This window comes from Pinus tabuliformis, chromosome 2_1, assembly GCF_031772625.1.
Source record: "Pinus tabuliformis cultivar Carrire ecotype Pingquan chromosome 2_1, CPIR1, whole genome shotgun sequence".
Classification (NCBI taxonomy): Eukaryota; Viridiplantae; Streptophyta; class Pinopsida; order Pinales; family Pinaceae; genus Pinus; species Pinus tabuliformis.
In genome coordinates this window covers 110,628,086-110,700,174 of record NC_142299.1, presented here as the reverse complement: position 1 = coordinate 110,700,174, position 72,089 = coordinate 110,628,086, and the positions used below count along the sequence as shown (strand labels likewise).

At 39.2% G+C, this 72,089-nt stretch overlaps 1 pseudogene; it reads left to right on the top strand.

Moving 5' to 3' along the window:
• The first annotated feature begins 39,560 nt into the window (after positions 1–39,560).
• On the top strand, positions 39,561–65,073 carry LOC149199033 (bifunctional nuclease 2-like; annotated as a pseudogene).
• The last annotated feature ends 7,016 nt before the right edge of the window (positions 65,074–72,089 follow it).

Below are 72,089 nucleotides of genomic sequence, written 5' to 3'. Positions count from 1 at the left end.
AGAATAGCCTAGATTTTACTTCGCTATACTCTGTGCTCAATTTCTGTGATTTTCATATGTTTTATTCAGCACTAGCATAGGCAAGAATTCTTTATTGCTCTTGTCTCCCTGGTTCTTGCACTCTGAATACTGTTTAGGGATTCTTAATTGCTCCTAGATAATATTCACTCATTTTCCCTCTCTTAGCATAATGAAAGATTCTTAATTGTCTTTCATTCCCTGACCTCATTTCATCCTAATTCCAGCTTGAAGATTGTTCCATGTTTAGCTATCTTGCTCTGTAATCCCCTCTTTGCCAAAGAAATCACACCCAACAGTTCACATCATTGACTCCATTGCCCAATGGTCTGAACTTCTCACACTATGCATGCCACCTCTGTTTGAAAAACACCATCCATCCAACCAAACTTAAAACAAAACCATGTACATCATAACTAGCCTAAAATCTCACCCAAAACAAAGCTAAATTTTAAAGAGAGAGCCCTCTCTATTGCAGGTAGGCTAGAACCTGCAATCCAAAGATTAGTTTGTGGTTACCTCTGCCGTATCCCTTAGGAGCCAAGGGACAACCTAAGTTATAACAGAAGTCAAATTCAATAGGTCAATATAGACACGTGGCTACTAAGTTGATCAAAAAGAGACATATGTCTGTGAGAAATCTTGGTATTTGGCTCGATTAAAAATGGTTAATCATGCACCGCAAAGTAGTGCACAGTCAAATAAAACATGGATGAGTTTGACCAAAGGCACCTCGTCAAATTCAAAAAAGCAAGTTTGTTTATCCCATCAACAATTCATGTAGACCAATGTTGGTTCCTTGTCGATATCTCCCATAAGGTTGATAGTAGAAAAAACTAAATAAGCATGACCATGAAATGATACTTTTTCCATAAGTGGTAGTGCAATTGCTTTGGATAGCTTTAGCTTGCAGCTTGGTTGTACCAAAGAAGAAGAAAAAAGAACTGAAGGTGTTAGTGGGAAAATAAAAACAAGTAAGTTGCCAAGGTCTTTGCAAAAAGAAATAATCATAGGAGTTAGTGACTTGGAAGAGAATAAAGCTTTAGATATCGCAGATGCCAAATTAGGAGATGAGACTTCAACACTGCCTATAGTGGGATCATTAAATTCTCATTTGTGATAAATTTTAAATAAGCTGCAAAGTTTAGATTTAACTGTTTGAACAATCAGGGGAGGTGTCTGCTCATGTTTCCGCTGTATTATTTGATTTCAGGCCCAGCAGGGACTGCCACCGCTTCCGGATCTTGTTGAACTATGTTCTTGTCACTTCAAATTAGACAAAGATCTCAAGAATGAGTTAAGAGTCCGATTTACTCAGATGACATGTTTAATTTCTATCAATTCAATTATGGCAAAATACAAGGACGAAGTTGAATTTAAGGGTGCACTGCCTATAGTGGGATCATTAAATTCTCATTTGTGATAAATTTTAGATAAGCTGCAAGGTTTAGATTTAACTGTTGAACAATCAGGGGAGGTGTCTGCTCATGTCTCCGCTGTATTATTTGATTTCAACTGTTGAACAATCAGGGGAGGTGTCTGCTCATGTCTCCGCTGTATTATTTGATTTCAGGCCCAGCAGGGACTACCGCCGCTTGCGGATCTTGTTGAACTATGTTCTTGTCACTTCAAATTAAACAAAGAAATCAAGAATGAGTTAAGAGTCTGATTTACTCAGATGACATGTTTAATTTCTATCAATTCAATTATGGAAAAATACAAGGACGAAGTTGAATTTAAGGGTGCACGGAAAAATTATTGTTGGATTCTTCTGTTGCTATTTGATGAAGGTAGAGATGGCAAAAAGTGCGAATCCGTTTAAATATTGCCAATAAAAATTATATTATTAAGTATCTGGTTGATAATGTAGTTATTAACTATCTGATTGATAATGCAGGAACCATATTATGATTGGTTATATTTAAGGTTGTTTATTTGTCATTACAGTTGAAATTTTGAATAATTATATAAATTATTTGAATAATATCAGTTTATAAAAATGGTGAATAACTATATAAAATATTTGAATAATGTCAATTCAGATCTTATAGATTTATGTTAGATCTATATTTAAAATGAATATATGATACTATAATGAAAGAACTAATATTATGAATTTATGGCCTTCCATCAACTCTCTGAATGTCTATTCAACTGAATACGATTCTCTACAGTAAATTCTTTGATAGAATGCAAATGCCATGAAAACGTAGTAAACAAGTGTTCCATGATACCCTCACAAACAAATGCACTAGCTGAAAGTCTATCATCATTCAACTGCCTTGTTACCATTTGTCAAACGCGTTGAAAGCCTCTTGAAACCTTAGGATCCTCATTTAACTGTTTTGCCAGATTAGTAAATCGAAACCCGCAAATCCAATCAGATTACTGTATGAGAAATATCTAACTAAAAATTTCAATGATGGCATGTCCATTTATGATATTATTGAAAATTTTGAATGAAATACTTGAAAGATAACTAAATTTTCATATCACTAAACCCAAAACACAGGTAGACTTAGGAAGTAAAGACAGAAAGACAAAAGAGGCAGCAACGGAGAGCAAAAGGTGAGGTGAGAAGAGACACTGACAGGGTCATGGCGGCCGGTCTGTTTTGTTGAAATCTAATTTCAACGCAGACCACCAGAAACCGTGAACCAAGCCAGAAACCGTTCACCAGATTTTCTCGGAGCGATTTGCCGACGAAGGAATAATCCGGGAAGGAGCTCCGATACAATTTGGAGCTGACACGTGGTTCAGCCCTGACGTAACGCAACGTCATTTTCTCGGAGGTTAATGTTCAGCACTTGTTGCGTTTCCGATATTGTTGTCCACCGTTGGATGTGCTCTCGTGTTTTCCGCCGTTGATCACCTGGAGCTGCATACGAACCTGCATTAAATTAAAACCATTGCGTGGAGTGTTTGATTTTTGAGTTTGACCGCTGTGGAAGAAATGTCTTGGAATTTAATGGTGGTACGAAGTTTTAGGTGGCCCTCTTAATATGAGTATGGGCACGTTTTAATACATATTTTTATATATGTTTCTTATATACGGCATGTATTAATGTTCGTAATATAAGTAATAAGTTTTCATGTTTTTGAGTGTGTTGACTTTTATTTATGCATTGCACAAGGGAGGTAAAATGTATGTGTATTCACAGCAGTGAAAAATGTTGATGGTGCGGTAAAAGAAGAAGAAGAACCAGAGGATGTATGCACAGCAGTGCACGAATACATTTAGTAATGTTTTGTGAAGTTTTTTTAGTAGCGAAAACCATGTGTGGTTTTGCACGAAGTAAGTTTTGTAAGTTTGTGTAAGTTCTGTTTTTACAACAGTATGTAAAATTGTTTTACACCAGTGAATGAAAATGGAGACTTTACAGCAGTAAGTTATTTTTCACAGCAGTGAATATAAAAGGGATTTTACAGTGGTAAATCTTTGTATCAGTTTTTAATGAATAGAAAGTCTTATGGTGGTGAAATACTCTAGTTCTCTGTGTGAAATTTTTTTTAAGCTGTCTGTGCATAAAAAATCCTGTGGAGGTAAAACAGAGCATTGCCTCTGTGTTTAGTTTGAATTTGGTTTTTGGTATTTTCCCCTTAAAAATACCCAACAGTGGTATCAGAGCAGGCTTAGGCTCTTTAAAAAAAAGTTAAAGAAGCTGAAGGGAGAAGGTTGTTGCTGCAGCAAAACTTCTCAGGCAGACAGAAGACTCAGACAACAAAGGATTCAGGTATTCTTCATAGCTATCTTGTTTGTTATTGAAGAGACAGTCAGTGTTTTAAATACACAGTCAAGGAATGGCCAGCACAAGCACTGGTATGGGTTTGTTTAACACCCAGCTCCCACAGTTTAATGGGAAGAACTATGACTACTGGTCAATAACTATGACAGCTCTGCTTGCTTCCCAAGATTTATGGGAAATAGTTGAAGAAGGCTTTGAAGAACCAGCAGATGAAACTGAGTTCAATGCATTAACTCAAGGAGAGAAGGATCTGCTGAAGAACAATAGGAAGAAAGATTCAAAAGCCCGTGTGTTGTTGTATCTAGCAGTAGACCAGAGTATGTTTCCAAGGTTAGCAGCAGCTAAGACAGCCAATGAAGCATGGCAAACCCTCAAGACAGCCTATCAAGGCATGGAGAGAGTGAAGACAGCAAAGCTACAATTGCTGAGAAAGGATTTTGAGAACTTGAACATGAAGGAGTCAGATAACATTGACTCATTCTTCACTCATGTGATTGGTGTAATCACACAAATGAGAACTCATGGAGAAACCATTGAAGACAGAAGAATTGTGGAGAAAATATTGAGGGTCTTACCCTCAAGGTTTGATGCCATAGTCACCACCATTGAAGAGACAAAGGATCTCTCAAGCTATTCAGTTGATGAGCTGCATGCATCACTGATAACACATGAGCAGAGGTTGAGTAGGAATGAAAACTCATCTCTTGAGCAAGCCTTCAAGACCCAGATGTCCTTTGGAAGAGGCAGAGGTCAAGGCAGAGGAAACAAAAGAGGAAGAGGCAGAAGCCAGAATAGAGGTGGAAGGAACAACTCATCAAATGAACAAGGAAGAGGCAACAATCCAAATCAGAACCAAGGCCAAGGCAGCAGCCAACAAGGAGGACAACATCATGCTCAAGGACAAAGGTATGATAAATCTAATGTTCAATGCTATTATTGCAAAAAGTATGGACATTATGCTAGTGATTGTAGAAAGAAACAGCATGATATGAACAACAGACAAAATGCAAATGTTACAAGAGAAAACAGCAGTCAAGAAAATGTCCTGTTAGCTTGTAACATGGCTGAAACACATAGTGAGGACATATGGTTTTTAGACTCAGGTTGCAGCAACCATATGACCGGAAACATAGCCTTCTTTTCTGCCCTAGATAAAAATGTGAAATCAGAAGTCACACTAGGAACTGATAGTAAAGTGTCTGTTATGGGAAGAGGAGAAATAAAAATACTTTCAAAGCAAGGAGAAAGGAAAACCATAGCAGATGTATACTATGTCCCCGGAATGAGATGTAATCTCTTGAGTATTGGACAGCTTGTCCATAAGGGCTACAATGTTTTCTTTAAAAATGATGTGTGCACCATCATGGATATACCACCCAGCAAAAGATGCATTGCTGAAGTGAAGATGACAAGGAACAGGATGTTCCCTCTCCGGATCAGGGCAGACATGAAAAACAAAGGTGAAATTGCAGCAGTCACCCAAGAGGCTTTCCAAAGCGTGCCAAAGGATGAAAATTGGTTGTGGCACTTGAGATTTGGGCATCTCAATTTTGGAGGTCTAAATTTGTTGAGTAGGAAAGGAATGGTAAGAGGATTACCATTGATAGAGAAACCGGACAGCCTTTGTGAAGGCTGCATTTTGGAAAAACAACATAGAGAAAGTTTTCCATCAGGGAAGAGTATAAGGGCAAAGACACCCTTAGAGATTATCCACTCAGATTTGTGTGGACCAATGCAAGCTCCATCGTTAGCTGGCAGCCTATATTTCCTAACATTCATTGATGATTTTACAAGAAAGACTTGGATATATTTCCTCAAGAACAAAAGTGAAGTCTTTGAGAAATTCCAAAACTTCAAAGCATTTGTTGAAAACCAAAGCGGGCTGCACATTAAAGTTTTGAGAACTGATAGAGGAGGTGAATATATCTCCAAGGAATTCCTAAGATTTTGTAGAGAAAATGGAATACATAAACAGTTTACAGCAAGGTACACTCCACAGCAAAATGGAGTTGCTGAAAGGAAGAACAGGACCATCATGGATATGGCGAGGAGTATGTTGAAGGCAAAGCATTTGCCGAATGAGTATTGGGCTGAAGCTGTACATTGTGCGGTTTATATATTAAACAGGTGTCCTACAAAAGCAGTCATGAACAAGGTGCCGGAAGAGGCATGGAGTGGGAGAAAGCAAGGAGTCACCCACATGAGAGTTTTTGGGTGTGTGGCCTATGCACACATACCAGATCAGCTAAGGAGGAAGTTGGACAGCAAAGGGGAGAAATGCATCTTCATTGGATACAGTGATGAATCCAAAGCCTACAGGCTGTACATTCCATCTACCAAGAAGTTCTTTGTCAGCAGGGATGTTCAATTCATTGAAGAGGAAGCTTGGGATGGAAGCATAGAGAAGACAGTTAATGTTAAACACTGTTTGTCTCATGATGAAGATGAAGAGGAGGTGGCTGAAATGAATCCCCAAACAACAGCGCCAACACAAGGACAGCAAGGTACACCATTGAGGATCAATGAGAGTGCTTCTCCAAGCACACCACAAGGAGGAAATTCAAGTGCATCTTCAAGCACTTGCACACCAAGTGAACGAGGTAAGAAGTTTAGAAATCTAAGTGAAATTTATGAAGAAGGAATGAATTCCTTATTTGCCTTGTATTGTCATGTTGATGATCCTATTCATTTCGAAGATGCAATCAAAGATAGGAAATGGATAGAAGCTATGGATGAGGAGATGAATGCCATAGAGAGAAACAAAACATGGGATTTGGTTGAGTTACCAAAAGGCAAAGAAGTCATTGGTGTGAAATGGATCTATAAGACCAAGAGCAATGCTGAAGGCAAGATAGAAAGGCACAAGGCAAGGCTGGTTGTCAAAGGGTACAAGCAGCAGTATGGAAGAGATTATGAGGAGACTTTCGCCCCGGTTGCAAGAATGGAAACCGTGAGAGCAGTGCTGTCCATGGCAGCACAAAACAAATGGAAAGTCTACCAAATGGATGTGAAATCAGCATTCCTAAATGGAGTGTTAATGGAAGAGGTTTATGTGGAACACCCTCTCGGATATGAGAAGAAAGGTGAAGAGCACAAAGTGTGCAAATTGAAGAAAGCTCTTTATGGGCTGAAGCAAGCGCCAAGAGCATGGTACAGCAGGATAGATTCATATCTATTGGATAATGAATTTGACAAGTGTGAAGGAGAACCCACAGTCTACATCAAGGAAAAGGATGGTAAGATTTTGATTGTGGTCTTATATGTTGATGATGTTATTTTCACAGGTAATGATGATCAGCTCATTAAAAATTTTAAATCAGTCATGAAGAATGAATTTGAAATGACTGACATGGGTTTCTTGAGATACTTCTTAGGCATAGAAGTAGATCAAAATGAAAAAGGAATTTTTATATCTCAAGCAAGATATGTAAATCAAGTTCTGGGCAGATTTAACATGCAAGAATGCAAGGCAGCAATCACTCCCACAGTGATGGGATTAAAGCTCAGCAGAGAGGACAGCAGCAAGGATTTTGATCCTAGTTTGTACAAGAGTATTGTAGGCAGCCTCATGTACTTAACAGCTACTAGGCCTGATTTAATGTATGCTGTTAGTTTAATTTCCAGGTTCATGGAGAGGCCAAAGGAGGCACATTGGCAGGCAGCAAAGAGAATCTTGAGGTATGTCAAAGGCACCAAAATGTTTGGAATTTTATATCATGCCTCAGAACATTCAGATTTGGTTGGATACACAGACAGCGATTGGGCTGGAAGTGTAGATGATCGGAAGAGCACTTCCGGTTATGTTTTTAATATGGGTTCAGGAGCCATTTCATGGGCTTCTAAGAAGCAGTCCATTGTAGCATTGTCTACAGAAGAGGCTGAATATGTGGCAGCTACAGCAGCAACATGTCAAGCAGTGTGGATGAGAAGAATGTTGAGAAGCTTAGGCCAAGAGCAGGCAAAAGCGACAGTGATTTTTTGTGACAATAGCTCAGCTATTGCATTGTCAAAGAATTCAGTGTTTCATAAGAGAACGAAACACATTGATACAAGGTTTCACTACATCAGAGGATTAGTGAACAATGGAGAAATTGTCCTAGAACATTGCAGGACTCAGGAACAGGTTGCAGACATCTTGACAAAGCCATTGGATCAGAAAAGCTTTGAATTTTTGAGGAAGTGTCTCGGTATGACCAAATGCCCAGCTGTTGAAATTAAAGGGGAGTGTTGAAATCTAATTTCAACGCAGACCACCAGAAACCGTGAACCAAGCCAGAAACCGTTCACCAGATTTTCTCGGAGCGATTTGCCGACGAAGGAATAATCCGGGAAGGAGCTCCGATACAATTTGGAGCTGACACGTGGTTCAGCCCTGACGTAACGCAACGTCATTTTCTCGGAGGTTAATGTTCAGCACTTGTTGCGTTTCCGATATTGTTGTCCACCGTTGGATGTGCTCTCGTGTTTTCCGCCGTTGATCACCTGGAGCTGCATACGAACCTGCATTAAATTAAAACCATTGCGTGGAGTGTTTGATTTTTGAGTTTGACCGCTGTGGAAGAAATGTCTTGGAATTTAATGGTGGTACGAAGTTTTAGGTGGCCCTCTTAATATGAGTATGGGCACGTTTTAATACATATTTTTATATATGTTTCTTATATACGGCATGTATTAATGTTCGTAATATATGTAATAAGTTTTCATGTTTTTGAGTGTGTTGACTTTTATTTATGCATTGCACACGGGAGGTAAAATGTATGTGTATTCACAGCAGTGAAAAATGTTGATGGTGCGGTAAAAGAAGAAGAAGAACCAGAGGATGTATGCACAGCAGTGCACGAATACATTTAGTAATGTTTTGTGAAGTTTTTTTTAAGTAGCGAAAACCATGTGTGGTTTTGCACGAAGTAAGTTTTTGTAAGTTTGTGTAAGTTCTGTTTTTACAGCAGTATGTAAAATTGTTTTACACCAGTGAATGAAAATGGAGACTTTACAGCAGTAAGTTATTTTTCACAGCAGTGAATATAAAAGGGATTTTACAGTGGTAAATCTTTGTATCAGTTTTTAATGAATAGAAAGTCTTATGGTGGTGAAATACTCTAGTTCTCTGTGTGAAATTTTTTTTAAGCTGTCTGTGCATAAAAAATCCTGTGGAGGTAAAACAGAGCATTGCCTCTGTGTTTAGTTTGAATTTGGTTTTTGGTATTTTCCCCACTGAAAAATACCTAACATGTTTAGCTACCCAGACATGCAGTACAGGCTATACAATGCTAGTCATGGAGTCACCTTGTATTCTGCTGTTGTTGCATTGTTCAGAGCTAATACATTGAAGTGATGACATGAGAAGTGAATAAGGTTTATTTAGAGTACACAATATATCTGATTATGTCTGATTGGGTTGCAGGTACATGTACTCTGGCAAGGCGAGAAGAGACAACGAGTGTCACAAATTTGTTCATGGAAGCCAGTGCTTTTAGCTACCCAGATATGCACTACAGGTCATAAAATACTAGTCATGCAATCACCTTGTAGTCTGTTATTGCTGCATTGTTCAGAAATAATACATTGAGGTGGTGATATGAAAAGTAAATAAGGTTTATTTACAGGACACAGAATATCTGGGTAACAGGTACACGCACTCTGAAAAGTAACAGTTATTTATGAGGTGGATCACAGTCGGTAACAAAATAGAAATTATGAGGTCGATCATGGATGGTAACGATTGAAGTAGATGGCGAATGATAAGATTCAAGAAGGGTGAAGAGGTACTAACAAATAGAAATTGTGTATGAGGTGGATCATGGATCATAATGGTTGAAGTATATGGTAAAGGATAAATTCAAGATGATGAAAATGAATTATGAAGAGGTATTAACCAATAGAAATTATGTACGAGGAAGTAGATCATAAATGATAAGAATTGAAGTCGATGGTGAATGCTAAAATTCACAACTATGAAAAGGTACTGATAAAATTTATACACTATTGCAGTTGGGTAGTAGATCATAATGACTTTTTCCGGATTTTTGACTGACTCAAATATGTTTTGAGATATATACACACATTCGAAAAATCCCAATAAAACTTTCAAGTATATATTTATCTTTGATTATTAATATATATTTGACGATTAAAATGACGCATCAAAATTATTTTGACCACTCAAATTCCAACCCTACCCAGGACCAGTATATTCCGTAAAAGTTTGATTGATGCAACGGGCCATATATCGTATGCACTTGGACGCAGTGGAGTGAGTTGAATGATTGCGCACTGTTTTAACTCGTTTTTTTCTGCACACTCTGGTTGTATGTGGTGATAAAGCATTGGCCAAAGCAGTGGGCTAGTGCGGTTGGCCTAAGTTATCACAGTCGTATTCTATAAGGTTTTTTAGGTTTTCCAACATAGGTAAAATTTGTTTAAAATTACATGGCGAACAAATAAGTTTGAGTGGTGAATTATTTACAATTTTATAATGTTTTTCAGGTTTTTCAGGATAAGTCAATTTTGTTTAAAATTATATAGAGATCAGATAAATTTGAGTTAGTGAATTATTTACATTCTAAATATTTCAAGAGTTTTTTATATACCATCAAAAAGCATTTTAAACCATTTAAAATTCAAGATCCGAAAATAATTTCTCACATTCTCACTAAATTTTTTAAAATATATAATAATTAGAAAATGCCATTTTAATGCAAAATCTGAATTTGTACCAACCTGAGTTGTAAATTTATTACATTCTAAGTGTTTTAAGAATTTTTTATATACCATCAAAAAGCATTTTAAACCGTTAAAAATTCAAGATCCCAAAATAATTTCACATTCCCAGCAAATTTTTTAAAACATGTAATAATTAGAAAATGCTATTTTAAAATGCAAGAATTTTTTATATACCATCAAAAAGCATTTTAAACCGTTAAAAATTCAAGATCCAAAAATAATTTCTCACATTCCCAGAAACTTTTTAAAACATATAATAATTTGAAAATGCCATTTTAAATGCAAAATGTGAGTTTAGAGCAATAACTAGAAAATGCCATTTTAAAATGCAAAGTGTGAATCTGCACAAACCATGCAGGTGGATGTCCATCGAAGTTGTGTGACAGTTGTGCATAAGAGTAGAAGAGTTGCATGGGAGAGTTCCACAAACTTGGAAAAACTTTCGTTTCGAAGAGTTTTCGGAATTATTTATTTATTTATGGTACGAATGGATATCAAGATTCCGAGGACTGTCTTGAGAAAACTAAGATTAGGAATTGATCACACCGACATCCACTAGGAAGGATTTTCTAAAAATCATTATACGGTGAGCTGTATGACAAACAAAAACAATATCAAAATATATATATATATATATATATATATATATATAAAATGTTTAATGGTAAAATAATAAATTATATTAAATATTTTTATAAAGTGTATGGCTTTTTTTGTAAGTTGATTAATTTGGTTTAAGTTTGGATATAGATTTTTAAAAATTATAAGTTTAAGATGTTTAATTTGTAAAGATTAAATACTTTAGGGATTTTTGAGGTGCTAAATCTATTTATGAATTTATAAGCGTATTTTAAGTGAATTTTTAAGTTTTCTGGATAGATGGTGATTAGGTACTCTGTTAAGACACTCCTTGATGTAAAGTCATCAGTTCAATTCCCTACCCCAATCAGGGTGATATATTGGACATGATGAAGATGTAGTCCTGCCAAACTTAAAAGAAAAAAAATATATTATATCTATATATATATGATTAGATTTTTCCCTAATCGAGGTGCAAGACAACTCATTTCCTAACTTGGGACTTACGTCATGTGTAAATTGATTGTTGAAAGGGCTAGAGGGTGGTTCGACCCATGCCCACACATGCTTGATCATGAGTGCAGAATGGAAGTGTGCATGGGATTCGTAAATGGTGATGTGACGAGTCATGGGGTTCTTAATCTCTAGGTGGGAAGGGCTCATCGTCCCAAATATCTATTTAACTTTTGTTGGAGTTCGGCTCTTGGTGGTAAGCAAAGGCTCTAGGCAAGCAATCTCTATTTGAAAGCTAGGCCAGGTTGGTTTGCTTCTTGGGAGCAACTAGTCCTCTCTAGTTCATGGTTTTTCCCATCAGGTTTGCTTTTCTCTTTATCTCCCCTCTCTGACCATGGCCTTTATACTCTTACAATGTCTCTCAAAAGCTTTATGGAAATCTCTGCAATAAGATTCTCGTGAGGAATGGGAATCGATGTATGGTAAATTGGGAAGTTTATGTTGTTTTGTCTTATGTAATGTCTGCTTTTTCTATTATGGTGTCCATCTTCTTTGGAATTCTTCTGTCTCGAATGGGAATGTAATTTCAATCTCTCGTTTGGAATCTTTTGGTGGATGGTTGTATGTTTGTCGGTGTTGGTTATATATTTGAATTATTTGTCATGATCATGGGAAAGAGTCTAAATTCCCTTCATATGAATTATGGCGACTATGGTGTGGACCTCATTGTAATTGGGCTTGGGGAGCCAGTTTGTGGAGCCTTTTCCATAAGGCAACAGACTAACCTTGGCTTATCTTTGTATATGATCTTAGTTCAACACGGGGTGCCGATACATAGTTACGTGCATTGATGGTGATCATTTCATTCGACCCTTGGTTTTTGTGAAAGGCCTGAGCCTAACAAAGTTTGCCTCTTGCTTTCATGTTCTACTATTGTGTGAGATCCTCAGAACTTCTGTAAACACCCTAATGGCGAGCAAACATTTTGGTTCTCAATTATGGCTCGTTTTGTTTGGTTGGCAACTTGCGGCTCTGTTGTTTGGTTAATAACTCAAATGGCTTGCCCATCACATGGAGCTAGCTCTTCTAGAAGCGGGGGTTGAGGACATAGTTGGGGATACAAGGAGGCAGGATTTCATCCTCAGCCAGGTAGCCAAGGAGAAGTAGTCATAACACTGATGCTCAATTCGTCAATGAGGTGACTCAGGCTTGTCATACAAGCACTTCGGTCCAAGTTAAACAATTGATATCAACATGGGAAGATGAACTGAATCAACGTGAAAAAGTTGAAGTACAGATTCAATTGTTCCTGACTTAGGACATACCCAAGGATGTACCACTAAATATAAACAAATTTTCCATCTCTACTAGATGATGAAAATTATTGTGGCGAGAGCTATCATGAACTCTCCAGCAGGACTTGTTAAATTTGATCCAGGTTTTTAGGAAATTCAAAAATAATTTCATCTTATCCAATTCCAAATTCATAAGCAAAATGTTCGTCGGGGTCGCATCAAGCAACACATTATGTGTCTTCCTCAGTCTGAATTACCAGGTTCCAGTGCAAAGGACCTAGCTCCTTTGGAGTCCTTAGATGAGTAGTAGTTTTCTTCGATATGGTAGAATGTATTTTTGTTTAATTTTCTTGGCAGTATATGTCGACTAGTAATCTATACTATAGCTATTTATGTAGTAGATAGTTTCCAGATATTCAATCCTATAAGTCTTTGTTAGAAAGACTTAAACAATTGCATTTTTGGATGACATATAATGCACTTCGGTGGCCAAAAGACTTAGTTTCTAAATAGGTAGGTTGACGCTATTGAATGTTTTTTTTTATGATTGTAACCTGCTTTGATGAAAATGAATGAAAGAAAAAATCCTACCAAACTTATATATATATATATATATATATATATATATATATATATATAGATATATATATATATAGATATATATATATATATATAGATATATATATATATAGATATATATAAAATAAATTATAATAATTAAATTTAATGTCTTTTTTTGGGTTAGAATTTGATTTTAAATTCAATTGAAATTATGTTAGAATATATATATATATAGATATATATAAAATAAATTATAATAATTAAATTTAATGTCTTTTTTTGGGTTAGAATTTGATTTTAAATTCAATTGAAATTATGTTAGAATCCTTAATGGATGGGAATTTTTTCATTAAATTTTTGAATTTTTGGGTAATTTTAAGATAATTTTAGGAATTTAGTTTATTTTTTCTTCGTTAGATTTAAACAAAATAATAGATAAGAATTAGATAGTGTATAATAGTTTTTATTTTAACGATTATTTTTTTTTAGAATTTGATTCTAAATTTAATGGAAATTATGTTTTTTTAAAGTTTTTGGATAATTTTAAGATAATTTTAACTTTAGAAAGCAATGTTTACTAAAAATGAAATAATCATGTACACGAGATTTCATGGCTAGAGTCAACACCATGATAAGCCCAAATATGTGTAATTCTTTTGCCTTGGAAGTCCATGTGTGAAGATATGTAAACGGGTTGGCTATGTGGTATCTTTGATCCCTATTATGGGTCATTTATGCCTTGTCCTTTTAGTCTCCATATTCATTACCTTTGAATATTATATGGTATTTATGTACTAACTACCCCTAAATGGGTTGTAACTCCTCTTAAAAGACATTTAATGTACTATGTAGGCTATGGAAATCTTGGAGGTAGATATGCTTGGAAACATGTTATCGGGGAGCTCTTAATTAGTTATTTATTATTATTACCATGTAAAGGCGATTATGCTATGTAATGGTTGAAACACTCTTGTCTAGCACACCTCTTTTATTCTCTATGTGGACTATTTTATCTCATATATGCACACCTTTGGCTACAGTTCATTTTTATCATACTTTTACATGGCGGTCTCACAATTCACAATGCATTTTGAGCTCCCTAAGGAAAATATCACATTCCCAAGGCAATGAAAGAGGCCCACTATGATCTCTGATGCAATCAAGTCATCTCCAAGTCAAAGCATACAAAATTGCTTCTTCAATTGAAAGGATCCTAATCATCAGGATTCTCTTACCATCATTCATTGGATCCAAAGTAGGAATGTTATAGAGGTTTCCTCTCTTTGCAACTGGTTGTAAAAGATTTTGGAATTAAAAGCGCTCTTCACTAAGATATCTTTCTATATCTTTGTAGCATCTATATAGAGAACAAAACTCAGAAACCCATGCTCTATCTAATCGAGCTCTGTCTCTTATGCCCGAGCATATGCATTACAAGCAGGTCATGGATGACTCGATTATTAACCATGGCTGCTTTGATATATGATCTAGTTTTCGTGGCATTTCTTTCTATACACCCTATGGTTTTGGGTATCCCATCCTACCCTATTTTTGATATAGTTATTCTATGTTTTAGATTAAAAATAGAATTTGAATTAAATGAAGGAGTTGCAGCTCACAGGTGTGTACAGCAAGTGGAGACTGCACTCAAACAAAGAGGAGACTCTCTCTCTCGTTCACTCTACTATCCCATCAAATGAATATTACAATATTAAATACATCACTAGAAATTAGGTAGTTGTAAACAAACTCCTAAACTCTAGGAACAAATCCTAAACTAAGGAGATACGTTACAACTATGTAACCATTTCTCCATTAATACAAAATAGTATTGATTATTTTTAACTCACCCCCTTAATGGGGAAAGGGTTATTCTGCACTCCTAACATCCCTCTAAATAATTCAAACTTTACTCGCCCTAGAGGCATAGTAAAAATATCAACTACATTATCACAAGTGTTATAATAGTCCACACATATTTCTTTTAATTGTATCTTTTCTCGAACAAAATGAAACTGAGTGTCAATACGTTTAGTATTTTTATGGAAAACTGGATTGTATGCAAGCTTTATTGTGCTCTGGTTATCAGTTTTGATGCTAGTTTCTTCTTTCTGTCCTTCGCCTGCATCGCTGAGCAATCTCCTCAACTAGATAGCTTTGCATGCGGCTGCACACAATGCTTGGTACTCAGCTTCAAATGATGATAGTGCTACAGTACTTTGCTTTCTGCTACTCCATGAAATAACCCCAGATCCAATACTAAATGCGTAACCTGTGATGGATCTTCGATCATCCAGGTTACCTGCCCAATCAGAATCTGAATAACCTGCTAAAGTAACATTAGAAATGTCAGTGTATAAAATACCATAATTACAAGTACCACTAAGGTACCTCAACGCACATTTTGCTACAATCCAGTGACTTTCAAGTGGTTTGGACATAAATTGGCTCAGCACACTAACAGAATATGCCAGATTAGGTCTAGTTGTCGTGAGATATATCAAACTTCCCACTAGCTGTCTATACAAAGTGGCATCCGCCTGTTTTGTGCCATCGTCACTGCTTAACTTGAGATTCTGCTACAATGGTGTTTCTGCTGTTTTGCACTGTTCCATTCTGAATCTTTCCAACAGGGTTCTGGCATACTTTGCTTGAGTTAGAAAAGTTTGACCAGAATCTTTCCATACCTCCAAACCTAGGCAATAATGAAGATCTCCAAGGTCTTTCATTTAAAATACTTGTGACATTTGCTGCTTGATTTCTTTGATCAAATTATTTGCATTTCCTGTTATGATCATGTCATCCACATACAAAGAAATCAAAGTGATTTGCCTCTGTTTATTTATCTTGGTATACAGGTTTGGATCGTTGAGGCTCCTATGAAAACCATGTTGTATAAAAAATGAATCAATTTTCTCATACCATGACTTGGGTGCTTGTTTCAGACCATAAAGTGCCTTATGCAATTTACACACTAAATGCTCCTGCCCCATTTTCACAAAACCAGGAGGCTATACTAAATAAATTTCTTCCTTTAATTCTCCATTCAGAAATGCAGACTTAAAATCTAGCTGGTGTAGCTTCCATTTATGTTTTGTTGCTAACAAAATTAGCATTCTAATCGTATTTAGTTTAGCTACAGGGGCAAAGGTGTCATCGAAATCTATTCCTTCTTGCTGTGAGTAACCCTTTGCTACCAGTCTAGCTTTGATTTTTTCTACACTCCCATCTGCATTTATCTTAGGTTTATACAGCCACTTACATCCTATGGGGGTTTTCCTTCAGGAAACTCAACTAAATCCCAAGTATGGTTTCTATATATTGATTCAATTTCCTCATGCATTGCAGCCCTCCATTCATCTGATTTACTTGCTTCTTCATAATTTGAAGGTTCTACAATGTTTAAAATTTTAGACATTAAAGCATAGTCTCTCAATTTAGCAAGTAGTCTAGTCTTTCTACCTGATCTTCTAGGTAGAGGACTTACCTCAACTCTATCTGTTTCAACGCTTTCCGGGCTTGCATCATCACTTATTATACTATATGTTGCTTCTTCTTCCTATTTCTACTGCTGCTCCTGCTCTTCATCTTCGTCACCATTTATTTCTATCAGTAACGGAATGTGGCTATCACTGTTAGAGTCTTCCTTTCCATCTTTAGCCTGTTCATGAACAATAACATCTCTTCTTGCAAAAACTTTATGAGTCACAGGATTATATAACTTGTATGCCTTATGCTCTGTGCCATATCCAACAAATATACATTTCAAGGATTTGGGGTCTAACTTCTTTCTATCTGCTTTTGGTATATGAGCATAAGCTTTAGATCCAAATATTCTTAAATGACTAATTGTTGGCTTGAGTCCAAACAATGCTTCAAAAGGGTTTTTGAAGCTTAGACATTTAGTGATCCAGGTGGATATTGGTGGCCACCTGCCAGGTCCACCTGGACCCCCACCATTGTCTTTCTCAGCATTTTCAGTTTCCTTAATTGTGGCACAGTTTACTATTTTCAGCAGTTTTTCGGGTCCTGAACTTCCGGAGCCGTTTTGAGGCCCTAAACGACGTTTTTTTGGAATTCTGGGGCGATCGAGCCCTATGTTGCCTCCCAAAGTGGTAGTACTCGGATAGATCTTTCTAACGAGCTATCGTACGCGTCAAACGGAGATCGTATGCCAAAGTTACGACCCCGGGAAATTGATGTACCAATTTACCCAAACGGGGCCCACAATTTGGCGTTTCATCTTCTAGGGTTAGGTTTCGGTATGTGAAGGGTTTTCCATTGTTTCTCAACAATAAATAGGCCTTCGAGCCTCATTGTAATATAGTTCAGAACAGTTCAGAGGCATGTAGCCATCACATCTCTTCTCAGAGATAAGCTACCATCGCCCTAGCTAGTTTATTGCCATTTCTGTTTGTAAGCATATGTCAGTATTTTCCATTAATGAAATGAAGTATTATTTCCGCTGCATCTTTGTGTATATGGTTATCTCTGTAATTTGTTGCGTTCCTGTTTAAATCTGGATCAGTGGTATCAGAGCGGTCTGCTTTTTCTCTGTTTTTCTTTGCATGTCCCCAACAAGGTCGGGATATAAGGAGTTAGGGCTTGAACTGGTTGAACCTTTGCAAGACCAGCCTCGCAAATCCCGACGGCCTCCCATGGCGGACGAGAAGAAAGACGAGGGGGCAGGAGATCCCATCAAAATCTTGCTCGAAGAAGCGCTCGAGCGACAACGGAACGCGATGATGGACAGCTTTGCGCAGATCCTTCAGCGGCTACCCAGAAGCGACGCATCGGCTTCCAGCAGCTCCTCTGGAAACGCCACACCCTTTAAGGTACAAGTTAATTTTGAAATCCCCATATTCGAGGGTCAGATAGACGCCGATGCCGTAGATAAATGGTTAAATCTGCTAGAGGGTTATTTTTCTGTTCATGAATTTTCGAGTCGGGAAAAGATTGTTTTTGCTCTTCTCAAAGCAGCCCCCCACGTCAAGGACTGGTGGGAAACCTACTGCGAGCAGAAGGATGAAAGTACTGGCTCACTATTTTCAGCCGCACCCACCTGGGATTCGTTCCGGGATGCCATCAAGGAGCAGTACTACCCTGTCGGAAGCTATGAGGATGAATACATAAAGTGGACCACGCTGCGGCAGGGAAGGGACCAAGATGTGCCGGAGTTCACCAATCTTTTCCATACCCTTCGCACAAAGTTGGGTATCAAGGATTCGGAGCAACATTTGATACTCAAATACCGTGGCTGCCTGCACAAGTACATCCAGGAAGAAATACAGTTCCTAAACATCCCCTCGCTCGGCGCAGCATACCGGTATGCCGTCAAAGTCGAGCAGAAGTTTAAACAAAAGAAGCGAGACTTTGGATCTGCGAATCCAAAGCAGGGGAAAGGTGCCCCTAAACCACAGAACAAAGGACAAAGCCAAGGCGGGACAGCCCAAGACAACCAGCTGAAGCTGCAAGCAAAGAGCAACGCCGCGAAGCCGAGAAAGGACACTGGAAAATGGTGCGAGTTCCATAAGAGCTCCACTCACAACACAAGTGAGTGTCGGGCCAAACAGTCACTGGTGGCTGAGCTAAAGGTTTCAGAATCAGATGCATGTTCCGACTCTGAGTCAGAACCCGATAAGGGGTATGAAAAAGGGAAGCAGATCATTGATGCGGATCCCAGCGCCACTGTTGCTACCGCAAAGATCCAGAAAAATGAACCCGAAGATCCAGAGGAGGAGGAGCGTCTCTTCCACTCCCAGATGTGGGTAAAGGGCTCCCCGATACAGTTCATTGTTGATAGCGGGAGTCAAAAGAACCTCATTTCGGCAGAGGTCGTGAAGCGGTTGGGCTTACCGACCACAGCACATCCACAACCATACACCATTGGGTGGCTTCACCAAGGGCGAGATCTTCGCGTGAGCCAGCAGTGTCGCCTTCCATACAACATCAAGCCCTTCACGGATGAGGTATTGTGTGACATTGCTCCCCTTGAAGTTTGTGATGTATTACTAGGACAACCATACTTGTGGAAGCGACATGCTGTGTATGAATCAAGGCCCCGTGCTGTTATTATTACATTGGGAAATAAGTTGTTCAGGATACCAGAGGTAGCACCACCTGCCGCCATCTCTTTGATTACTGCAAAACAATGCAGTAAGATCATTTCCAAAACCAGGAAATTTGTTTTCCTGATGATACGCCCTCAAGGGAAGAAGAAGACAGTGGCCGCGGCCTCCAAACGGGGTCCCTCTGCACGGCAGCTACAAATGGACAAGATTGTGGAGGAGTACAAAGACATCTTCACCTCCCCGGCAGGGGTTCCTCTGCACTGTCAAGTCAAGCACTCCATCGATCTGACCCCAGGTGCGCCGCTACCCAATGGACCAATTTATCGGCGCTCCGTTCTGGAGAACAATGAAATCAAGAGGCAGATTCAGGAGCTCCTGCAGAAAGGTCACATCCGTCCGAGTTCTTCGCCCTGTGGGAGCCCGATAGTGTTGGTACAGAAGAAGGATGGGACGTGGAGACTCTGTATTGACTATCGGGCGCTGAACAAGATCACTGTCCGTAATAGGTACCCGATCCCGCGGATTGATGACCTCCTAGACCAACTAAAGGGGGCGAAATATTTCAGCAAGATCGATCTGAAGTCAGGATATCACCAGGTACCAATTGAACCCTCAGATGTGTGGAAGACTGCCTTCAAATCCAAGGAGGGCCTCTTCGAATGGTTGGTCATGCCTTTCGGATTGACGAATGCTCCTGCAACCTTTATGAGGCTAATGGATGACATCTTGCGGCCATTCACCAACTCCTTTGTAGTAGTATACTTGGATGACATTCTGATCTTCAGCCAGAGTTGGGAAGAGCACCTCCACCACATCCGACAGGTTCTCCAAACACTGCGGCAACACAAGCTATGTGCCAATTTGGAGAAATGCACTTTTGGCATGACCGAGGTTCAGTATCTGGGATACATCATTGATGAACAGGGGGTGCATGTCGATCCAGCCAAGGTCCAAGTCATTCGGGATTGGCCCTCTCCAACCACTCTAACAGAGCTCCGCAGCTTTCTAGGTCTTGCCAACTTCTACCGCAGGTTTGTGTTGGGATTTTCTCATATTTCTTGGCCCTTGAGTCAAGTCACCAAGGGCGGGGCGAAAGCAAAATTCTTTTGGTCTGAATCTCAACAGAAGGCATTCAGGGAGTTGAAGGATCGCCTCTGCACGGCACCAGTGCTCGCGTTACCAGATTTACAACAACCATTTGAGGTCGAGACAGATGCCTCTGACTATGCTATTGGGGCAGTCCTTACTCAACATGGACATCCAGTGGCATATCACAGTGAAACACTTTCAGACACAGTCCGGAAGTACCCCACTTATGATAAAGAGATGTATTCCATTGTACAGGCCTGCCGACAATGGAAGCATTACATTTTGGGGAAGGAAACGGTCATCCACACAGACCACCGACCTCTGCAATTCATACAGACCCAAGGGAAATTGCAGAATGATCGCCATCAGAAGTGGTCTACATACCTGCAACAGTTTCACTTGAATATCAAGTATAAAAAGGGCAGCACCAATAATGTTGCAGATTGCCTCAGTCGACCACCGATCATGGCGCTAACCACCGTGCTCAACTCTTGCGGGCACGAGACTTCTGATTGGCCACTTCTCTACAAAAGCGACCCAGAATTCGGCCACACATACCAGACACTCTTGGAGGGTCGGCAGGTTGCAGATTTTCACCTCCAGGATGCCCTATTATGCCACCTCGGTCACCTTTGTGTTCCTTCAAGCGAGCGTGCCAAGATGATTTGGGAAGCACACTACAGTCGGGCTGCTGGGCATTTCGGGGTCGAGAAAACAGTGGCAGTACTGCAAAACTATTTCTATTGGCCGAATCTTCGACAGGATGTTGGGAAGTACATCCGATCATGTACTGCCTGTGCCATTGCCAAACCGACCATTAAGAAGCAAGGCCTCTATACCCCGTTGCCTACCCCTAGTCGACCTTGGGAATCCATCTCCATGGATTACATGTCAGGCCTTCCTTCCACTAAGCATGGAAATGACTGTGTTTTTGTGGTCGTCGACAGGTTCTCAAAGATGGCCATTATGATGGCCTGCAAGAAGAATATCACAGCAGAAGCCACTGCTAAACTCTTCTTTGAACGAGTGTGGGTGCACTTTGGGATCCCACAGTCTATCATCTCAGATCGGGACAGTCGGTTTCTCAGCACATTTTGGTCCAGTCTCTGGTCAATGCTGGACACCAAACTCACGAAGTCCACAGCCTTCCATCCTCAAACTGATGGCCAGACAGAGGTTGTCAACAGGATGATTGTGCACATTCTGCGCATGTATAACTCAAAGCATCCACGCACATGGGACGAGAGCCTCCCCTATGTTCAGCACAGCTACAACCGAGCTCTTCACAGCTCCACTGGCCATAGCCCTTTTCAGGTGGGTTTGGGATTCCAGCCACTATGCCCCATTGATGTGGCCATGCCACTTGCAGCTACTCACATGAATTCAGCTCATGTCCAGTCCGAAACAGATAAGGCCACCAGCTTCATTGAGCGCATCCAACATATTCGCCAGCAGGTCCATGACATTCTTGAGAAATCAAATGCCAAGTACAAGCAGCGACATGATCAACACCGGGTGCCACACAAGTTTCAGGTGGGCGACAAAGTCTGGTTGCATTTGCAAAAGGAACGCCTTACTGGAGCCTATCGGAAATTGAGACCACTTCGATATGGTCCTTACACCATTACTAAGGCTATGGGAGACAATGCATTTGAGCTCAGCATTCCCCCATTCCTTGGCCTGCACCCAGTGTTCAATGTGGACCGCCTTCGGCCATACTTTCCACCATTGCTAGACACATCCGACATTGCAGAACAGCTCAAACCCACAGAATTAAATCCAGATTGCATGGAACAAGCTGCAACTGATCGGATCATGGACACACAGATCAAGAACACTCGCCAACAGCATATCCAACTGTATCGAGTTGTCAAAGCAGGCCAACTCCTTCAGCAGGGCAAGTGGCTCACCAGGGAACAAGTTCAGCAGAGGTTTCCTCATCTCATGGAGGAGCTCAACGCAATGGGGACCATTGCTTCCTAAGGGGGGAGGAATGATCCAGGTGGATATTGGTGGCCACCTGCCAGGTCCACCTGGACCCCCACCATTGTCTTTCTCAGCATTTTCAGTTTCCTTAATTGTAGCACAGTTTACTATTTTTAGCAGTTTTTCGGGTCCTGAACTTCCGGAGCCGTTTTGAGGCCCTAAACGACGTTTTTTTGGAATTCTGGGGCGACCGAGCCCTATGTTGCCTCCCAAAGTGGTAGTACTCGGATAGATCTTTCTAACGAGCTATCGTACGCGTCAAACGGAGATCGGATGCCAAAGTTACGACCCCGGGAAATTGATGTACCAATTTACCCAAACGGGGCCTTCAAATCCAAGGAGGGCCTCTTCGAATGGTTGGTCATGCCTTTCGGATTGAAGAATGTTCATGCAACCTTTATGAGGCTAATGGATGACATCTTGCGGCCATTCACCAACTCCTTTGTAGTAGTATACTTGGATGACATTCTGATCTTCAGCCAGAGTTGGGAAGAGCACCTCCACCACATCCGACAGGTTCTCCAAACACTGCGGCAACACAAGCTATGTGCCAATTTGGAGAAATGCACTTTTGGCAGGACCGAGGTCCAGTATCTGGGATACATCATTGATGAACAGGGGGTGCATGTCGATCCAGCCAAGGTCCAAGTCATTCGAGATTGGCCCTCTCCAACCACTCTAACAGAGCTCCGCAGCTTTCTGGGTCTTGCCAACTTCTACCGCAGGTTTGTGTTGGGATTTTCTCATATTTCTTGGCCCTTGAGTCAAGTCACCAAGGGCGGGGCGAAAGCAAAATTCTTTTGGTCTGAATCTCAACAGAAGGCATTCAGGGAGTTGAAGGATCGCCTCTGCACGGCACCAGTGCTCGCGTTACCAGATTTACAACAACCATTTGAGGTCGAGACAGATGCCTCTGACTATGCTATTGGGGCAGTCCTTACTCAACATGGACATCCAGTGGCATATCACAGTGAAACACTTTCAGACACAGTCCGAAAGTACCCCACTTATGATAAAGAGATGTATTCCATTGCACAGGCCTGCCGACAATGGAAGCATTACATTTTGGGGAAGGAAACGGTCATCCACACAGACCACCGACCTCTGCAATTCATACAGACCCAAGGGAAATTGCAGAATGATCGCCATCAGAAGTGGTCTACATACCTGCAACAGTTTCACTTGAATATCAAGTATAAAAAGGGCAGCACCAATAATGTTGCAGATTGCCTCAGTCGACCACCGATCATGGCGCTAACCACCGTGCTCAACTCTTGCGGGCACGAGACTTCTGATTGGCCACTTCTCTACAAAAGCGACCCAGAATTCGGCCACACATACCAGACACTCTTGGAGGGTCGGCAGGTTGCAGATTTTCACCTCCAGGATGCCCTATTATGCCACCTCGGTCACCTTTGTGTTCCTTCAAGTGAGCGTGCCAAGATGATTTGGGAAGCACACTACAGTCGGGCTGCTGGGCATTTCGGGGTCGAGAAAACAGTGGCAGTACTGCAAAACTATTTCTATTGGCCGAATCTTCGACAGGATGTTGGGAAGTACATCCGATCATGTACTGCCTGTGCCATTGCCAAACCGACCATTAAGAAGCAAGGCCTCTATACCCCGTTGCCTACCCCTAGTCGACCTTGGGAATCCATCTCCATGGATTACATGTCAGGCCTTCCTTCCACTAAGCATGGAAATGACTGTGTTTTTGTGGTCGTCCACAGGTTCTCAAAGATGGCCATTATGATGGCCTGCAAGAAGAATATCACAGCAGAAGCCACTGCTAAACTCTTCTTTGAACGAGTGTGGGTGCACTTTGGGATCCCACAGTCTATCATCTCAGATCGGGACAGTCGGTTTCTCAGCACATTTTGGTCCAGTCTCTGGTCAATGCTGGACACCAAACTCACGAAGTCCACAGCCTTCCATCCTCAAACTGATGGCCAGACAGAGGTTGTCAACAGGATGATTGTGCACATTCTGTGCATGTATAACTCAAAGCATCCACGCACATGGGACGAGAGCCTCCCCTATGTTCAGCACAGCTACAACCGAGCTCTTCACAGCTCCACTGGCCATAGCCCTTTTCAGGTGGGTTTAGGATTCCAGCCACTATGCCCCATTGATGTGGCCATGCCACTTGCAGCTACTCACATGAATTCAGCTCATGTCCAGTCCGAAACAGATAAGGCCACCAGCTTCATTGAGCGCATCCAACATGACATTCTTGAGAAATCAAATGCCAAGTACAAGCAGCGACATGATCAACACCGGGTGCCACACAAGTTTCAGGTGGGCGACAAAGTCTGGTTGCATTTGCAAAAGGAACGCCTTACTGGAGCCTATCGAAAATTGAGACCACTTCGATATGGTCCTTACACCATTACTAAGGCTATGGGAGACAATGCATTTGAGCTCAGCATTCCCCCATTCCTTGGCCTGCACCCAGTGTTCAATGTGGACCGCCTTCGGCCATACTTTCCACCATTGCTAGACACATCCGACATTGCAGAACAGCTCAAACCCACAGAATTAAATCCCGATTGCATGGAACAAGCTGCAACTGATCGGATCATGGACACACAGATCAAGAACACTCGCCAACAACATATCCAACTGTATCGAGTTGTCAAAGCAGGCCAACTCCTTCAGCAGGGCAAGTGGCTCACCAGGGAACAAGTTCAGCAGAGGTTTCCTCATCTCATGGAGGAGCTCAACGCAATGGGGACCATTGCTTCCTAAGGGGGGAGGAATGATCCAGGTGGATATTGGTGGCCACCTACCAGGTCCACCTGGACCCCCACCATTGTCTTTCTCAGCATTTTCAGTTTCCTTAATTGTAGCACAGTTTACTATTTTCAGCAGTTTTTCGGGTCCTGAACTTCCGGAGCCGTTTTGAGGCCCTAAACGACGTTTTTTTGGAATTCTGGGGCGACCGAGCCCTATGTTTCCTCCCAAAGTGGTAGTACTCGGATAGATCTTTCTAACGAGCTATCGTACGCGTCAAACGGAGATCGTATGCCAAAGTTACGACCCCGGGAAATTGATGTACCAATTTACCCAAACGGGGCCCACAATTTGGCGTTTCATCTTCTAGGGTTAGGTTTCGGTATGTGAAGGGTTTTCCATTGTTTCTCAACAATAAATAGGCCTTCGAGCCTCATTGTAATACAGTTCAGAACAGTTCAGAGGCATGTAGCCATCACATCTCTTCTCAGAGATAAGCTACCATCGCCCTAGCTAGTTTATTGCCATTTCTGTTTGTAAGCATATGTCAGTATTTTCCATTAATGAAATGAAGTATTATTTCCGCTGCATCTTTGTGTATATGGTTATCTCTGTAATTTTTTGCGTTCCTGTTTAAATCTGGATCAGTTAGTAGGACTCCTATTCTTTAAATAAACAACAGTGTTAATAGCTTCTGCCAAAAGACCATTTGATAGACCCTTACCTTGAAGCATACTTCTCGCACACTCCACAAGAGTTCTGTTCTTGCGTTCTGCTACTCCATTCTGCTGTGGAGTGTGTGGCACTGTGAATTGCTGCATAATCCAATGCTGCTTGCAGAAGTTCATGAACTCTCCTAACCTGTATTCGCCCCCTTGGTCCGAGCGGAGAATCTTTGTCCTCTTTCCTATTTGGTTCTCTATCATAGATTTGAACTCTTTAAAGTACCGAAAGGCTTGACTCTTTTTACTTAAAAAATACACCCATGAAAACCTAGTGCAATCATCTGTAAACAACAGAAAATAATATGCACCTCCTAAGGACCTAGTTTGCATAGGTCCACAAATATCTATATGCACTAGTTCTAGGATGTCTCTTTCCTTTCTGTTGACATGCAAAGGGAACTCTTCTCTATGCATTTTCCCTAATGCACATCCATCACATTCTAGCTTGGCATTATGAAAAACAGGGAGTCCATCGACCATACCTTTCTTCTGAAGTAAGATGAAGTCTTGCAAATTGAGATGTCCAAATCTCTGATGCCAGAGATTTTCGACTGTTGATCCAGCTACAACCATTGCTTGTCGTGGCATACTCTTTGCATCCAATCTGTACAAATTCCCCACGCGCACTCCTGTTGCAACTATTTCCATCTAGCTATCGTTAATGACACAACCATTCTTAAAGAATTGCACCTGCATGTCCTGGTCTGTAATCATTGAGACAGAGATCAAGTTTTTCTTAATTCCTGGAACATATAATACATTTTTAAGATGTTTAATGTCGCCACTAGGTAGCTTCACAGGAATATCTCCACATCCTTTGATCTCATACCCACTGTCATCTCCTAGATAAATTTTTGATCCACATGCAGATTCTTCAAGAAATTCAAAATAGTCCCTCTTATCGGTCATATGTGAGGATGCGCCAGAGTCGGCATACCATATGTTGTCCTCATCTCCCTTTGATGCTGAAAGAGCACAATCGACTGTGAATAGTCGAAGATCATGGTTGTGGTCCTCCTCTTCTCCAGCAAAACACCCCTGATGTTTCCTCTGTTTGCCTCTTCTTTCATCCGCCTGCCACTTATAAAATTCTTTAATCTGATGACCAGGTTTCCCACAATAAAAACATCTCTTAACATAATTATCAGTCATACCTCTGAATGATCTCTTTTGAAACGAGTTGGCTCCTTTCTGCTGCTGCTGCTGCGGTTGTTGGTGTTGGTGTTGGTGCTGCTTTCCTTTGTATTGTCGCCTCTTTTCCATCAGAGCAAGGTCATTGCTCTGAGTTTTCAGATTTTGTCGTCGCTCCTCCTCTTGGAGCAGAATCGTTGTCAGCTCATCAAATGAAGGGGCTTTCTCCCTCGCTGACAGTCATGTGATGAACATCTGGTATTCATCAGTGATTCTGTTCAATGTGAGTGTGACCAGATCTGAGTCAGATACCTTCTCCCCAATAGCTCCCAGTTTATCACTCAGATCCTTGAATTTGGCCATGAATCCAGCAACAGACTCATTCTCGTCCATCTTCAATGCAAACATTTTTCCCTTGGGTGCAGAACATGATTTGTATTCTAAGTCTCATACAAGTTCTTGATCGTTGTCCATATATCAGCAGCCGACTTAGAATATCTGCTATGTGGGATAATATTATCCTTAATAGATATCTCCAGTATAACTTTTGCTTTCGTTTCTCTTTTATCCCAATCTTGTTCTTGGGTCGCTGTTCCAGATATCTGCTCATTTCCCTCAACGATCGACCATGCATTTATGCTCTCCAACAAAGTTTGCATTTTAAATTTCCAGTTGGAGAAATACGATCCATCGAGTTTGCCAGACTCGTGGAGGTATGATCCTATACTGTTGTTCATTTTCGCCCAAATGAACACTCCAATCGGCCACCACCGGGCAAGTCCGATCTGCTACCACCGAACAGATCAGGAACTTCACTGTGCCACCACCGGGCAAGTCCGATCTGCTACCACCGAACAGATCAGGAACTTCACTGTGCCACCACCGGGCAAGTCCGATCTGCTGCCACCGAACAGATCAGGGACTTCACTATGCCACCATTGGGAAAACCCGATCTACTACCACCGAACACATCAACAAACAAGCTCCAACGCGCCACCACTGGGCAAAGGCGATCTGCTTCCACTGAACAGATCGAGGAGCTACACTGTACCACCACCGGGAAAAAAACCAATCTGCTTTCACTGAGCAGATCACATAGCTCTGATTCGCCACCACGGGGCAGGTCCGATCTGCTACCTCCGAGTGGATCAAGGAACCTCAATTCGCCCCCACCTGGCAAATCAAATCTGCTACCATCGAGCAGAAATCTCGACGTGCCACCACCGGGCAACTCCGATCTGATACGAAAAATTGCAGATTTTCAGAGAGAAAGAGGTTGGCTCTTTGGCGCTCTGAACAACCACGAATCCACGCCAATTTCAGAGAAGAAAAATTAAATTGTCGCGATTAACAACCACGGATCCGTGCCAATTCAGTCACGATTTTGATGGCGCACTTATCAGCTTCAAACCCGCACCAATGGGCGCGTCTGTTCTCTAAAAATCGCGCCAATCCGCTTCTGCTTTTACTGGCGCGCAACAAGTTCGAGCCAACCCTTTCTTTCACTCAAAGATGATCAGTCATCTGAGATCCGTCTTCACTCCAGGTGTTACTGCGGTTCCACCTGATCACACAGTTACATTAACATGCTCTCCTACCACTACAGATATGTAGCTAATGATACATCCCTAGAAAAAAAAAAAAATTGAGGCTATCTCTACCCCAAGCTCTGATACCAAGATAAAAATCAGACTTTGAATTAAATGAAGGAGTTGCAGCTCACAGGTGTGTACAGCACCTGGAGACTGCACTCAAACAAAGAGGAGACTCTTTCTCTCGTTCACTCTACTATCCCATCAAATGAATATTACAATATTAAATACATCACTAGAAATTAGGTAGTTGTAAACAAACTCCTAAAATCTAGGAACAAATCCTAAACTAAGGAGATACGTTACAACTATGTAACCATTTCTCCACTAATACAAAATAATATTGATTATTTTTAACTGTTTTTTGTAATTGTCTTGTATTTTCCCCCACTATCATATTTTTTGCGCCCTCCTCTGGTTACACATTGTTATTAATTCTATTGGATTTTTGGCTAGTATTTGTTATCAACGCATATGTTCACATGTTGGACAGTAGACAAGAGGGAACAAGAATCAATTTTATGTAAAACAAACTCCCTACAAGGTACACATTATTAGATGATTTAAAATTACAATTAAGTGACTTAGTCGTAAGTCCAGGTCAATCCTAAAGGCAATAATAAAATTAATGGTTCTCTTAGTTGACGACTTTGTGTATAGAATCTGCCTGATGACTCTAATTGAGAATTAAGAAGAATCACAATTGATAATAAAATTCAAACTATCATTTCCGGGAATAGAGGGAGAAATTCTTCAAAAAATTGTTTATTCGACGTGAAAATGAATTCAGCACAATCCAGACCCATGGGGTACATAAAATCTGGAAAGCCCAATTTCCTAAAGTTTCCTGCAAAATCATGCTAGATTTCCTATTATTTTCCGCCTGTTTAGACTATGCGGCAGCTGAAATCTTCGGAAAATCAACTGTCAGTAATTGACTTTGTTATGACTCCTAACCTACTTAGTTGACTTTATGACTAGGTCCTCCAATAACCCTAATCTACAATTAATGAAATTTAAAAGATGTAATATTGTCGCTAAAATGGATTAGGCTATACTAATCACCACACCCCACCACTGCAGGACAGCAAATATTTATCGTCTTAGTAGGGCTTAGTAATGTGATTACTTTTCCATTTATTTACAAGTCTGACTCTCAGTTGCATGTACTGTAAAAGGCACACCATCCCATGGCCTTTACACAAGCATCCCCAGGTAGGTTTTACAGAGGGACCGTCTCCAGCAGATTCACCTATGGATACAAATGATACCCAAGTACATATATGTTCCCTACATCTGGATTGAATTCCACTCTCTTTCCAGTGCAGGAATGAGTGATCTGATAAACTGAAAGCAGGTTTACTGAAAATTTTGGAACATGAAGCACATCTTCAAAGCTTTCGTGTAAAACTGCCACTCTACCCTTTCTGGTGATCTCAATAGGTGAGTCATCTCCCATGAGAATGGGAGGTCCTTTGCATCCATCCAAAGAGGAATAGACTTCCTTTGTAGTAGCCATATGATGTGATGCACCAGAATCTATAATCCATGCATGAGGGGAAGAGTTAATTGCAACTAAAGCATGAAAATTGTTACCTTTCTCATGTAGAAAATCCTCAGTTTTCTTCTTGGTGCCCTGAGGGATGTCGTCCCCGAGGTTGTGCTTCTGAAGAATTTCTTCCATTTGGTCAATTTGTTTCTTCATGCAGGAGGATTCCGGATGGAATCCTCGGTGACAGTAGGTGCATTTGTCTCCTTTCTTCCCATTTTCATTTCTGGAGTCGGAGGATTCATTGAAGGGCTTGGTGTACGCTTCATTCTTTGGATGGGAATGCGCTTTTCCCTTGTCTTTTTGCTACTGATTTTTCTAATTTGAATCAGATCTGTGATTTTTATTGTGGCTGCCATCATGCACAACAAGTGCATGTTCTCTTGGAGGTTTGATTTTCCCCATGCCAATGAGTTTATCTTGCTCAAAAGTGAGGGACTCCATGAACTCTTTGAGAGAAGGCATAGTGTAGGATTTACCTGTTGCGAGCTTTACTGAATGAAATGTAGACACAAAGACGGAGTATTCTGTTCCGAGCTTTGACATAATAGAGAGAGCTTGGCGACTCTCCTCCTTGGATTTTTCAATTCCACAACCCTTGAGTTACAACAATAGATCATTATATTTGGTGAAGAAGTCTTGAATTCTGTCATAGTTCCATGGATCCAATGAGAGCAGCTCCACTTCAAGCAGATGTCCTTTCATCTCATCCTATTTCTCATAGAGTTCTTCAACCTTTTTCCAAATCTCACTGGGAGTATTGCAGGCAGATAGATGAAACCGCAACTCTGGGGAGATGCACATGCATATGGATACGTGGGCCTCATCCATGTGGTTGATGTACTCGGATTTTTCTATCGCTGAAGTGGGTTCCACTTCTGCAGCCATGGTAACCCTGTACAACCCTTTTTGATGAAGGTATCGAGCCATTTGGTCCTTCCATTCGTGATAGTTGTACGGTGTTAGGATCGATGCTTTGGGAAACTCCATTTTTCTGTCGATCTTCGATCTCCAAGCTGTAATACCTGCAAAATAAAGTACTGGTGCACCTTTTATCTAGCAACCTGTGGGCTCTGATACCATGTAAATGTGTTAGAAAACATACACAGATGAATCTAGCTAGTAAAGATTGAACACATAGCTTTGCAGAGCAAAAACACTAAAATAATCGAAAGCACAAAAAAATAATGATTGATACAGAAAATAGGTTACAATGCTCATGATATAGCATTATTGGGTGAAGATCCCAAGGTAATGTGCCATAGTGGTGATCAATGAGAGGACTCAACACCTACAACAAGTTCCGGAGAGAACTAGCCAGTTGTGGAGTGAAAGGAGGAGCAAATCAGGGAGTAAATCATGCAGAAGAACTAGCGAGTTGCGGAGTGAAAGGAGGAGCAAATCAGGGAGTAAATCATGTAGAAAGGATCTTTCATGTAGTCTCATGCTCTAACTAAGTGTCTGCATATGCTAGTAATGAAGGTCTTAGGTGTGTAGTACCTCCAACATCCCAATAACTCTCCTTGGTCTATTACTCTTGTTGATTTGGGTAGTATCTTCCAAGACCTCTCCCCGGTCTATTACTCTTGTTGATTTGGGCAATATTTTCCCTATTTGCTACTTCGATGGGCCTCATCTGGTGGTCGTTGTGAATGTGGTGCCTCCTTTCATATCGAGCCTTCCATCCTCTTCTGTTTTCATTGGTTTTAGAGGTAATTGCGTAACTATAGCGCGAAAGTGTTGGCTTTATCGGGTGCCTTGCAAGTTTCCCTGTGGCTCAACATTGGAAGGATCCTGATCATTGGGATTCTCTTACCATCATTCATTGGATCCAAAGTAGGAATGCTATAGAGGTTTCCTCTCTTTGCAACTGGTTGTAAAAGATTTGGTAATTAAAAGCGCTCTTCACTAAGATATCTTTGTATGTCATTTTAGCATCTCTACAAAGAACAAAACTCAAAAGCCCATGCTCTATCTAATCGAGCTCTGTCTATTGTGCCCGAGCATATGCATTACGAGCAGGTCATGGATGGCTCGATTATTAACCATGGTTGCTTTAATATATGATCTAGTTTTCATGGCATTTCTTCTATACACCCTATGGTTTTGGGTATCCCATCCTACCCTATTTTTGATATAGTTATTCCGTGTTTTTTGTAATTGTCTTGTATTTTCCCCACTATCATATTTTTTTGTGGTTATACATTGTTATTAATTCTATTGGATTTTTGGCTAGTATTGGGTATCAACACATATGTTTACATGTTGGACAGTAGACAAGAGGGAACAAGAATCAAGTCTATGTAAAACATTTTCTTTGTAATGAAAAATGTTCTGTTTTTTTCTCTTAAAAAAAGGCATCCTAAATCAACGATTGACCCATTAAGATACCACCAAGATTTCACAGCCGCTTTTAATGCTGAAATCCGTATGACAAGTGAACAAACTCCCTACAAGGTACACATTATTAGATGATTTCAATTTACAATTAAGTGACTTAATCGTAAATCCAGGTCAATCCTAAAGGCAATAATAAAATTAATGGTTCTCTTAGTTGACGACTTTGTGTATAGAATCTGCGTGATGACTCTAATTGAGAATTAATAAGAATCACAATTGATAATAAAATTCAAACTATCATTTCCGGGAATAGAGGGAGAAATTCTTAAAAAAAAAACTGTTTGTTCGACGTGAAAATGAATTCAACACAATCCAGAACCATGGGGCACATAAAATCTGGAAAGCCCAATTTCCTAAAGTTTCCTGCAAAATCATGCTGGATTTCCTATTATTTTCCGCCTGTTTAGACTATGCGGCAGATTGAAATCTTCGGAAAATCAACTGTCAATAATTGACTTTGTTACGACTCCTAACCTACTTAGTTGACTTTATGACTAGGTTCTCCAATAACCCTAATCTACAATTAATGAAATTTAAAAGATGTAATGCCGTCGCTAAAATGGATTAGGCAATACTAATCACCACACCCCACCACTGCAGGACAGCAAATATTTATCGTCTTAGTAGGGCTTAGTAATGTGATTACTCTGCCCTTTATTTACAAGTCCGACTCTCATTTGCATGTACTGTCAAAGGCACACCGTCGCATGGCCTTTACACAACCATCCCCAGGTAGGTTTTACAGAGGGACCGTCACCAGCAGATTCACCTATGGATACAAATGATACCCAAGTACAAGCCACGATTTTATGCTACAAGTAATTCCATATTTCTCTATGATATGAACTTATAAGTGTTCGAATATCGTAACTATTTAAAGAATAAGTGACATAAATGTTTTAGGTTTTGAAATATTTTGTAACTAATTGTACGTTTTATGGATTACTGTTCTTTTCCATGGCCTGATAAAGCGACTCCCTCAGACGCTTATTTCCCTGGCCAATGGAGTGATACAAGCAGGTGGCTGCCTATACCATCGAAAGAGCATTAATTCCTGAGAAAAAGACGATGGCTTTGTAATAAGAGCAGTAATTTCTCAAATAAGGAACATGGCGTTAAGTAATGCATCCGTGGGATTGTGATACCATGTCAAAAAACTACCAAATGCACAACATTTGAAATAAATGCAAGAAAGGTAGACACCGAGGTCGGAGAGGGGGGATTCCGTACAATAAATCTGCAAGCGTTTCATCGCCTCGAAAACGATAGAAAAGATACATTTAGGGTTTGACCTTTCAATTCTCGTTCGCAAAATATAAGAAATATCTGGGGTTTGGTGTTTCAATTCTGATTCACAAAATATATATCTAGGGTTGACGTTTCAATTCTCATTCACAAAACATACGAGCCATACGCGACAAAGGGATTGAAACTCCTCCGCGTCCATTTCACGTGTGAACTTAAAAGTCCTGGTGAAACCATGAATGATACACGCAGCAAGAATTAGTTTTTGTGGGGAAAACGATCTCCCAGAGAGGTGATGGCCGTGTGCATCTATGAATGCCACACCGCTGTCCATAGACATGGAATGAGGAGCCACAACTGGCAGGGAGTAACGGTTGCTCTGGAAGTTTCCAATTTTGGCATGTGTATTAAATTATTAAATAAAATATTCTTAAAATCTTCTTTCTAACATATTTTGTAATTTTTTTTTGGAAATCTCACTTACAATTTGATACAGCTGTCCAGCTTAGAGATTTTGAGTGCCTCCAGAATTTTTTATGGTATTGAACTCTAGCATGAAATCACATCACAGTCTAACAAACCTTTCATATCTAAACTAAATATAAGAGGTGCATCACACATCCTTAGATTGTTCCTATTTGCCAAAACAGAATGTGTTATTATATATATAAATAATTTGTTTGTTTATATATAGAATGGTAGTTTAACTTCGAAATTTTTTTGGGATTGTTTAGTTTCTCAAAATTGCTTTTTATTCTCAATCTCTCGGCTAAGGGAACCCTATTTAATCTATATTTTATAGATATTTAAATTGATTTATTAAAATCAACTCATTTACACTTCATAAATGTTTAAATTTATTTATCACAAAGACATTAAATCATCAAGTAATTATTATTTTTTTCATTTCTAAATTTAATTAATTGTTTTTATAAATTTAAAATTTTTATTTTTTAATATTTTTATTATAATAATTATAATAATTATTTTAAAGCAATAAATTATATGTTCTAAAAACTTAAAACATAGATTGTTTTGAATTCCTAATAATGTTTCAATAACTAAAGCAGAGGTTGTTTATGTTTGTAATAAAGATTGACTTTCATAAATAATACTCAGTTTATGTTTCTAATAAAGATAGACTTTTATAAATAATAATTAGTGTAATTTTTCTTTCAATTATATACTAGATTTGAAAATTTATGTTTAAAATGATTTTAAAAATATAGAAGTTATTTATTTTAAGTTTTTTTTATAATTTAGTAATTTAATATATGTATTAATGATGATGATAATTGTTAACATTCATAAAGATTAATATAGTTTATCTAAAGTTAAGAACTCAGGCTCTTTAATAGTTGGTTTCTATGATCACAAGGAATAGAAAGAAGCATTCCAAAATTACTGTAATTTTGTTAACTTAAGAAGTTAACTTAAGAAGTCAAGAACACTGGTAGTACGACAAATGTTTAGAAAAGGAAAACGAATGTGATTAAGGGCCACACAATAGAAGAGAAAGTTCTTTTAATCTTCAACACCCTTAGTAGAGCAAAGGAGGTAGATTCTTTCGTCCTAATGTGTTTTTGGGAATTGACCAACACCTGGTTTCAATACAAAACTCGTATTAGTTCTTAACTTTGCAATGTTCATTTAGCTATACAACAATTATATATATATAGTAGAGCAAAGGAGGTAGATTCTTTCGTCCTAATGTGTTTTTGGGAATTGACCAACACCTGGTTTCAATACAAAACTCGTATTAGTTCTTAACTTTGCAATGTTCATTTAGCTATACAACAATTATATATATATATATATATATATATATATATATATATATATATATATATATATATATATTTCAAAGACATGACTTTTGATTCTTAGATTCACTTAGATGTGAAAAAGAAACTGAGATAGTTTACGAATTTGATCAATAAATTACTAGAATTTGACCTATCTATCTTATAATAATAATAATAATAATAAAAACATGAAAAAAAACATATATTGGACGTAGAGTAGCATATGCTAATTCTAGACTTGTCAACTTGTTCTAGCGGCTACCACTACCCTCCAAAATTTTGCCTTCGCTTCGTTTTGGAGCCTCCCTCCTCGAAACCAACGCAGTTATCCTGCATTGATCAGGTACTTGTGTTTATTTGATTTCATCTGTCATTTAACAACTTGTTTTCAATCACTTGTCCTGTTGGTTAACCACAAGCACACCGAGCACTTGGTTGACATCCGATTAATAGGTTGTCGGGAAAAACTTGCAAACCTGGGGGACAACTTTCTTTCCCCTTATGAATTGCGCAGAGGAACCCAATAGCTACCCTGCACTCGGAAATTGCGTATAGCAGGCCAATCACCCTTGCTCTGAAAATTACGTAGAGAAGGCCAACTGACATTGCTCTCCATAAATGTGTAGTTTGAACCAACTGGCACTCTTCTCTAGAATTTCACAAGGCAGCCCAGGCCAGTTGTACTTCCCTCCAAAAATGTGCAGAATTGGCCTAGCTGCACTGCTCTCCGGAAATACATAGAGCAGCCAAGGCCAATTGCATTGTTCTCCGGAATTGTATAGAACTAGCTAGTTGCACTGCTCTCCAGAAATTCATAGAGAACCCCAACATCACTGCTCTGGAAAATTGCATAGAGATGGCCAACCAATGAGGGCCACAACTCAGATACAACGCAAAATTTTTCCCTAAGTGGTTTTCCGTTTCATGTGCTGGTAGGTTGTTTGATTCACTCTAGAATTGTGCAATCATTCTTTGCATGTTGGGCAGTGTTTCCCAAAAAACCAAAAAAGAAAGTGAGAAAGCATCCACAAATTTTAGGGATCTATTTTTAGCAGCAAGAGTTACATGCAAAGTCGTTTTTAGAATCTCCCCGCTAAGTGTCAATTTTCCCTAGATTTGTGGCATGCATGGCATAAACCCTAATTTCGGCAAATATATTCTTCACATTCTATCTTAGATCTCAGGCATTCCCAAGGCATCTAAGAATGTTCGTCACAATTGGCGCAAATTTTCCGAGTAAGTTTTGTTTTTCATGCCTTTTGTTGCTTTTTTCTCGCTTTTTGGTTTTCGACTTGTATGAGTGTTGTTTCCTTGGTTTTATTGAACGAAGGATCGCGTTTCATTATGTTTTAGCTTGTAGAAGTGTTGTTTCAAATTTTTCATAAGCTTTCCTTAGTGCCGCATGCATAATATTGTTTCTACACTCACAGTCATTGTTGTGGCGACTCACTTCAGCTTCTTGGTTTTGTCATTTGACTTATTTCTACACTTCCTTGAATTTCATGCATGTATATTTCACTAATATTTTAACCAGCTTCGCACACACATTCATTCCTTCGTGTCTTCAGGTTTCCATTGGGCAGATCTGAGCTAGCTTGGCCAAGATCTTGACTCTCCTAGCATGCTCTACGCATTCTTGGAAGTCAAGGATCTACCTTACCTCCAGAAATTGCATATAGGTTTCCCACACTGTCTCCTATATATGCTTTTCGAAATCTTAGGAGACAGTGCCCAACCGTTCCCACTGGAACTGTGCAATGTGCAGTTCCAGCCAACAATCCAACCTGACTGTTCTGCGCATTACGCAGTTTCAGTCGGAAGGAAGTCTCACTGGACTATGCATTGCGTAGTTCCAATCAGCAGTCAACCTCAATGGCAGTTCAGATTGCACAATGCATAGTTCCAGTTGATAGTCACCCATCTTCCTCGGGTCAATGTTGTAAAATCTTGCCCTATACTCACTAGTTTATTGCCCGAATGTCTCCCGAGTTTCTTGATTTTTTTAACTAACATTATCTCACTGTGAGTGTCTTCTCTGTCTCTAGGTACTATAGGTTTTAAACATCTTCTTAGTAGTACAAGTATCATGGCCTCCAAAAGAAATCGATCAAAAGACACAGTTGAAAGCAATACTAGGGATGTGGTTGAACAGGGCTCTATGAGCTTTCCCATGTACATAGACACCGACCTATTCATCGATTAAGATATCAAGATCACATGGCAAGATATCAACACTATTTATTTAGGAAATTCTGAGGAGAATCTAGAGGAATGACAGGTCTATGTGAACATCCATAAGTTAGGATTGTACAAGGTTGCATGCAGTTTTACCGTGTTCCCATTCACAAATGTGATCGGATGGATTTTCTTACACACTGATCTTGAGATAATGATATTGATCAGTGTTAGTGGAGCAAAGATTACTTCCTTCAGGATGGAATATTTTTAGCATATGTATCATTTTCCATTGTCGGTGAGCAGGATGGATGCACTATTCTACACTCCCAATAGGAGCACGAACACAAGAGACATCTCGAAGCATTGGGTAAGGGAGCTAACAAAGTTCATGGTGACACCCAACCATATATAAAAGACGGAGACACTTAGGAAGGCATACCAGTTCTTGGTCATCTTTGCATGTTTCTTGTATGACCAAGGGGCTATAGAGACCTTTCCACAGAGTTGGGTTGCTATGTTGGATCGAATGTAAGTGAAGGAAAACCTTTCAACTGGTCTAACATGTTGGATCTCTAACTGAAAGTGCATGTATCCGATGCTCGGAGTTCACCCAAGGATTAGCAAGCAAGATTATTCATGTCTGCCTACCTATTCATTGCAATCTAAGCCCATCAATATTTTCCTAGCATGGGTTGGGCATGGACACCTTCAAAGAGTGAAGTGAAATTATATTGCAAGTCTCTCTTAGACTGCAGCTATCATGGAGTAATGGCTAGAATATCTGACCATTTCATCGCCCCTCTGTACACAATGATCTTTTAACAAGATCTGCCCTACATGTCCTAGGTAGCAATGGACATGTTGATGAACTTTATAGATTGGTATGCCTCACCTGAGGGCACCTTCAATGGGATGTACATCGTGGAGAAATCTCTGCATGTGTTGCCGAGGTTTACCCTGGACAAGCTGGTCATACAGGAGGTTGCATACCACATCTCGACACGGTTATCAATTGGATTGCATAGGAATAAGAAGGCACCATGGCCTATGCTTCCTATGCGAATTGGGTTGTATGTGACCGGGTGTTTGAAAGAATCAGACTTCAAGAAGTTTAAGTTCGGCACCAAGAGTTTCAATCCGTATGTCCACATGGTTTATGTAGTCGCCACTGTGTGAGAGTGTACTATTCTTGGATCCACGCATGTCATTGGCTAGAGGAGGACTGATGGAGATACTATTTTAAATCCTCTAGTCTTAATAAACCTATTAGCGTGGCAGTAGAGTGGCACAGGAGGAAGTGAAAGCTGCACAAACTGTGCTAACACACGTTGAATACTCCGAACCAGCAGTAGATGAAGAACAGGGTGAGAAGTCAGAATAGGATCAAGATATCGACCTCATGCCAAAAGAAACCAAGGTCACTCCACAGGCTTCACCAGCTCCAACAATAAAGCAAGTCCCAAGTGAATAAGGCAATACCATTCCCCTTAAGGACCATTTGGCAATAGACATGTACAACATAGCCTTTAATGAGTAACAACGTAGAGTTGTACAAGCATGTAGAGCATGCACCCTGGATGAGCATGCATCACCTACATAATTTGAGGAACAGGTGATTTTATCAGATGTATGTAGACATCTAGTCACCTTGGATGACTCTATAAAGGTTTATGTCGAAGACATGAACTCGAGTGTGAAGTTCTTGATAGCAGAAAATGAGTGCATGATTAAGGAGTTGCAAGCAGCCAGGCAGAGAGAGGAACAATCAACAAGATCCACTAAATTAGAGATGAAGAAAGCCATACTTGCTGAAGTATTGGCTCTTAAGAAATTCACGTGGAGACTGTATGACAGGTTCGTCACCATGCACAAGGAAGTTTTCCATCTACATGGTAATCAACAGTGTTGTGCCAAGATAGCGCGAACACTTACATATATACATGTAGCAGTTGATCATGTACAGACATGGAAAATGATGTACAAGGGAGCTCTGCTTCACTTGCATAAGATGATGAAGCCATAGGTAGATTTGGACAAAGCACGCATCCAAAGTCTAATCCAGAACTATGAGGAACTCTTGTAGCTCATCACTAGTGTTGAGGTTCCATATGCACTGTTGTACAGGAGTTTGGATGTTGTGGTGAGAAATTATGGCACCCTATTGATTGGTACACTCTCCGAGGCCAAATAGAAGAACCAAGTCAGACTGGAGCTCGATGCGTACTTTGATAAGTTGATGCTCATGACCACCAATGCAAATTTGCAAGTCAGCACTGATAACATGCGGATGTACATCACCAGTCCAACCTTTCTTAGGACTAAGCTACGCATATTACAGAATGAGTTGGATAGAGGTCCGAAATCAATATACCTGGAAGCAATGGAGGAAAGAGTTCATTTCGACAAAGACATCGTCAAAGAGTACATAGACCCCATTGCGCACTACCAAGCATGGCATCAATTCATCACTGAGGGTCATAAAGAGGATGTTGATGAGATGGTATTTCCACAACCGTTTGTTAGGTCCCTATAATACTAGTGATTCCCTCATTACTATTGTCATTTTTCCCTTATTGTTATTTTGTGCCCCATAGAAGCCCATTATTGTTATTTTTGTGCCCTTATATTATTATTGTTATGTCAGCTTAGGTTATATTGTGACCCCTTAGACTCCTATATATAGCAAGGAGGTTTTTTCATTTGTATCATCCAAGAATTGTTCATTTGTGTAATGTAAAAGAGGTTGCCCCCTCGAAGAGGCTGATTTCTAAGTCGTTGATCTATCTTTTCTATCTTTTTGTGAGCTGGTTTCATAACACCATCCAAGTCTTAGTATTTTCTTGTGTGACTAACTCAAGCCAATTTTGTCCCACATGGGTATATGTGGAAAATGTATCATTTTTGTAAACATGATGGAAAGAGAAATTCCAAGTGTCATTAGTGTAATACAAACAATCATATGAAATGTAAAGATTTTTGTAATAAAGTTGAAGAGCCATGAGGGTAGTCCAAGAGTCACAAAGGGGAATGTAAAGGGTCACCTCACCCTTTGTTATAAATAAAACCTCATACCTCATAGAATGGGCTTTTGGGAGCCAAGATTTTTCTAGGCATTTCTCAGAGAGGGCTTGGAGAGTATCATGACGAGCCTTAGCTTCTCCACAATCTAGAGTGAGTACATCTCTTTGGAGGAGCAAGCGGTGTTGACTGTAATGTGCCACTATTGGGGCTAGTGGTTGTCATGGTTGTATCTATGGATGGAACTTTCACTTTATATAATATAACACAGTTAGCATGTTTCATGCATATGTTGTTATTGTAGTTAAACTATTTTGGTTACTCTAGCAATGCATGTAGTTTTAACTTACACATTGGTGTACTTACTATTCTATATGTGATTGTATGAATCTTATTGATGTGTGTTACTGGTTTAACTCATCACTTTGGATTGTCCACTATTCTTATTTCTAGTTTGTGATGTCATTCAACTTGTGTTTTCCTTTCAGGCTGCGTATTATTATAGGCTTCTAAGGGGTACACTTATTTTCCCCTTCCGTGTGTTAGAACCTTCCCATGCGTCTCTCTTGACTCACTGCAAGGTCACACACTTGCTTCTGACAAGGATATATTTCTTACATTTGCACACTATCGCAGTCAAGGCATAGATTTACAACCTAGTGCTGGGATTCCTAATCCAAATGGTCTGAAGTCTAGTTGGGGCTTCTTACCGGGGAGATCCCCTAACATGTTAGCAGGTCCAGTAGTGTCAACATTTCTGTTGCTAGAAGGAGGGCCAGTTGACAAGTTGAGTCCTCAAAGTCTATTTTGAATCTTCGCACATTTATCATGACTTATGTTACACTTCGTCATCTGATAAGTATGTCTTATCGAAATGACTTTGAAATCTCAGAGAATTTCTTGAATGACTTGTCACATAACACATCTAAAGGTGAAGGTGGAATAGCTTAGCAGAGGCATAGTCTTGCCTTTGCCAATCTATGTGACAAGCTTGAAAACCATGAGGATTACGTGATTTGCACGGTATTCTCATTCACGCTTCATAGGAACCCATTGCAATGGCTTGTCACATTGCCCAAAATTATGTTCACTCATTTGGTAACTTTGTTATAGATTTCGCTAATACTTTCCATAAGTTTGATGATTCAGAATATACAAAAAAATTCTTGAATTGTAGAAAGCCCCTAATGAATCCTTGGTGCAATTCTAGGATCTCTTTCGTAATATCGCATTTCAATTCCCAGAGGATGAAATTGATTGGAAATTTCTCAATGAAATATTTCAGTATCTTCTTCACATATATGAGAATCTTCATATCTTGGAATCATTCAAAATAACCCCAGCATACCTCAATGTTAGAGCTGCTAAATCCAAGGTGTACATGGTTGTTGTCACAAGTGATTTTCCTTCTTCATGTCATCAAACAACTCCGGATGTGTAGTGTGAGGTGGGAGAAGGTGCGCATATATCTGTTGAACTATCACATCCTCCCACCCCACTTGCTCTTAATTTCTGTGTAGATTCGGCTAGCAAGACTGTCGATTTTCATTTGGACTTCTTTCCTCAACCTCGGTCCCCGCATTCTATTGGTCCTCCAGATTTTACTGGGTTGTGTTCTCCTGTTCTGGACAACACACTTGTTTTTCACGTGGATCAAGTTGTTGACAATGTTGGTGTTGGGTAGCCAACCTTTGCTATCATTATTATGAGTATGTGTGGGAATCTGAAGAAGAACCCATTGTGAAGGATGACCTCCTTCTGTCCGCACCTCATTTTCTCTTCCCTGACATCTTAGGTGATTCTGCCATTGTTGATTTCTGTGTGAGAATTCATTCCTAGATGCATCTACTTTTGATCATTCACAAAATACACCAGATGTCAGTTTGTTATTTCATAGCAGAGAGGACACACTTTGTGTTTGCAAATCCACTCAATATTTCATCTATCATTTCCGAAAATGTAGAGGGTGAACATTCTTGCTTCTCATCAACTCCTCTATATGATTCATCATATCAAGAGGATGTTGATGAACATATCGAATTTTTTGATCGTGGTTTTTGTGATCTCTTTTCTCCTTCATTCGATCACGATGTTGATTCATTCACTGCCTATCTTTCTAAGCCACCTATCATCGATGATCTACCTATTGATGAAGTGGAAACCCCACAAGGTGTCGAGACACTTCAACCCGAGCTTATGGTTATCTCAGGTACTTGTTGGCTTGAGGTCGATTCTACACTATATCAGAAATATGTTGAAGTACCGAAGGCTCCTCATCACTCTCATGTTTAGTGAAGGAAAACCTTTCAATTGGTCTAACATGTTGGATCTCTAACTGAAAGTGCATGTATCCAATGCTCGGAGTTCACCCAAGGATTAGCAAGCAAGATTCTTCTTGTCTACCTACCTATTCGTTGCAATCTAAGCCCATCAATATTTTCCTAGCATGGGTTTGGCATGGACACCTTCAAAGAGTGATGTGAACGTATATTGCAAGTTTCTCTCAAACTGTAGCTACTATGGAGTAATGGCTAGAATATCTGACCATTGCATTGTCCCTCTGTACACAATGATCTTTTAACAAGATTTGCCCTATATGTCGTAGGTAGCAATGGACGTGTTGATGAACTTTATAGATTGGCACGCCTCACTTGAGGGCACCTTCAACAGGATGTACATCGTGGAGAAAGGTCTGCATGTGTTGCCGAGGTTTACCTCGAACAAGCTGGTCATACAGGAGGTTGCATACCACATCTCGACAGGGTTATCAACTAGATTGCGTAGGAATAAGAAGGCACCATGGCCTACGCTTCCTATGCGAATTAGGTTGTATGTGACTGGGTGTTTGAAAGAATCAGACTTCAAGAAGTTTAAGTTTGGCACCAAGAGTTTCAATCCGTACATCCACATGGTTTATGTAGTGGCCACTGTGTGAGAGTGTACTATTCTTGGATCCACAAGGCGTGTCATTGGCCAGAGGAAGACCGATGGAGATACTATTATAACTCCTCTAGGCTTAATAAACCTATTAGCGTGGCAGTAGAGTGGCACAGGAGGAAGTGAAAGCTTCACAAACTGCGCTAACACACGTTGAAGACTCTGAACCAGCAATAGATGAAGAACAAGGTGAGAAGCCAGAATAGGATTAGGATATCAACCTCATGCCAAAAGCAACCGAGGTCACTCCACAGGCTTCACCAGCTCCAACAATAAAGCAAGTCCCAAGTGAACAAGGCAATACCATTATCCTTAAGGACCATTTGGGAACAGATGTGTACAACATAGCCTTTAATGAGTAACAACATAGAGTTGTATAAGCACATAGAGCATGCACTCTGGATGAGCATGCATCACCTACATAATTTGAAGAACAAGTGATTTTGTCAGATGTATGAAGACATCTAGTCACCTTGGCTAATGCTATAAAGGTTTATGTCGAAGATATGAACTCGAGTGTTAAGTTCTTGATAGCAGAAAATGAGTGCATGATAAACGAGTTGCAAGCAGCCAGGCAGAGAGAGGAACAATCAACAAGATCCACTAAATTAGAGATGAAGAAAGCCATACTTGCTGAAGTATTGGCTCTTAAGAAATTCACGTGGAGACTGTATGACAGGTTCGTCACCACGCACAAGGAAGTTGTCCATCTACATGGTAATCAGCAGTGTTGCGCCAAGATAGCACGAACACTTACAAATATACATGTAGCAGTTGATCATGTACAGACATGGATAGTGATGTACAAGGGAGCTCTACTTCACTTGCATAAGATGATGAAGCCACAGGTAGATTTGGACAAAGCACACATCCAAAGTCTAATCCAGAACTATGAGGAACTCCTGCATCTCATCACTAGTGTTGAGGCTTCATATGCACTGTTGTACAGGAGTTTGGATGTTTACAAAATATTTTTCGGCAAAGATCACATGAAACATCATTTGTCGACGTGTTTCGAACCAACCAGTGTGGTTCATCGTCAGGATGTTGTGGTGCGAAATTATGGCACCCTATCGATTGGTACACTCACCGAGGCCAAATAGAAGAACCAAGTCAGACTGGAGCTTGATACGAACTTTGATAAGTTGATGCTCATGACCACCAGCACAAATTTTCAAGTCAGCACCGATAACAGTGGATGTACATCACCAGTCCAACCTTGCTTAGGACTAAGCTGTGCATATTACAGAATGATTTGGATAGAGGTCCCAAATCAATATACCTGGAAGCAATGGAGGCAAGATTTCATCTTGAGAAAGACATCGTCAAAGAGTACACAGACACCATTGCACACTACCAAGCATGGCATCAATTCATCACTGAGGATCATAAAGAGGATGTTAACGAGATGGTATTTCCACAACCATTTGTTAGGTCCCTATAATACTAATGATTCCCCCATTACTATTGTCATTTTTCCCTTATTGTTATTTTATGCCCCTATTGTCCCCATATTGTTATTATTGTGCCCCATAGAAGCCCACTATTGTTATTTTTGTGCCCTTATATTATTATTGTTATGTCGGCTTAGGTTATATTGTGACCCCTTAGAATCCTATATATAGCAAGGAGGTTTTTTCATTTGTATCATCCAAGAATTGTTCATTTGTGTAATGTAAAACAGGTTGCCCCCTCAAAGAGGCTGATTTTTAAGTCGTTGATGTATCTTTTCTATCTTTTTTTGAGTTAGTTTCATAACAACATCTGAGTCTTAGTATTTTCTTGTGTGAATAACTCAAGCCAATTTTGTCCCACATGGGTATATGTGGAAAATGTATCATTTTTGTAAACATGATGGAAAGAGAAATTCCAAGTGTCATTAGTGGAATACAAACAATCATATGAAATGTAAAGATTTATGTAATAAAGTTGAAGAGCCATGAGGGTAGTCCAAGAGTCACAAAGGGGAATGTAAAGGGTCACCCCACCCTTTGTTATAAATAAAACCTCATACCTCATAGAATGGGCTTTTGGGAGCCAAGCTTATTCTAGGCATTCCTCAGAGAGGGCTTGGAGAGTATCATGTTGAGCCTTAACTTCTCCACAATGTAGAGCAAGTACATCTCTTTGGAGGAGCAAGCGGTGTTGGCTGTAGCATGCCACTATTGGGGCTACTGGCTATCATGGTTGTATGTATCGATAGAACTTTCACTTTATATAATATAACACAGTTAGCACATTTCATGCTTATGTTGTTATTGTAGTTAAACTATTCTGGTTACTCTAGCAATGCATGTAGTTTTAACTTACACATTGATGTACTTACTATTATGTATGTGATTGTATGATTCTTATTGAAGTGTGTTTTTGGTTTGAATCATCACTTTGGATTGTTCACTATTCTTATTTCTAGTTTGTGATGTCATTCAACTTGTGTGTTCCTTTTAGGTTGCGTACTATTATAGGCTTCTAAGGGATACACTTATTTTCCCCTTTCGTGTGTTAGAACCTTCCCATGAATCTCTCTTGACTCACTACAAGGTCACACACTTGCTTCTGACAAGGATATATTTATTACATTTGCACGCTATCGTAGTCAAGGCATAGATTTACAACCCAGTGTTGGGATTCCTAATCCAAATGGTCTGAAGTCTAGTTGGGACTTCATACTGGGGAGATCCCCTGACATGTTAGCAGGTCCAGTAGTGTCAACATTTCTGGTGCTAGAAGGAGGGCCAGTTGACAAGTTGAGTCCTCAAAGTCTGTTTTGAATCTTTGCACATTTATCATGACTTATGTTACACTTCGTCATCCGATATGTATGTCTTATCAAAATGACTTTGAAATCTCAGAGGAGTTCTTGAATGACTTGTTACATAACACATCTAAAGGGGAAGGTGGAATAGCTTGGCAGAGGCATAGTCTTGCCTTTACCAATCTATGTGACAAGCTCGAAAACCAAGAGGATTACGTGATCTGCACGGTGTTCTCATTTGCGCTTCATAGGAACCCATTGCAATGGCTTGTCACATTGCCCAAAAATTATATTCACTCATTTGGTAACTTTGTTATAGATTTCGCTAATACTTTCAATGAGTTTGATCGTTGAGCATATACAAAAAAATTCTTGAATTGTAGAAAGCCCCTAATGAATCCTTGGTGCAATTCTAGGATCTCTTTCATAATCTTGCATTTCAATTCCCAGAGGATGAAATTGATTGGAAATTTCTCAATGAAATATTTTAGTATCTTCTTCACATATATGAGAATCTGCATATCTTGGAATCATTCGAACTAACCCCAACATACCTCGATGTTAGAGCTGCTAAATCCAAGGTGGACATGGTTGTTGTCACAAGTGATTGTCCTTCCTCATCTCATCAAACAGCTCTGAACCTATAGTGTGAGGTGGGAGAACGTGCACATATATCTATTGAACTATCACATCCTCCCACCCCACTTGCTCTTAATTTCTGCGTAGATTTGGCTAGCAAGACTATAAGTTGTCACTTGGACTTATTTCCTCAACCTTCGTCCCCGCATTCTATTGGTCCTCCAGATTGTACTGTGATGTGTTCTCCCGTTCTGCACAACACACTTATTTTCACGTGGATCAAGTTGTTGACGATGTTGGTGTTGGGTATCCAACCTTCGCTATCATTATTATGAGTATGTGTGAAAATCTGAAGAAGAACCCATGGTGAAGGATGACCTCCCTCTATCCACACCTCATTTTCTCTTCCCTAACATCTTAGGTGATTCTGTCATTGTTGATTTCTGTGTGAGAATTCATTCATGGATGCATCTACTTCTGATCATTCACAAAATACACCAGATGGTAGTTTGTTATTGCATAGCAGAGAGGACACACTTGTGTTCACAAATGCACTCAATATTTCATTTGTCATTTCCGAAAATGTAGAGGGTGAACATTCTTGCTTCTCATCAACTCCTCTATATGTTTCATCATATCATGAGGATGTTGATGAACATATCGAATTTTTTGATCGTGGTTTTTGTGATCTCTTTTCTCCTTTATTCGATCATGATGTTGATTCATTCACTGCCTATCTTTCTAAGCCACCCATCGTCGATGATCTACCTATTGATGAAGTGGAAACCCCACAAGGTGTCGAGACACTTTAACCGGAGCTTATGGTTATCTCGGGTCCTTGTTGGCTTGAGGTCGATTCTACACTATATCAGAAATATGTTGAAGCACCGAAGGCTCCTCATCACTCTCATGTTTACATTGAAAATCAATCTAGTTCACAAAATTCACATCCTCCACCCGAATCACATGATCCCATCGTTCATGCATTGGAGGAATCATACACAGCGAGAAGTCTTGCTAAACGTAAGTTGTCTTCCTTTCTCATGTTTTCTCGTCTGTCACGATAAAAAGAGTGTGTATGTTTATCATCCACGCACAGTGTGATGCGTAACCATGATACGTCCACAGAATTTTTATCTTTTAGTTTTATTATTTTATTTTCTGTAGATATTTTTAAACTCAGAGCATTGTGGTCTTCACTGTTATATCTTTCTTGTTTTTTGGTTTACACATTCATCTTTCTTGTAAACCATGTCTTCACCAACATCGGTCAACCGATGCGCTGATGGTTGCATTGGAAATACCACTTTAGATGAAGATTCCCATGGACTTCTTAGTTTAGGAGTAGGAGCAGTGTTTGTTTTCTTGTTTTTCTTTGTCTGCATGCTTGCTTGTTTGCTTTATTTTCATTGCTTATTTTATTAATTTACTTTCTTGCTTTGTTTTCATTTACTTTTGTCCTTTTCTTTCTATTTGTTTGCTTGTTTTTCACCCATAGGTTTAGTTTCACATGAAACTGTGTGTGGATTTTGTTAGAAAATTATATATTACGGAGCAATGGAACACATAAAATATTGCAGAAATATAAACACAGAAAACACATAAAACAAGAGAGACACAGATATACGTGGTTCACCCAGTTTGGGCTACGTCCACCCCGAACAGCCAGTCCTTACTTTCTATTATCCAGCAAAATGAAGAGACACAACCTACAGCAAATCCGCTGTAATATCCTCTGTTTTCTCTCTCAGTTTCACCTCTCTGTTTCTCGCTCACATGGAATACACATCTATTTCACAGCCTCAAATACAATACCCTCATACAAAGAGAGGGGTTGCCTTCTATGGAAAAAAACCCTAAACTAAACATAAGTTCTACCGTCAGATCATCCGCCTAATGAACGACCCAGATTGACTAGAAATTACTATACTTTTACAAGGCAATTTTACATTTGTTTTTAGCTTTGGGGGCACTGCCCCCGAGCCCCCGCCGGGGGACCGCTGGCCCCCGGACCCCCCAGCCGGGGGGGATTGGCCCCCCCGGACCCCCGCGAGGGGGGACAAGTCCCCCCGCACCACCCCCGCATGGAGTGGTGTACAAACTTCCTGGGGTATACATCCGTCTGCAACAAAGACCTTTGAACAATCATGCTCCACACACAACAATCTCCGACTTGGAGAATGATTGTAGAAACTTCACCGCTGCTTCATTTGCTGGACAATGACTCCTCTTTGGACCTAGTTGTTTCTCATCTTCATCGTCATCCTTGAAGACCAATTGAAACTGAGCATATTCCCAGTTTCTCCCTGGTTACAACTTTTGTTAGCATATCTGCAGGATTCTGGCTAGTGTGTATCTTTTCCAGCTTCAACTCTCCATCTTCCAACACTGATCATATGAAATGGTACTTGAGTTGTATGTGTTTAGTCCTGGAATGAAATGCTGAGTTCTTTGCAAGATGAATGGCACTTTGGCTATCACTGTATAACGTGCCCTTATCATGCTCCTTACCCAATTCACCCATAAACCTTTGTAACCAAATCATTTCTTTACTAGCCTCTGTAGCCGCAACATACTCTGCTTCTGTTGTTGAAAGTGCAACAACACTTTGGATTTTTGAAACCCAACTGACAGCTGTTCCTCCAACAGTAAATACATATCTTGTAGTGCTCCTCCCGTTATCTCTGTCAACTGCCATATCTGCATCAACGTATCCCTGTAGAGAAATGTTTGCACCACCAAAGCATAATGCATGATTTGTGGTACCTTTCAAATATCTGAGAATCCATTTCACTACCATCCAATGTTCCTTTCCTGGATTGTTCATGTACCTTCTTACAACTCCCACTACATGTGCAATATCAGGCCTTGTGCAGACCATTGCATACATTAAGCTTCCAACTGCTGATGCATATGGAACTTTAGACATATAATCCATGTCTTCTTGGGTCTTTGGGCACATTTCCTTGCTAAGTTTGAAATGGCTAGCAAAAGGTGTACTAACTGGTTTTGCATTATGCATGTTAAATCTTTTCAACACCTTTTGTATGTACTCATTCTGAGAAAATGTTAATTTACGATTTTTTCTGTCTCTAATTATTCTCATACCAAGGATTTGTTTTGCAGCTCCCAAATCCTTCATTACAAATGAATTTGCCAATTTTCTTTTGAGCACATTTATTTCCTGCATGTTAGATCCTGCAACAAGCATGTCATCTACATACAATAACAATATAATATAGCTACCATCATTTTGATTTTTCAAATAAACACAATGATCAGAGTGACATCTAGTATAACCTTGTTTAGACATAAACTTGTCAAATTTTAGATACCACTACCTTGGAGCTTGTTTTAAGCCATACAAGCTCTTCTTCAACCTGCACACTAGTTTCTCCTTCCCTTTCACCTTATATCCTTGTGGCTGCTGCATATATATCTCTTCCTCCAAATCCCCATGGAGAAAGGTTGTCTTTACATCTAACTGCTCAAGATGCAAATCTTCAGCTGCTACAAGACTTAAAATGGTTCTGATTGAAGTCATTTTAACAACAGGAGAAAATATTTCATCAAAATCAATACCTTTCTTCTGTGCAAACCCCTTCACCACAAGTCTAGCTTTATACCTCTGTTTTCCTCCATCTTCTTCCTTCAGCCTGTAAACCCATTTATTCTTCAATGTAGTTTTTCCTACAGGTAACCTGACTAAATCCCAAGTCTGGTTTTGCATTAAGGAGTCCATCTCTTCTTCCATGGCTACCTCCCACTTCTTCATGCTTTCAACCTGCATTGCTTCTTCATAACATTCGGGTTCACCGGAATCAGTCAACAATAAATAATATAATGAAGGAGAGTATCGTTCAGGGGGTATACTTATCCTAGTAGATCTTCTAACACCACTTTCAGGTGTTTGGGGTGCCTGTTGTTGTTGTGGTTGTTGATTATTATTTTTTTCAGGCACCTTTCCTTTTTTAGTGATTTCATCAAGAACTGCGTATTCCTTGTTTTCTTTTTCCTGTTTCTTTTCCTGCAACTGATTCTTTTACAAGACCTTTTCATTGAATATTACATCTCTGCTCCTAATGATTTTGTGATTTTCGTAATCATATAAGCGATAACCAAAATCATTAACACCATATCCAATAAAGGTACAATTCTTTGACTTTTCCTCAACCTTTGTTCTATTTTCTTTATCAATATGGACAAAGACCTCACAACCAAAAGGTTTTAAAAAAGAGTAGTTTACCTTTTTACCTGTCCATGCTTCCTCTGGAACACCACCATCCAAGGAACTTGAAGGCCCTTTATTTATTAGATAAACAGCAGTATCTACAGCATCTACCCAAAACTGTAAAGGCAATCCTGCATGCATTCTCATGCACTTTGCACGCTCCATGATTGTTTTGTTCATCCTTTCTGACACACCATTTTCTTGTGGTGTTCTTGGAACTATCTTCTCTCTGCGAATTCTATGCTCTGAACAGTACCTATCAAACTCTTTGCTGCAATATTCACCTCCATTGTCTGATCTAAGACACTTCAATTTCTTTCCTGTCTCAATCTCAACCAAAGCTTTCCATTTCTTGAAAGTATCAAATACATCAGATTTATTCTTAATACAATAAATCCAAGTTTTTCTAGTTGCATCATCAATAAAAGTAACATAATAATGAGAGCCACCGAGAGATGATACCTGAGCAGGTCCCCATACATCTGTATGCACAAGCTCTAATTTTTCATTCTTCTTTTCTTTCCCAACTCTGAGAAATCTGACTCTCTTCTGTTTTCCATAAATGCAATTCTCACAGAAGTCCAAATCAACATTCTTCAAACCTGGCAACAAATTCCTTGAGTGAAGAATCTTCATCCCCTTTTCACTCATGTGTCCGAGCCTATGATGCCATAATGCTGCATCTGCTCCTTTGGATGTTAAAGCATTAACAGAGTTAGAAATACCATTGCATAAATGCAATGTACCAACCTTTTCGCCTTTTGCTATTACGAGGGCTCCTTTGGTGACCTTCCAAGCTTTGTCTGTGAAAGTTGTCACACAACCTTCACCGCCTAACTGCCCTGTTGAAATCAGATTTTTCTTTAGATCTGGAACATGCCTTACCTCCTTTAATAGCCATTGGTTTCCATTTTGCTGTTTTACAAGAACCTTACCCATTCCAACGATTTTATAGGGTTTATCATCACCCAGACGAACTTGTCCAAAATCTCCTTGAACATAGTCATGAAAGTATTTCTTATCAGGTGTGGCGTTGAATGAAGCCCCTGAATCTACCACCCAGGAATCAATAATATTTTCGAAAGAAAGAATCAAAGCATCTTGTAACACCTCACCTGTCACATTTGCTTCATGATTGTTTTCTTGTTGTGCATCTCCTTCTTTTCCCTTCCAAGATCTACAATCTTTCTTTAGGTGTCCTTTCTTTCCACATTTCCAGCACACTATCCCCGATTTGGACTTGGATCTGCCTTTCCTTGATTTACTGCGATATCCTGAGCTCCTTCCTCTTTCCATTTTTCTTCCTCTAGACTCTGCACTCAAAGCATTTCCCGATGTCTCACCGGAGCTTTTTCATCACATTTCCTCGCTAAGGATAGCACCGACAACATCATCAAACTTTAAAGTACTAGATCCAGAAACGAAGTTACTAATGGCCATTACCAAACCATTCCAACTTTCTGGTAATGAGCACAAGAATAACAGAGCTCTAACTTCATCATCAAATTTTACCCCTACAGAACTTAACTGACTTGTAACTGTATTAAAATCATTTAAATGGTTTACAACAGATCCACCTTCCGACATATTCATATTAAATAATCGTTTCATAAGAAATACCTTGTTTGAGGCTGAGGGTTTTTTATATAGTTTCGACAACGTCTACATCAAACCCTATGTCGTGGTTTCCTTCGAAATATTGAAGGCGATTGACGCAGCAAGGCACAACCGTATTGTTCCGAGTGCCTTTCTATCGAGAAGGTTCCATTCTTCATCTTTCATACCCGTCGGCATCTTTGTTTTTCCGCCCAATGGTAGGTACAGATCTTTCTGATACAGATAATCTTCCATCTGCATCTTCCCCAGCGAGAAGTTTTGGCCGTTAAAGTTCTCGACTCTAAGCTTACCATCTTCCGCCATTGCTCCCACTCAAACCAGGAACCCTTCTTTCCTGCGAGTTTATCAGCCAAATAGACCTTCGGCTCTGATACCAGTTGTTAGAAAATTATATATTATGGAGCAATGGAACACATAAAATATTGCATAAATATAAACACAGAAAACACACAAAACAAGAGAGACACAGATATACGTGGTTCACCCAGTTTGGGCTACGTCCACCCCGAACAGCCAATCCTTCCTTTCTATTATCCAGCAAAATGAAGAGACACAACCTACAGCAAATCCGTTGTAATATCCTCTGTTTTCTCTCACTGTTTCACCTCTCTGTTTCTCGCTCACATGGAATACACATCTATTTCACAGCCTCAAATACAATACCCTCATACAAAGAGAGGGGTTGCCTTCTAGGGCAAAAAACCCTAAACTAAACATAAGTTCTACCGTCAGATCATCCACCTAATGAACGGCCCAGATTGACTAGAAATTACTATACTTTTACAAGGAAATTTTACATTTGTTTTTAGCTTTGGGGGCGCTACCCCCGAGCCCCCGCCGGGGGACCGCTGGCCCTCGGACCCCCCAGCCGGGGGGGATGGCCCCCCGGGACCCTCGCGGGGGGGACAAGTCCCCCCCGCAGCCCCTCACATGGAGGGGTGTACAAACTTCCTGGTGTATACATCTGGCTGAAACAAAGACCTCTGAACAATCATGCTCCACACACAACAGATTTCGAGACAAGTAAGGTGAGACACAAGAGGACATATACAACTATCAACACTTGGTTATATGTTGTCCTCTCTCTTTATGCAAGAGCTTGTTGTCTTCAGTCGATGATACCTTGATGGACAATACATTCTATTCAAAGTGAGTCTTGGTGAAAACACAACAATTGCACTTTAAATAGTACCACCTACACTAATCAATCCTTTTGGGTTAACCCTTGTCAGCTCAGTCAAGTAGAGAAAGGTGAGGGGAAAAACCTTAACAAGTATTGTCAGAGGTATACATAAAATACTTCTCTAAAGGGACAACCTCTTTTGCTCTCAATAAGTCAGGGTCCCTCTTCCACCTCTGAAATAAATAAGTTCCTATGCATAGTTCTTTAAAAAATGGAAAATAAAAAAAAATGAATAAAATAAATAAGGCAAAAGAAGAGAAAGGCTTCATACACAGAGACGATGCAAGTAACTCCACCTAGGTATTGACCAGGCTCGTTGGTAGCATAGCGATGCTTATGTCCCTTCATGACTCTGTTGGGGTACTATCCAGGTTTGTTGGCATCGGAGCAACATCAGAGATGAAAGTAAGACTCTAACATTTATATTACCTATGCACCAATATACCCCTCAACCCCAATCAAAACAATTGACTTGACTTGGCTTGGAATTTGTGTTGGCTGATCAAGAGAATGGTAAGGGACTATATCCTTAACTCAAGCTTAGTGTTGAAGCCATGATGATCGAAGAATTGAACAGTACTTTCGGGGGAGTTAGACTCACTTTTCATGAACAAGGTCCATACAAAGAGCTGGAGTTCTACTAGTGCGTCACTAATTTTGTAGCAGCTACAACCACCCTCCAAAATTTTTCCTTCGCTTCGTTTTGGAGCCTCCCTCCTTGAAATCATCGCAACTATCTTGCACTGATCAGGTACTTGTGTTTATTTGATTTCATCTATCGTTTAACAACTTGTGTTCACTCACTTGTCTCATCAGTCAACCATATGAACACCCAACACTTGGTTCATATCTGGTTAGTCGGCTGTTAGGAAAAATTGTGCAAACCTGGAGGATATATTGTCTTCGCATTAGGAATTGCGTAGAGCAGCCCAACAGCTTCCCTACACTCAGAAATTATGCAGAACAGGCAAGCCAGCATTGCTGTGGAAATTGCGCAGAGTAGACCAATTGGCATTGCTCTCCAAAATTGCATAGAGAAGGGCAAGCCAGTTGCATTTCCCTCCAGAAATGGGCATGACTGGCCCAACTGCACTACTCTCCAAAAATGTGTAGAGCAGCCCAGGCCGGTTGCATTGTTCTCTGGAATTGCACAGAATTGGCCAACTGCACTACTCTCCAGAAATGCCCAGAGTAGCCCAGCATCACTGTTCTGGAAAATTGTACAGAGCTCTCTAGCCATCCAGAGCCACTTAGTCCAAAAATAGTGCAGAAGTTTTTTCTCAGTGGTTGTCTGTCGCATTGTGGGTATATTTCTCGATTCGCTATAGAATTGCGCAATCCTTCTTTGCATGTAGGGTGATTGTTCCCAAAAAATAAAAAAATAAAAATAAGTGAAAAATCATCCCTAGATTTTACGGATCTATTTTTAGTAGCAGGAGTTACATGCAAAGTCGTTTTTAGAAAATCCCCACCAAGTGTCACTATTTCCTAGATTTGTGGCATGCACATCATAAACCGTAAGTTTGCCAAATCTATTTAAATAATTCCTCATAGCTCATTCTTCACATTCAATATTGGAGCTCTGAAATTCTTGAGGCATCTAGGAACCTTCAACATAGTTGGTGGAGCTTTTATGAGAAATTTTTTCTTTTCATGCCTTTTTCCGATTGTTCCGTTGCTTTTTAGTTTTCGGTTTCTATGAGTGTTGTCTCCTTAGTTTTATTGAATGACCGTTGTCATTTCAATTTTTTTTAGGTTGTAGAAGTGATTTCTTTCCCTAATGGCGCATGCATAACACTATTTTTCACTCACAATCGTTGTTGCAGTGACTTGCTTCATGAACTTCTTGGTTTTGTCGGTTGACTGGTTTATGCACTTCCTTGAATTGCATGCATGTCTATTTCACTCATATTTTCACATACTTCAAAAACATTCAATCCTTCAGGTTTTTAGGTTTCCAGTGGGAAGATCCAGGTTGGCTTGGCCCAAATCTTGTCTCTCCCAACATGCCCTGTGCATTCCTAGCAATCAAGGTTCTGCCTTGCCTCTAGGAATTGGGCAAAGGCTACCCACACTATCTCACAGCTGTGATCCACACCTTCTAAGAGGAAGTGCCTAGTGCTGCCCACTGAAATTGCACAATGCGCAATTCTAGCCAGCAACTCAGCCTGACTATTCTGCGCATTGCACGGTTTCAGTCAACAGTTAGCCTCACTAGATTGCGCATTGCGTAGTTCCATTCAACAGTCAACCTCACTAGCAACTGATAGTACAAAATGCACAGTTCCAACTGACAATCTCCTAGCTTCCCGGAGTCAATGTTGTGCAATCTTTCCCTTTAGTCCCCTGTTTGTTGCTCGAATGTCTCTCAAGTTGCCTGATGTTTTTAGCTAACATTGTCTCTTTGTGAGTGTCTTCTCTATCTATAGGTACTACAGGTTTTGAGTAGCTTCTCAGCAGTACATGTATCATGGCCTCCAAGAGAGATGGATCAAAAGACACAGTTGAAAGAAGTATTGGGGATGTGGTTGAACAAGGGTCTAAGATCTCACCCATGTACGGAGACATACACATGTTCAACAAGAAAGACACCAGGATCACATGGCATGACATCAAAACTACTTTCTCAGACAGCTTTGAGGAGAATCTAGAGGGCCGAAAAGTCTATGTGAGCATCCATAATTTAGGATTGTACAAGGTTGCATGCAGCTTTCTCATGTTCCCATGGGTAGATGTGATCCACTATATTTTCTTACACACTGATCCTGAGACAATGATATTGAGTAGTGTCAGTGGTGCAAAGCTTGCTTCCTTCAGGACGAAAGATAATCAACAAATGTATCATTTTCTAGTGTCGGTGAGTAGGATGGATGCACCGTTCTACACTCCCAACAGTAACACGAACACAAGGGACATCTTGAAACATTGGGTAAGGGAGCCAGCAAGTTCAGGATGACACCCAACCAGATATATAGGACGAAGACACTCAAGAAGGCATAAGAGTCCTTGGTCACCTTTGCATTTCTCTTGTATGGCCAAGGGAGTATAGAGACCTTCTCGCAGAGTTGGGTTGCTATGTTGGATCAGATGGCAAGTGAAGGTAAACCTTTCAACTGGACTAACATGTTGGCTCTCCAGCTAAAAGTGCATGTGTCCAATGCCCGGAGTCCACCCAAGGATAAGCAAACAATAGTCTTCATGTTTTCCTACATGCTCGATGCAATCTATGCCTATCAATAGTTTGCTGGCATGGGTTGGGCATGGACACCTTCAGAGAGTGTTGTGAACGTATATTGCAAGTTTCTCTTAGACTGTAGCTACTGTGGAGTAATGTCTAGAATATCCGACCATTTTATCGCCCCTCTGTACATGATGATATTTGAACAAGATCTTCCCTACATGTCCCAAGCTACAATGGAGGTGTTTTTGAATAGTGCGTATTGGTAAGCCTCACGAGAGGGCACCTTCATCAAGGTGTACATCACCACAGACTGCTGATCATGCAGGAGGTTGCATACCACATCTCGACATGGTTATCAACTGGATTGCACATGAAGAAGAAGGCACCACGGCCTACGCTTCCTGTGTGAATTGGGTTGTGTGTGAACGAGAGTTTGAAAGAAGTGGATTCTGAGGTCGAAGACTTCAAGAAGTTTAAGCTCGGCACCAAGAGTTGCAATCCGTACAATCCACATGGTTTATGCAGGGACCACTATGTGAGAGTGTACTATTCTTGGATCCATGGGGCATTTCATTATCTAGAGGAGGACCCATGGAGATATTGTTATAACTCCTCTTGGCTCAATGAACCGGTCAGCATACCAGCAGAGTGGTTAGCAGCACTCAAGCTAGTAGCACCACAAGGAGCAGAAACAATAGCAGCAACATGAAGCAAACCTGTGAAAGATAAAGGTAAGTGGAAGATTGTCGAAAGCAAAGAGACGGAGCAAAGCTAAGAAGACCCACTTGTGGAAAAGTTAGATTTGGAGATAGATACAAAGAGGTTACAACGTAAGAAGAGGATATCACAAAGAAAGAGGGAGAAGCAAAGACTAGAAGATGCAGAAAGGAAGTTGTAGGAAGTCTAGCATAAGCTCAAAGAAGAAAAAAGAGGTGCGTAGAAGAGAGAAGGAAGCGCAACATGAGTGTGAACAGGAACATGAGGAAGTGCAAGCACAGAGAATGCAAACTGCACTGATACAGGCTGAAGACTCCAAACCAGCGACAGGTGAGGAACAGGGTGAGAAGCTACAGGAACAGGAACCTGCTCTGCAGGATGAAATGATAGTAGAACATATGGAATTGGATATGGATCAGTCAGAAGAGGATTAGGATACAGACCTCATGGCAATAGCAACCGAGGTCACTCCACAGGCTTCACCAGTTCCAACAACAGAGAAAGTCCTGAGTAAACAACGGGATACCATTCTCCTTGATGACTATCTGGGAACAAAGGTGTACAACATAGCCTTTCATGAGTCACAACACAGAGTTGTACAATCATGTAGAGTGTGCACCCCTGATGAGCATGCGTCACCTATGCACTTTGAAGAACGGATGATTGTGTCAGATGTACAAAGACATCTAGCCACCTTGGCCAATGCTACAAAGGCTTATGCTGAAGCCATGAGCTTGAGTGTTAAGTTATTGATAGCATAATCTGAGCACATGGAAAAGGAGTTGCAAGCAGCCAAGAGGAGAGAGGGAAAATCAACAGGATCCACCAAAGTAGAGATGAAGAAATCCATACTTCCTGAAGTATCAGCTCTTGAGATAGTTACATGGAGACTGTATGACAGGTTCATCACCGTGCACAAGAAAATTTGTCATCTACTTGGTCATCAACAACGTTGCAACAAGATAGCACGAAAACTCACAGATATACCTATCGCAGTTGATCATGTACTGACATGGACAATGAGGTACAAGGGAGCCCTGCATCACTTGCACAAGATGATGAAGCCACATATAGAGTTGGACAAAGCACGCATCCAGAGTCTAATCTGGAACTATGAGGAACTTCTGCTACTCATCACTATTGTTGAGGATTCCTATGCATGGTTATATAGGATTTTGGATGTCATGGTGAGAAAGTATGTTCCTATTTGCAGTTAGAAAAATTACCCAAATTACAATCTGTTTACTCCAGCATATGTTGGAAAGTTATAGAAGGATGACTAGTGCAATCAATCCATTCCATTTATCCCTGGATCTGTTTCAGTTTAAAATAAAAGTATACAAATATACTTGTCCAATGTCTATGCTTTAACCATTCACCTTAAGATGTTTTTACAACATAATATCCTAAGTCTATTTAATATCTTCATCATCATAAAAGCCAACCTATATCCATCTTAACTCCTCATCTACCACTCTTAGGGGGATGAAATCTATTTATCCCTCTGAGCACATGGTAGACCCAGAATTAAGATGGATCTAAGATGATAGAATTTCCCCTTTAAATAGTCTATGCTCACATGAATACCATGGTATTACCATGGGTCAATACCATAGGTTATCATAAACCTGGAGCTTAAAAATTACTATTAGTAATTTATAAAAATTAATAAAATTAATAGTTGATTTTTATTTTATTTTTTATTTTAACCAAGCTCTGAGAGGGATCAAATATTTTTTCACTCTATGCTAGTTTGCATATCACGATATTTGATACCTCTCGAGGGTTAGTAGATCCAAAGTAAAGATGGATCTATGCTGGTTTAATTCCCCCATTTAAATAGGTTGCATTCCAGGTGAATACCATGGGTCAATACCATGTGCCATTTTGGTGAATACCATGGGTCAATACAATGTGCCATTTTTATTTTTATTAATAATAATGTTTTTTGCATGGTATTAATAACAATCTAGTCCATGGTATTTGTCCCATAGTATTTTTCCCATAGGTTTCACCTAAATATAACACAATTTTTTGAATGTTCTTAAATATAAGGTGATTTATGGAGTAAATATAAAAAAATGTTTTATTTGTTTACCATACCTCACGTTTATTTATATTTTTATTAATTTACCATACCTTTTTTACAAATATGGTATTTGGCCCATAGGATTCACTTAAATAAAATCTCTTTCTTGAGCCTTCATAAATAGAACGAGGGTTATGGACTAAATATAAAAAGAGGTTTTATTTATTTACCATGCGTCTAGTTTATTTATATTTTTATTTATTTACCATACCTTTTGAGTAAGTATAAAAAGATGTTTTATTTATTTACCCTACCTCCACTTTACTTATATTTTTATTTGTTTACACCCTTGCATGTATATAAGGTGACTTATAGAGTAAATATAAAAAATGTTTTATTTATTTACCATACCTCTCATTTATTTATATTTTTATTAATTTACCATACCTCTTTTATAAATATGATATTTGGGCCTTTGGCCCCTAGGATTCACTTAAATAAAACCTATTCTTGAAAATGGGCGAATGGAAGGTTGTAACTCCTAATTTCAAGGGCTAAATTTACCTTTTTAACCCTCTCCCTTAAAATAAGGTGGGTTATTTGAGGTGATTTGTAAACATGTACTATGATACAAAATATTCACCCACTAAAAATTAAAAACCCCTTAATTTTGCCAAAGGGCGAACATTCGCCCATAAAATTATCCTTGTTACACACTAATTTAGGAGAGCTAGTTGGAGAGAATCTCTCATCCAAACTAGAATCCTTGGTTTGAGGAACTAACTCTCATGATTTAATTTAATTAATTATTTTATTTGGATTTATAATTGTTTTTAATAGAGTGAGGCTAACATTCCCCCCCAAATGATAAATCCAAAAATAACAAGGAACCATCTTCCAAGTTCTCAAATTTCTCCTCAAAAATCATTTGCCTAAAAAAAATAGCCAAATCTAGATTCTGAAGAAACTGCAATATGAAGAGACCGTGAGCCAGTTGCATTACTGATTCATCTCTGAATGATTCTTGACAACTCCATCATGTGCCAAGCCGCAAAAGGATCCAATTTTCCTTTGCTTGAAAACAACATCCGGTGTCCACTGACACAATTTGATGAACACCCACTAGGGTATTTGTTGATGATGATCACCCATTGGCTGAAGATATCGAAAAACAACTCAATGTTTCTTTCGCTATGATTAAAGCTGCTCATTACTGTTTTTGTTATCAATCGCCCACTGGCGAATTTGCTGATGCTCACTGCCGATGAAAAATGCCCACTGGCTGATGAAGATGCCCACTGGCTGATGAAAAATGCCCACTGGCTGATGAAGATGCCCACTGGCTGATGAAGATGCCCACTAGCTGCTTCGCTGATGTTGTCGAGACTTTCAGTCTGACAACCACTTGTCAATTTCATTAACATTTTCCCCCTTTGTCAGCTAAAAGGAGAGACAATCATCTGCATTTGATATCGAAACTCCCCCCATTTCAGGTGTAGGAGACTTTCACTGTTGTACTCCCCTGTTCAACTGCACAAGTGTACCATCGTCATTTGGCTGTTGGCTGCAATATGTGTGAGTGAATCTGATTGTAAAACTTGTACAATCTTCTGGCTGTGGATGACCATTCCCAGGAATCAATCCATGAATAATCTATCATCAATCTGGCTGACTGTCATTGTTTGCTGCATTTCTCTGATGAATGATTCTGCTTGCCATAATGGTAAAATGGATGGAGATCAAAACACTGATCTTCCAGATGACAAGTTCTTTGACAATGAAAAATTGTCGATTTGTCTGCAACTTGAGTTTGTGTGCATTTATGTTTTTCTGTAACTTCAATTTCTGTGCATTGATGTTTGTCTGCAACTTGCGGAAAACTTGCTGAGGTGATATGTTCAAGTAATCCGGCACTGACAAACTGAATGGGCTTTGAATAATAAGGGATATGTAAGTTGACATTATCTTTGACATATCCTAAGCTGCGTCGATTTCGATTACTTTGAATTTCTTCCCATGGCTTGATGATGGGTTTGGAAGAAAGTTGAACTAGAACAACTTCAACACTTGAAGTTGGGGCGATGAATGAGTTCGAATGATTAGCTATCTCTGGATTGGTCAAATATTTGGAAGCTACACACTTCTCTTGCAACTCAATTCTTTGCAGTTGCGATTCTAGTTGAAGGAACTCAATCGTTTCATGTGCATGTTGAATATGCACTTGAATGTCAGCAAGAGTTGTTTCGCTGATTTGCACAATGTTTTCAGCAGTTGATAACATTAATTTGTGAAGAATTTGGTATAGCTGAATGTGTGTCGCCATGTTGTCTTGCTTACTTTGAGGTCACGCTCGCTTGGTGTAGAAGTCGTGCTTGAAAATTGCATACTTGAGTTGACCAGTGAAATGACAGGCTCGCTTGTATTGTTTGTTGATTGTTGATGCTTTAAACACTTGCTTGACTTGTTGACTGGACGCTCGCTTGATGACGATCACTTTGCTTGAAAGAAACTTATGAATGCTGTAATGAACTTTACACAGGCTTGCTTGTTGTAGATGTCGTGCTTTGAACTTTCACACTTGATTTTAACACGCTCGCTTGCTTGGTTGTTTGATTGACACACTCGCTTTCTTTGATTGTTTGAATGACATGCTCGCTTGCTTTGCTTGCACTTACTTGATTGATTATAGACACTTTGTGCTTTATTGAATGTACTCACTGAATGTGTTGATTTAAAAAAGGTTGTAGAACATTGTCGAAAATGCACCCAAGAGACAAATGACAAGTTCAATCTTGATGACTCAGTTGAAGACTTACTTGACTTAATGTATTCGCCTTAACAATTCAAATTAGGGTGTCGGTTACAACCAAGAATTCACCCTTACAAATTATGATTTGCAAGTTACAATTATGTATTGAGCTTATTAAAAAATGGTGCAAGTGCAATTGCCAAAAAAATTGTTTTTGAATGGCTGCAAAAATTGTTGATGTAGATGACAACTTGATTGGATTTTGATGTAGAAATGTCGTCTTGGCTTGAAATGCTTGACTTTGTAGTGTCCTTAACTTGATTTCTTTGATTACATAATGTGAAATGTTATTTCTTAGAAGATCATCTTATCAAGTTGATGATGTGACGCTTTGTGTTTATGAACTTAAGTGATTACAAGAGTGTTGATTTTAGGAGCTTGATCGATGAATTGTAAACTTTTCTTATGTGCATGTAATTGTTTTGTTGAAGCATAAGAAAAAGAGTGTTTTACAGACTCGACAGAAGTCATGCAAACACACCCACGACACAGTGTGTACCTATGATCCCCTTATTCAATTTCGGGCAGATCTAGGACACAAATATATATATATATATATATATATATATATATATATATATATATATATATATATATATATATATATATATATATATATATATATATATATATATATATATATATATAATAGTGAATTACATCAACTTTCACCTTCCTTCATCAAAAAATTGACTGAACCTTCTAAAAAAAAAATTCATTTCTCTCTCTAAAAAATAAATTTACCTTATCACTCCAAAAACAAAAAATAATTTCACCTTATAACTCCACAAAATCACACCTTATCTCTCCATCACTTCTAAATATAAATTACATTAAAAAATTACAAACACTACTTATCGAGCTCCTTGTTTTTTTTAAATCACTTTGAAAGAAATGAATTAAACTTTTTGCTTTTAAACCTTCACCCTACATAAATAATGGGAAAAAGAATTTGAATACTATTCAACATATGTTTGAAAAAGTTTGTATTTTTTTTCATGCATACCTTTAGCCAAGACCTTTTTAAAAATAATATTAATGTTTCAAGCTTTATCCACCTTGAAAAATAGTCTTTGGAGATAAGGTCAACGCTGGTCTTTTTTAAATATGTCACTTACTCCACGTATAAGCTTCACAACTCTGCAATATTTTATGAGCCTTCAATATCCTACAATAATGGCATCAACGGTGCTCCTACGTCACGCTATTAACTTAGTATATCTCCAGTCTATGTAAATTATGAAAATCTGTGGAATTCATTTGAGGGTAGCAAAAATAAGGGTCAATCTCAATCACAACAAAGGCTAGTGGTGCTTTGTAATAGCTCCTTCTCTTCCTCTGATAATTCTTACTGTGGTCGCTTAAATCAATGGGATGAGAATGATGGTGATTACGTGGAGGCTCATGTGGTTGACACTGAGCTAGTGAAACATCAGGAATTGAGAAAGCAGGGGTTATCAGGATCATCAAACTTATGGCATTCATCTGACCAGTTAACAACACCCATAAATGAAGCAAAAGAATCTCAGGTCGATCAAATCAGCTTTATTGAACATGGTCTTCTCTGGCGTTTTCAAAATCCAACAATTTTCCTCAGAATTGCTTGTGATGGAAGCCTCTTGTTGTCGATTATTGTTAATGAATTTTCTATTGGAAAGCTTATATATGCATTGCACGAAGATGAGAAAGGGGGGCATCCAAATCCATTTCAGTTGATGAGAGATTTAGTGGGAACTCTTGGATATGAAGTGTGATTGATACGGATCACAGAAAGAGTGGTGAACACATATTAAGCTCGCATATACATTGGCAAGCTAGAGGAGAAGGTGATGCTTAGTGTGGATGCACACCCATCCGATGCCATCAATTTGGCCAAAGGACGCAAGGTCCCAATATATGTTAATAAAGCAATAGTCAGCACTGATGCTATCAAGCTTGTATATGGAACACCACAAATTTTAGGAAAGTGGAGAGGAAATAGCATAAAGTCCAGTTATGATCTTTCTTTGGACAGTGCTACTGAAGGGCCAGATCTAATAGTTGAGGAATTTAATTTAGTGAGGAATATGCTAGTAGTTGTTGTTGAGGAGTGCTACAAAGATGCAGCCTTGCCGAAGGATGAGCTCAACAATCTCTGATACTGGTACACATCAGGATACTGATATTTCAAGTCAATTTAGAAGGGTAAATCAATACACAGTGCATCCACTCTAAAGTGAATAATTCAAAAACTAAAAATCACAACACCCAAAAAAAACTCCCTACGCACAGTGCGCAACTTTCTTCTCCTCTAACTCTGTGAATGTCCAAGCTTTCGGTGTTCTGACAGAAAAATTTGTATCGAACATACAGAAATGGTGATTGGGAATATTCAATTAGCGAGTTATGCAACACAGTCACGATACACTAGTCCGATCACCGTAGCTATGACAGGGACTGATCACCCACAATTTTTAGAGCAATGGACTCATGCAATAACCTCCAACCAGCTTCGTCCATTGGTAGAACACACTCCTCAATCATACCACATGAAGAAAATTTAACACACTAAAATAAAATACTCACACACAGAAGACAAGCCGGAAGAAAAGGCAGAAAGTCACCATGTGGTCTCTCATGCTCATGTAATTCCATCTTATTCAAATAATCTAATAATACATTTAAATACATGAGCAAGTGGTCTTAAGATAGTGCGTCTATCTTAGACTCACTTGATTGAGACAATTTCTCAACTTACACACTAATTTACAAGAGCTAGAGAATCTCTCATCCAAACTAGAATCCTTGGTTTGAGGAACTAACTCTCATGATTTAATTTAATTATTTATTTTATATATGATTAAAATAAACTATAAATAAATAATTGTAATTTATTACAATGAAATTAATTAATTAGTTATAGTAATTCAATGTCAATCATATTTAATTTTACCCCACCATAGGTGCAAAGATTGTGTTATCGAACTAACAAGACCATTCGATGATCCAAAATGGATCTAGTTTTGCCTCGAGATCAAATTCTTCAAATGCATATGAAATTAGGATCAAGTTGAATTTCTCATTGATACGATTCCAACGGTGCGAACGACACGTAAATCAGAGTCCAGATGAAGAAGTTAGAGCCAGTCAATGTTTTTGGGAAAATTAGGTCAAAAGTCAAAAAGTCAAAGGTCAACAGTGAACGGTCAATAGTCAACGATCAACTAGGTCAACAGGATGATGTCAGCAGGACATGTGTTGTCCTGTGGATACACCATTTGTCCAGGATGATGTCAGCGAGTTGATAACATGTCGCAATATGATTGGTTAATATGGTCCAATCCAGTGGTGATATGTGGCAGCGCAATTTTACCCAATATTACCTAATTTCCAAAATTTTGTGGATCAGTGAGGATCGAACCCCTGACCTCCCGGAATGACTGATTTTTTGCCAGAAGGGCCGCACTGGATGGGCTAAGGTGAGTCTTGTTAAGGTTTGGGATGATATTGTATTTATGGTTGCGGTATTGAGGTGCCAGAAAAAAAGGTTGACGGCCAGAGTCAACCCCATGGCCACCAGACCCCTTAATTAAGTTTCGGAACTATCCCACATGTAACGGGATACGGTAAACAACATGCCATATATATCAAACCAAACCACATATATATCAACAATGGAGCGCAAAGATATGCCACCAAAGGTTCATGCGAATATATGTTGCTATATATAAATGTCAATCCAAATCAAAATCCCAGAGTGGCGGGTGGGGGTTTCGACTGGCTGACCTCCAACTTTAAATACCAATGCACTCACACATTCGGGCTAACCACAATGCCAAGGGTGGAGCTTGGTAAACCAAGCGCCAAAAAGTCCTTTTAAATTATTGTAGGTGCCAAACCAGCCAAACCACCAGCGCGTAGACCGAGGTAGTTTTGTACAGACATAAGTGGTTTTGCAGGGATAGAGGTGGTTTTGAATTTCTCCAGGGGGTCTCGAGGTCACAGTGGCCAAATATGGGCAAGTTTATACTTGTTTGACTCGAAATTTCAAGCTAAACGCAATGGTGAGATCTTTTTTCTCATTTGAGTCTCTGTTTTTTATCTCATGTCTGTAAAAGCATTTTGAAAACTAATAAAGCGGTAACACTGGAAGCAAAGGACCTGGAGAGGTAGCCAGGAAGTCTGGTGAACTCCGTTATCAAATTGTCATTGTGTTGATGCGTATGGTTATATTTAAATTTGCTTATGTGTTTATGTTATTTGCAATCTTTTTGATCTGTTGCACTAAGTAACATAAGAAAATTTCACATAAAGTCTATAATACCTTTTTCATTAACGGATCAAGTGGTATCAGAGCAGCAAGGTTTTTAAGGTCTGACAAGATTGTGTGAATATTTGAATGCTTACTAGGTTAAGGCTCAAACGAGGTGAAGGTGAGCTTGTTGAGGCGAATCTAGAGATTGGAAGGGTCTTTTGACAAAGAAGGATGACAGATGAAACTCCACTTGGGTCAGAATCTCAATTCTTGGATAGTTTCATGACGACAAGTGCAATAGTGGAAGAGATGTATCTCAAGTTAAAGAAGAAAAAAGATGAAGGCACTTCATTACCTAAAGACAAAGAAGATAAGGGAAAGGGAGAAATGCTTGCTCCACCATCTCCTCCATCATCACCATCATCGTCATCATCATCCTCTTCTTCTCATAAATCTAGTCCTTCTAAGAAGAAAAAGAAGAAATCCTCTTTGATCAAATTACATGTAAAATTGGATTTGCCAATTTATGATGGAGAACTTAACGCTGAAAAGCTTGATAATTGGATAAGACAAATTAAAGTGTATTGCACGGTGTAGAAAGTTGTTTCACAAAGGAAGAAGATCCAGCTTGCTAACCTTCAACTTGGGCGAACCCCACTTGTATGGTGGGAAGGCAAGACACAAGCAGATCTCAAAAAGCATGGTAAAATCATTTCAACTTGGAATGAATTTGTTTCTGCTATTAAAAAGCAATTTTATCCTTTGACTTATATGCAACAAGAAATGATGAGTTGGCAAACACTACGTCAATTAAAAGTTCAAAGTGTTCAAAGTTATACTCAGGAATTCCGTAAGAGAACTCTAACATTAGGCATATCATTGGACTCACTAGAGATATTGTTGAAATACATAGGTGGTTTTCATAGTTATTTGAGGCATACTATACTTACGTTTAATCCAACTAGCTTAGATGATATATCAGTCCAAGCAACACATCTAGAAGCTAGAGGTAAAAAAGTAACCCAAGATGTTGGGAAATCAATCAAACCTATTGAAAGCAAGAATAAATGCAAGAAGAAACTTAAAGGGAAGGAGAAGAAAACAAACACTATGAAGAAAGATAAACCTTAATGCACTCATTGTAAGAAGGAAGGCCGCGATGAGGCACAATGTTGGTCATTGAATCTGCAATTGAATCCTAAGAAGTTCGGGAGTAAGGAGCGAAAGAATGTTGCTGCTATTCAAAAGGACTTGGGATTAGATTCAGGTGACGAGACAACAGCTACAGCTACAGGTATAAAAGGTAAAGATTCTAAAGCATCTACAAGTACTTCTTCTCATTCTATTGATAATAATAATGATGAGAGGAAAAGAAATGAGCTATTTCATATTAGATTCATTTCCAAGCATACTAAAATTGATAATTTATTTGATAGTGGTTCACAAGTTAATTTGATTTCTGAAGCAATTGTAAAGAAGTTGGGTCTAGAAACAAAACCTCATAAAAAGCCATATCCATTAGGTTGGGTGTGTGATAAAACTAAGCTACAAGTTACGAAACAATGTAAACTTCGTTTTGCTATAGGTCAAAGTTTGTAGATGAGGTTGAGTTAGACATAGTCCCATTGGACATATGTGGAATTGTATTAGGAAGTCCATGCTTGTATGATAGAAATGTTATCTTCTATCGAACTGAAAATAAGTATCAACTCACTAAGGATGGAATTGAATATATTGTAAGGGCTCATTAACTCAAAGATAACTTCTCTCTCATAAATTCAGGACAGATGAAAAGAATTGTAAATTCAAGAAAACAATTTTTACTTATGATTGTAAAAGCAAAGGATATTGATAAATTTGATGCTTTCCAAGACTGTAATCCTAAACAGAAAGCATATCTAGTTAAAGTTGTTTCCGATTATGATATTCTGTTTCAAGAGCCTATGAAGTGACATTCCCTTCAGCATTGCCAAGAACAATCCATTTTACAATCCTGTGGTTGATGTTATTGTTATTGTTGGCCTGGGGTAAAAATCCATTTTGTATGATGAATTGAGAGGGCATATTATTCAAAATGAAAAGGTCGAATGCACTAAAATATTGGAGGAATTTAGGGCATCATGGGCACATATGGGATGTACTATGATGTGAGATGGTTGGAATGCTCAAAAGGGTAGAACCCTTACTAACTTGATTAACTATCCCAACGGGAGAATGCTTATGAAATCAGTTGATGCATCTACACATATCAAAGATGCTCAATTATTATGTGGTTCATTGGACATGTTCATTCAGGAGGCAGTTCCACAACATGTTGTCCAGGTTATAACAAACAATTCTACAAATTATGTTGTTGCTGGCATGATGCTTATGGAGAGGCATCCTATGTTATTTTGGACACCTTGTGTTTCACACTACATTGACTTGATGTTGGAGGACATAGGAAAAATTTCTTTTGTCGGAGATATGGTTGAATCATAAAAAAACATTAGAAATCTTATATGTAATCATGCATATGTGCTTCATTTGATGGGAACAATTACCAATAACAAGGAGTTGGTGCAGCCTACTATTACATGACTTTCTACTAACTTCATATCTCTAAAATCTCTCTTGGATTTTATGTGGGATTTGAAGAGAATGTTTCTTTGAGAGGAGTGGTGTGCTTTGTCATTTAGTCACAAAAAAAGAGGGTGAGGCCATATGTATGCTAGTTTCATACTAGGACAGCTTCTTAGAGGGAGTGCAAGAGGTGTGTAGCATTGTTGAACCTTTGGTAAAGGTTCTTCGATTAGTTGATGGAGACAAGTGCACAATTTGTTACTTGTATGAAGCCATGGATAGGGTCAAATAATTCATTCACAACTATTATGAAAACAACAATTCATATGGAGAGTGATTGATGAGCAATTGAACAATACACTACATCATTGCATTCATGTTGCAGGGATCTACCTGAACCCTACATTTTTTTACTCACGTGGTTTCATATTTTATATTGAATGGATGGATTCTTCACTTGTGTTCAAAACAAGGTGTCATCTCCAGCAGGACGTGCATAAATTTGTAAAAAATTGGAGATATACAGGATGGTAGGTGGCCAATTTATCATTGATATGGTTATCCATAATATGACAACCAAAATGAAATGTAAGCTTTAGTTTATTTCAAATTTCAAATTTCATTGTCTCTTCATACTTTGCATCAACTTTCAAATTTCAATTTTTCTCTTATGTTTCTCTTATCCGTTGTAGATGTGTGTTGGAGAAGCTATGGTGGCAGAGTACCCAATCTCCAAAATCTTTCTATTTGAGTGTTTAGCTAAAAATGTAGCTCCTCCAATTGTGAGCGCAACTAGAGTGTATTTAGAAAAATAGACACCAAGAAGAGTAATAGGTTAAAAATTTTCCAATTAATTTTTTGAATTCATTAAATAATTAAAAATATAATTTATTATTTTTATAATTATTAATTTATAATTGATGATCCTCGTATAGCTATGGTCTATGTCTACTACAATCTTCGATTGTGGGTGAGGAAACTTGAGAGGATACCTAATATGGAGGCCATCTCATTGGATGGGATTGATATAACTTTTGGATGGAGGGTTGAAGCAAAAAGTTCTATCATGGAATCAACCCCTAATTAGTTAGAGGAGGACGTAGTGGAGGGGGTAGCATTTGTAGGGGAGGAGGACGTGACATCACCTACCATGGTCACCAGTAGAGGGTGTGGTCTACATGCTCTCGCTCCTAGTTCTTTCAGCTTCGAGAGGACATCAATTTGTAATGCCAACCCTAGGGTCTTCTTCATCTTAGGGGAAAGCTATTACATTTTATCACAAGAGAGGCAGAGGAAATTATTAGTTACTTAGTGGTTCATTTCATTGTATATGACTCATGATATGAGATACATTATTATATTTTTTTGTTGATATTTTGACGCTGAGTCAAGACTCGGGCTCCAAGATATCATTCATTGTTATGTATGATGTACCACCAGACATATTACACATCTTATATATTAGCTCTATTTTCATATTTATATGTCAATGCATTTATTTTATGTTTTGGATTCTTTAGATACTAAAAACGTTGATTTTTTTTTGTATTTTTTTAATTTTTCCAACTATTTAGTGATTACCAATTTTACCCCGATTTTTATGATTTTTTCATCTTTGAGACCCTTGTCGATTTAATCTCAATTTGGATTATCACAACATTGATCTCAAGTTTCAAATTCTTCCACATCCCCACATGGAACACCATCTATCAAGCCCTTAAACAATTCTTTTACCATTTGGGATAAGTCCATGATCTTAAGTGTTGTTGGATGCAACTCCACCAAATGCCCATATAATCAATCGAAAAATGCATCTCACTCTTCAAGAAGATCTATATGTGGCTCCAAATCTACGATTCATAACATGTACTCATTTTAAAATTAAATTCTTGTTTTAATCTATCTCTCCCATGCCAAGTGCCTACATCAACCTTAACCTTAATTCTACTTTTTTCCTTAACCACCATCTCCCTCCTTTCTGGCCACCCTCGCTTTTAGTTCCCTAATAATAATTTTCACAAACATACTCCATGACCTCATGAATTTGAACATAATATTCAACCTATAATAATCTCTGACCTCAATCTTACTTTCCTTAAACCACTATCTTCCTCCTCTTTTAAACCACCCTCACCTCTCATTCCCTAGTAATAATTTTCACAAGTATACTACATGACCGCATGGGTTTGAACATAATATTCAACCCATAATAGTGAAACCATCTCATGAGTTTATACACCTTCCCAAAAATATCTGATTCTTAAAACCCAAAACACTCTCTTTGCCAATAAAAATGAATCGAAATAACATGCATAGGATTTAAACTACAAAATAGAGCAAAGGAGTAAAATTCAAACA